Source organism: Camellia sinensis, chromosome 4, assembly GCF_055761805.1.
Source record: "Camellia sinensis isolate YWXY chromosome 4, ASM5576180v1, whole genome shotgun sequence".
NCBI lineage: Eukaryota > Viridiplantae > Streptophyta > Magnoliopsida > Ericales > Theaceae > Camellia > Camellia sinensis.
The window spans coordinates 139229269-139301357 of NC_138964.1; the positions used below are offsets into that span (position 1 = coordinate 139229269).

Below are 72089 nucleotides of genomic sequence, written 5' to 3' on the forward strand. Positions count from 1 at the left end.
ACAAGACGACACCTCAGAACATACTAAGATGTTGTAACAATCCCAACCTATGATTAGCTGATAAACCATGATTAATTATGCCTAATGAGTAATTGAGATGAAATTCTGAATTAATTGCATGTGTGTTGCATTATTTGTGTTTCTATTTGTTTATCGTAAAAATATCTGTTTGTGTTTCTATTTTGTTTTGCAAATTGAAGGCCTTATCGGCATCCGATCACAAAATTGATTTGATTTCTATGTTATTTGATATTTTTAGAATTTTATGGTTGGTTTCATTAAAATTCAATTCAGAACGAATAAATTGGAATAAATGATCACACTTAGTCATATTTAACTCCAATTAATTAGAGCCACTAATGGAGCCTATATAAGGCTCTTACAACCTCTAAAATACATTTTTGCACTTTCATATCATCATCTTTAAGTCCCTAAAACGTGAGAGAGAGAGAGAGAGAGAGAGAGAGAGAGAGAGAGAGAGAGAGAGAATCAAAGCTTGAGAATGGTGAACTGCAAGGAAATTGAATAGAAGCTTAAAGATTTAGCAATCTAGAGCCTAATTAAAGAGTTTAGGTAAGGATTCAAGCTTTTACTTGTGTAATTAAGACATACCACATGAATTCAAGAGGAATTAGAATAAGAATTAAGCTTTGAGAGGTGAATTAGAGGCTAAACCATGCATGCATGCTTCTTTCTCATATGTTGAGTTTGATTTCTAAGAAATCCTCTCATGCTATTGTTCTAACCTTGTTTGGGGAATTCATCAAATTCTACATCCTTTTACCTTGATTGATCATTTTTTTGGGGGGAGAGGGAGAAGAAATCATGTTTTATCATGCATGTGTTATATATTGAGTTTCAAGTTTGATTTCAACAATTGACTTGCTCTTTAGGCCTTGATTTTTGCGAAACGACTTTTAATTCATAAAGTTCTATGATTTTATATATTTTTTCTCAAGTTTGGCCCAAAAGAGGTATGCAACAGCTTTGAATTTGAGTTTTGGACTTTGAACATCAATCTGGAAATTCTAGATTTCAACCTCACAGCTCGAGCGACAGATCTTGCACTCGAGCGATCACTCTGTGTCTTGCACTTCTACTCGAGCGACCAAAAGTTGGCTCGAGCGTAAAATGCATGCTCCCAGAAGTTTACCATTTTTGCAAACCGCTTGAGTAACAAAAGTTGCGCTCGCGCGAGGACCTCAGTCTTACACTTAAGTGACCATCGAGCGGTTGTCGAGCGGAGAATTCACACAACCATTACTTTTACAGAGTTTATAGAATGCTCGAGTGGCCGAAGTTGTGCTCGAGTGACCACTTTTATTTTGAGCCTCCGTTCGAGCGAAGGACCCTGTTTTCAGCACATTTAACCAAGTGTTTTGAAACACATTTTGGCATCCTCATTGCATTCTAGGTATTCTTAAGCCTTAGTTAAGACATAATAATGAGGATCAGACTTAGAAACAGACTAAGAACGAAATGTAATGAGTTAAGTATATTCCGAGCGTGTGTTTCAATGTGTATCTACTATGTGTTTATGTAGGTCATGGGCCATAGACTATCTGAATTGTCCGCTTTCTCTATTTTCTATTGGAGCCATCTGTGAGTAATAACTTTGTAAAGTTATGTTTGACTTTAATTATTTTGATGATATGAAATGATTAGTTTTTTGAATGCTATGTTTTGTTTGAATGAATGATTATCCAAGTTTCTGAAATGTATTCGTGGCATCCTTAGCATCATATAATATGCGTCCCTTTATGGTTCATTGGAATGCCTTTATGGCTGTCCATTTATGGGTCATCGGAAACGTCTCTGTGCACATGAGTCATCGGAATGCCTTATGGCTGTCCCTTTATGGCTCATCGGAATGCCTTCACAGCCGTCCCTTCGTGGGTCATCAAATTTGTTAACGCTAAGGGATGTATCACATATTATCATGTGAAATGTATGAACTTTGATTACGAATATGATTATGTATATGAATCTGTTTTTGCTTTGACATCTGATTATATACAAGACTCTGTTTCTGTATGGACATCATTTAGTAAAACCTTTACTCTGTTATTATTCATTGGGCTTCTGCTCACTATTTATATTATGTATGTAGGTGAGCAGGCGCGTGACCAGGCCTAAGCTACTGCCTAGAGAGTTTTGTTTTGTTAACTACCCTTTTGTGTCTCCCGAGGAGGTTCCAAATTAAATCAAGTCAAGTGGTCATGTGTTTGGGAACGATGTTTTTTACTCTTCTTTTGTTTTCTTTTCGTGACTCTCGTTCAATTTTTGACCTTCTGTATAATGGGATAAGTCCCATTTTTGTCTTATCTGTATCGGCAGGTGACATAAGATGGTTGCATTATGACATCACGTGTATGTATAAAAAAATTTAAATTATCTATCCCATGTTTGTCTGCACAGCTCAATAGACGTTGTATATTGTATATTTGCTTCTGCAGCTCCTTAATATATGTTAACCTGTTTGGAGTTCTTCGGTAATCCCAGGATTACTAGCCGGTCATGACGCTAAACCTATAGGGGCGGGTTTAGGTCATAACAGAGTTGTATCAGAGCACGAGTTATACCTCACCAACGAGTCCATATGAGCTTTAAGGTGCCCTAGTAAGAATTAGGGGTATTCCATCTGCATGTATGAGTGTGTGTATTAATTTCTGTACATGAGAAAACTGAATCTGAACATAAACACATGAAATTGACACGAATGAACTGGGATTGAATATTCTGAATATTGTGAAAAGAATTATTGGTCTATGTTTGTAAGTGCTCGGTTTGCCTATAGCAATGGAAAATACAAGAAGTGATAGTACAACTGAATCCTTTGAGGCTAGCATGAGTTGCATGGAACAAATGCTTGCAACCTTAACGGAATCTCTAAGGCAACAACCCATGCCTCCTCCACCTCCACTAGTACAAAATGACCCAGATAACAATGACATAATCAATTTGACCTAGAAGGTTATGAAAACGAAACCGCCAACATTCTTGGGTGGATTGAACCATTGAAAGCTGAGACATGGTTACTCGAAATGGAAAAATTATATGAAGTCTTTTCCTGTTCTGAGACTCAGAAGGTGCTCTTGGCCACCTATACTGTCACGACCCAAACCCGCCCCTATAGGTTTAGCATCGTAACCGGCCAGTAATCCTTGGACTACCGAAGGCCTCTGAACAGATTAACAAGATTAAGGGGCTAGCGGAAGCAAATACAAAAATATAGTTGTCCAATGAGCTGTGCTGATTTATATGAAACGGAATATTTAAAAACTTTATATACATAATCAAAAGTCATTCATACATTATACCCAGACACATTACAGTATTTTAAGTATAGCCAACGACATCAAATCAAGTCTTAAATAAACAAAAAACCACAGAACTTAAACACAGGACGCTTCGGGAACCTCCATGAGAGGCACAATGGTTGGCTGACAACGGAACACAGATCCAGACAAAAGCCTTCAGGCTCGGGCTCCAAAATGCTCACCTATACATATATACACACACAATGAGCTAAAGCCCAATGAATAACATTAATGTAAAGAGTTTAGTGAACGAAATCCGAATATATTATAAGCAGAAAACAGACCAGAGCATAATCATTCTCATATCAGAACATAATAATGGTACATCCCATAGAACACATCACGGAACATTTTCCGACTGGAGTAACCGGTTCCGGATACCGATTAAACACATATATCACCACAATGAAGTGGCTAACGAGATGTCGTAATTACTTGTATGTCATGGACCCACATTTTCATGCCGTCCCCATGACTTGGGACTAACTATGGATGCCATAATAGATTTCAAACATGGAATATTCGTTCACGAAAACAGATATCATTTCAGAAATCAGAACTTATCATATTTCATTTGGCATATAATTCATATCAACATATCTTTACAGAAATGTTACTCACAATGGTTCCCGTAAATGGTCAATCAATCCTCGAGTCTGACCTACAATCACAAAATACATAACACAAGCATATCTTATCATTACACATTCAAGTGGCCAACACGGCTTAGCTTACATTACGTTGGTTCTTGTTAATTCTTAGCTCATTGCTTTAAAACACACCTACCTGTATTCCCTTAACTTAGTACATTCATTCCTTAGTGTGTTTCTAATCCATAACCTCATTACTATGGCTTAATTAAGGCTTAGGAATGCCTAAGATGCAATGAGGATGCCAAAACATGCCTTGGAACACTTAGGCAAAATTTTTGAAAATAAGGTCCACGCTCGAGCGTAGCTTTCCTCGCTCGAGCGGACATGCAAAATGTGAATGGTCACTCGAACGCACATTCCTTCGCTCGAGCGATCTGTAAACGACATGAAACTTCTGGAAGCTTACAATTCATGCTCGAGCGGACTTTTGATCGCTCGAGCGGAGTGCACGCACTCAGAGTGGTCGCTCGAGCGTGAACTCCCACGCCCGAGCGTAGATGCAAATTCTGGAATTTTCAGATTGCACCTTCAAGCTGAAAACTCGAATTCCAACCTTCAAAACACATCTCTTGGGCCCCAAAACTTGAGATAACATAGTAAACTTGTGAAACATGAAGAATTTAGGATCATTTCATAAAATCATGGCCCAAGAGTTTGTTAAAAACTCACAATTTGAACTTAAAACATGATGAATGTTCATGAACACAACATACATGAATTTTTCTTGTATCAAACTTCTCAAAACATGATCAAACACCACAAAACAACTTGAAACTTGATGATTTCCCTAAATGAAGATGCATTTCAAACATGCAAGAGAGGATTCATGGAAATCATGCCCAATTTGTAAGAAAATGTACATGCATGCATGAATTGCAACTCAAATCTTCCAACTTCTTGACCAACATATGTAAATTGCATGCAATGATCCTAACAACTCCATGAATTCATCTCTACAACAGATAACTCTTTGAATTAATAGTCAAAAGCTTACCTGGAGTCTTGAATTACTCTTGTTCTAGCATAATCTTGGTGAATTCAACACAAAACCTTCAATCTCTTCCTTTCTCTCTCTAGAATTGTGCTCCCTCTCTCTCTAAAATGAATTCTCAGATTTTTCCACTCAAGGGAGATGAAAGAAATGAGCTCAAATGAGCTTATTAGGCTCATATAAGCTTATGGTGCTAAAACACATTAATTAGAATATTAGGCTAACCAAACATGACTTAACGAATCAGACTGAATCAATTTTTAATAAAATTTTCCATATGGTTCTAAAAATTCCAATAACATATTGACGTACTCAATTTCGGTTTCGGATGCCAATAAGGCTTTCAATTTACATATTAAAGTGGAATTCCAAACAGATATTTCTATAAGTAACAGATAGAAAGCCAAATATCATGCAATTTACATACTAACCCCATAATTCATTTGATCCACTCAATTAGCATTATTAAATACGGATTAGTGGCTAATTACGAATAGGGGTTGTTACATATATGTTAAAGGATGAAGCTTGGAGGTGGTGGTTGTTGATTCGAAACGATAATAGGAACATGACATGGGCTCAATTCAAGGGAATCTTGTATGATAAGTATTTCCCTCAATGTTTTCGGGACCGAAAAGTTTCTAAATTTCAAGAACTCAAGCAAGGCAATATGTCAATTGCTGAATATGAAGCTAAGTTCACCGAATTGGCCCGGTTTGCCCCACATATGGTGGATACCGATTATAAAAAGGCACAAAAATTTGAAGGAGGCTTGACTTTGGAAATGTTTGACTAGGTTGGCGTTTTGAAGTTGTCTACCTATGTAGAAGTATTAGACAGAGCATTGATGACAGAAGCTACCTTAGTAGTTATGAAGCAAAGTAACGCCCCAACAGTAATAGAATGTAAAGATACGAGGTCGGGAAATAAGTTTAGAAAAAATAACTCCTTTGGAAACAAGAAGCAAAACACGGGGTCCTCCAGTAACTCGAGCCAGAGTGGTGGATCTACATCGACTTGCCTATAATGTGGAAGGAAACATAAGGATGTCTGTTATTGAGCAACGAGTGCCTGTTTCAGATATGGTAAAACCGGCCACATGATGAGAGATTGTCCAGTCCAGTCCGAGAATGCCAATCGTCTCGCAGCAAGTTCAGTTGGATCTGTTTCTATGACCAGGTCAAATGCTAGAGCTAATGCCAGGGGTAACACTGCGAATGAAACGCTAAGACAAGGGAGAGTGTTCGCACTAGTGCCTGGGGATGTACAGAATATTGAATCAGTGGTGTCAGGTATAATCTCTATTTATGCTCAGAATGCCTATGTGTTGATAGATTCTGGTTCCACGTACTCATTTGTATCGCATGTTTTTTCTCTTAAATTAATTAGACCTTTGGAACCTATGAACTATTTACTATCCGTGTCTACACTATTTAAAGGTTCTATGATATGTGCTTATGTTTATTCGGCATGTGATATTATGATTGGTGATATAACATTGTATGTTGATTTACTGCCTTTGAACATTGACCATTTTAATTGTATATTGGGCATGGATTAGTTAATGAAGTATTGTGCAACTATTGATTGTATGAATAAAATTGTTGTGTTTTGACCAACTGGTATGCATGAGTTTGTATTTGTTGGGAATGGAGTAATTCTTCCACCATATTTGATTTCTTTTGTGAAAGCAAGGAAGTTATTAAGAAAAGGATGCCGGGGTTACGTATGTTGCATTTTGATTATGACTTCAGAGGGTTCTATTGTTGAGAACATCTCTGTAGTAAGTGAATTTCCCGATGTATTCCCAAATGATTTACCCAGAGACTTAATTGGTAGGGAAATCAAGTTTGCTATTGATGTAGTACCCGGAACACAACCGATTTCTAAAACCCCATACCGAATGTCAACTTCTGAATTGAAAGAATTAGAAGTTCAACTCCAAGAACTCTTAGACAAGAAATTCAACCGCCCGAGCACTTCACCTTGGGGTGCTCTAATTTTGTTTGTCAAAAACAAAGATGGATCGTTGAGATTGTGTATAGACTATTGGGAATTGAACAAAGTGGCTATTAAAAATAAATACCCACTACCCCGAATAGATGATCTATTTGACCAACTTAAGGGAGCACAAGTGTTCTCCAAGATAGACCTTAGATTCGAATATCACCAATTAGAGGTCAAGGCATAAGATGTAGAGAAAGTGGCATTCAGAACTAGATATGGGCACTATGAATTTTTAGTGATGTCATTTGGGGTAACTAACGCACCCGCAACTTTTATGGACCTAATGAATAGGTTTTTTAAACAATTTCTGGATGAATTTATAGTTGTGTTTATTGATGATATTCTGATCTACTCCAAAAGCAGGGAAGAGCATGAGAGTCATTTGAGAACTGGCTTACAGATTTTGAGAGAAAAGAAGTTATATGCAAAAGTTTCCAAATGTGAATTTTGGCTTGAAAGCGTAGCTTTTCTGGACATGTGATCAACAGAAAATTGAAGCCATTATAGATTGGCTAAGACCAACCAATGTGTTAGACATCAGAAACTTCTTGGGGCTTGCAGATTACTAACGTAGATACGTGAAAGACTTATCAAAACTTGTTATGCCACTAACACAGTTGACATAGAAAAATGTACCATTTGATGGACTAAGCAGTAGGAATTGAAGACTAGATTGGTAACTGCACCTATCCTGACATGACCTAACAGAACAGATGGGTTTCAAATTTACAGTGATACTTCTTATAAAGGCTTGGGGTGTGTGTTAATGCAGAAAAGGTAATTGCGTATGCTTCTCTTCTCGGCAACTTCGGCCGCATGAAAAGAACTATCCAAGATATGACCTTGAATTAGCAGTTGTGGTGTTTGCTCTAAAGATTTGACGACACTATCTGTACGGTGTGACTTGCGAGGTGTATACGGACCATAAAAGCTTGAAGTATTTATTCACCCAAAAAGAAATGAACATGAGACAAATGCAATGGCTTGAATTAATCAAGAATTATGATTTGCAGATCTTGTACCATTCGGGGAAAGTCAATTCCGTTGCAGATGCCTTGAGCCGAAAATCCATTAGCAATTTGTCATGTTTGCTCACCGGTCAAAGGGAGTTGTTGTGTGACTTAGAGAAGAATGAGATTGAAATTGTGTTATGTGAACCAGGCGGATCCTAGCCTCCATTTCTACCTAGCCTGTAATTATTGAAGAGATTAGAGAGAAACAATTACAAGATGAATGTCTGAAGAAGATTGTGAATGAAATTGACTCAAAGCCAAGGCCGAGATTTTTGTTTGACAATAATGTATTGAATTTTCATAATCGACTCTGTGTACTAGACTGTTTTGATTTGAGGGAATGTGTTATAACTGAAGCTCACAACACCAAATTTGCTATGCATCCAAGGAATACAAAGATGTACCATTACATGAAACAGAATTTCTAGTGGCCTGGAATGAGAAGAGCATTGTTGACTTTGTAGCAAGATGTTTGCATTGCCAATAAGTTAAAGCTGAGCATCAACGACCTGTTGGATTACTTCAGTCGCTTCCAATACTAGAATGGAAATGAGAACATATTACCATGGACTTCATTGTGGGTTTGCCTCGCTTTTCTCGAGGTATGGATTCTATCTGGGTCATAGTTGATCGTTTGACTAAATCTGCTCATTTTTTGCCTGTTAAAACTTTTTATAATGCGGATAAGTTAGCTAACATTTATGTGAATGAGATTATGAGATTACACGGTGTGCCAGTATCTATCGTGTCTGACAGAGATCCTAAGTTCACCTCAAGATTTTGGTAGAGCTTGTAAATAGACTTTGGGAACTAAGTTGAGACTGAGCAGTGCTTATCATCCCCAGACAGATGGCCAAACCGAACGAACCATTCAAACCTTGGAAAATATGCTCAGAATGTGTGTATTGGATTTCCAAAGGAATTGGGAGACTTATTTACCTTTGGCTAAGTTTGTGTACAACAACAGTTATCATTCAAGCATCGGTGTAGCTCCTTATGAAGCGTTATATGGTATGAAATGCCGATCTCTGATTTGCTAGGCCGAAGTAGGCGATAGACCTTTGTTGGGACCGGAACTTGTGCAAGAAACAATTGAAAATGTGAAATTAATTCAGCAGAAATTGAAAACTGCACAGAGCCACCAAAAGAGTTACGTAGATGTCTGAAGAAGAGATCGAGAATATGAAGTCGGGGACCATGTATTTATCAAAGTGACTCCTATGAAAGGGAAAATACGGTTTGGAGTAAAAAGTAAATTCGCATCGAGATATGTTGGGCCATATGAAATCCTTGAAAAGATCAATCCAATGACGTATCGGGTAGCCTTACTGTCGGTCATGGAGCATATGCACAATGTTTTTCATGTCTCAATCCTTCGAGAGTATTTAAGGGATCCAGATCATGTTATTGAGCCAACACATGTGTTTTTGAAGAATAATTACATATACAAAGAGATGCCAATATAGATTGTGAATCACCAAATCAAAAGATTGAGAAACAAAGAAATACCGTTGGCAAAAGTAGATTGGCAAAACCATGGAGGGACCTATGCAACTTGAGAGACTGAAGAAGATATGAAGAAAAGATACGCTGACTATTTCTGTTGGATCTGGTATTCTTTCAAAACGAAGGTAATTCAAGTTTGGAGGACCAAACTCTTTAAGGGGGGAAGACTGTAACAACCCCGATCTATGATTAGCCGACAAACCATGATTAATTATGCCTAATGAGTAATTGAGATGAAATTTTAAATTAATTGCATGTATGTTGCATTATTTGTGTTTCTATCTATTTATCATAGAAATATCTATTTATGTTTCTGTTTTGTTCTGCGAATTCGCCTTATCGGCATCCGATCACGAAATTGATTTGATTTCTATGTTATTTGATATTTTTAGAATTTTATGGTAGGTTTCATTAAAATTCAATTCGGAATGAATGAATTGGAATAAATGATCACACTTAGTCATCTTTAACTCTAATTAATTAGAGCCACTAATGGAGCCTATATAAGGCTCATACAACCTCTAAAATACATTTTTGCACTTTCATGTCATCATCTTTACGTCCCTAAAACATGAGAGAGGGAGAGAGAGAGAGAGAGAGAGAGAGAGAGAGAGAGAGAGAGAGAGAGAGAGAAAGAGAGAATCAAAGCTTGAGAAGGGTGAATTGCAAGGAAATTAAAGCCAGTTGGCTTAGAAGCTTAAAGATTTAGCAATCTAAAGAAAGAGTTTAGGTAAGGATTCAAGCTTTTACTTGTGTAATTAAGACATACCACATGAATTCAAGAGGAATTGGAATAAGAATTAAGCTTTGAGAGGTGAATTAGAGGCTAAACCATGCATGCATGCTCCTTTCTCATATGTTGAGTTTGATTTCTAAGAAATCCTCTCATGCATGCTATTGTTCTAACCTTGTTTGGAGAATTCATCAAATTCTACATCCTTTTACCTTGATTGATCATTTTTTTGGGGGGAGAGGGAGAAGAAATCATGTTTTATCATGCATGTGTTATATATTGAGTTTCAAGTTTGATTTCAACAATTGACTTGCTCTTTAGGCCTTGATTTTTGCGAAACGACTTTTAATTCATAAAGTTCTATGATTTTATATATTTTTTCTCAAGTTTGGCCCAAAAGGGGTGTGCAACAGCTTTGAATTTGAGTTTTGGGCTTTGAACATCAATCTGGAAATTCCAGATTTCGGCCTCACCGCTTGAACGACAGATCTTGCACTCGAGCGATCACTCTGTGTCTTGCACTTCTACTCGAGCGTAAAATGCATGCTCCCAAAAGCTTACCATTTTTGCAGACCGCTTGAGCAACAAGAGTTGCGCTCGAGCGAGGACCTTAGTCTTACGCTCGAGCGACTGTCGAGCGGAGAATTCACACAACCAGTACTTTTACAGAGTTTATAGACCGTTCAAGCGACCGAAGTTACGCTCGAGCAACCACGTTTATTTTGAGCCTTCGCTCGAGCGAAGGAAGCTACGCTCGAGTGAGGACCCTGTTTTCAGCACATTTGACCAAGTGTTTTGAAACATATTTTGGCATCCTCATTGCATCCTAGGCATTCTTAAGCCTTAGTTAAGATATAATAATGAGGATAAGACTTCGAAACACACTCAGAACGAAATGTAATGAGTTAAGTATATTCCAAGCGTGTGTTTCAATATGTATCTACTATGTGTTTATGTAGGTCATGGGCCATAGACTATCCGAATCATCCGCTTTCTCTATTTTCTATTGGAGCCATCTGTGAGTAATAACTTTGTAAAGTTATGTTTAACTTTAATTATTTTGATGATACGAAATGATTAGTTTTTTGAATGCTATGTTTTGTTTGAATGAATGATTGTCTAAGTTTTTGAAATGTATTCGTGGCATCCTTAGGATTATATGATATGCGTCTCTTTATGGGTCATCGAAATGCCTTTATGGCCATCCCTTTATGGGTCATCGGAAACGTCTCTGTGCACATGAGTCATCAAAATGCCTTATGGCTGTCCCTTTATGGGTCATCAAAATGTCTTTACGGCCGTCCCTTCATGGGTCATTGGATTTATTAATGCTAATGGATGTATCATATATTATTATGTGAAAATGTATGAACTTTGATTACGAATATGATTTTGTATATGAATCTGTTTCTGCTTTGACATCTGATTATGTACAAGACTCAGTTTCTGTATGGACATCATTTAGTAAAACCTTTACTCTGTCATTATTCACTGGGCTTCCGCTCACTATTTATACTATGTACGTAGGTGCGCAGGCGCGTAACCAGCCCTAAGCTGTTGCTTGGAGAGTTTAATTTTGTTGACCACCATTTTGTGCCTCTCGAGGAGGTTCCGGATTAAGTCAAGTCAAGTTGCCATGTTTTGGGAATGATGTTTTTAACTTTTGTTTTGTTTTCTTTTCGTGACTCTCGTTCAATTTCTGAATTTTTGTATAATGGGCTAAGTCCCACTTTTGTCTTATCTATATCGACGGGTGACATAAGATGGTTGCATTATGACGTCACGTGTATATATATAAAAATTTAAATTATCTATCCCCTGTTTGTCTGCACAGCTCAATGGACGTTATATATTGTATATTTGCTTCTGTAGCCCCTTAATATATGTTAATCTATTCAGAGGCCTTCGGTAATCTCAGGATTACTGGCCAGTTACGGTACTAAACCTATAATGACAGGTTTAGGTCGTGACAGATGTACCTACCTGAACAACCACAAGAAAGAATGGATAACAACACAAGACTCAAATGGTTTAACAATAATGAAGACAACACAAGGAGACAGAGATTGCCAATTAATGCACTCAATTTGTTTTAAAGGATTCGGGACATCACAACATCCATATCTACTCAGACTACCTCCATAACCACCAAGAGAAGAGTATTCGTTTCAAATAAGGATGACGATGCAATGTCACGTTGAGTCTCTTCATGATACCTTTTTTTCAGAACAACATTGAGGGTGTGAATTACAGTAGTAATTGGTCTGGTGGATGTATGAGGTGAGAGCTTATTGTTATATTTTGTTTGGCGAAAATAGGTAGGGGGCAAGTATGGTGGTATAGATAAACGAAGGAGATGCGTTTAGGTCAGAAAAATAATCAATCCTTGCTTGTTGTTGAATAATAGATTAGAGATTGTGGGCTACAAGAGGAAGGGAGAGAGAGAGACGTGAAGGAAGAAGAGAAGAACATAGGAGGGTGAGAGTGAGGGTGTAATGGTAAACTCACAATTAAATTGAACGTTGTTATCTGACATGGGAGGACAGTATGATTTCAAAAAATAAAAGGCGTGTAGTGTTATTTTAAAATAATACAAGGGGTGTCAATGTAATTTATCCTAAAAAAAAAAAAGAACTTTAAGTTAGGCTGCTCAATTGGATTGTCCAGCTCGACTCATTTAGGGTCCTTCTCGATGATTCGAACCGTTCAATGTGTAAAACTCATTGAGTACTTCATACTTGTAAAAAATCATATTGATCAGATACCGATAGCCACTTTATTAGTTCCCATTTTTGTCATGTGAACTGATCAAGTAACTATAAACTGATAAAGTGACTATCGATATTTAATTAACGTGATTTTTTACATTAATGAAATACTCGACGAGTCTGTTCATTGTCTAATCCGATTAGCACTGGAGACCAGCCTACGACCAAAAAAGAAGAAGAAGATAAATTATGCAAATGATCCCTATAGTTTACATGATGTGTCAATTTAGTCCCTATTATTTTAATTTCCTCCATTTTGTTCTTTAATTTTGTGTCATATAGGTCTAATAAATAATGACCGTTAAACTTATTGGACAAAAACTCAAACGATATATCAATTTTGGCCCTGTCAAAATCGAGCAAATTAAAATAATATGGATCAAATTGACACATTGTGTAAACTACAAAGACCAAATTGACACATCGTTTGAGTTTCCATCTACCAAACCTAACGGCCGTTATTTATTAAACTAATATGACATAATTCGTTAAATTAAACGAGAATATCGAACAAATTAAAACAACATGAATTAAATTACCACATCATGTAAACTAGATGTACCATTTGCCTAATTTATCCGAAAAAAAGGGGTTCACTCAAATCAATTCAGTCCAGCGACCCAACAAGGAACTTTCTTAGTTCAATGATCTCTCTCTAGCGAGAGTCCAAAACTCCAAGGGTTCGTTTATTTTCAGAGGTAGAATTGATAGAATTGATAGTGAGGGAATTAAGTAAAATTGTGTTTATTTTGATGATAATAGTTGGTGTAGGGATTGTTAAATTATTTTTTATATAAAATAAATATAAAATAATAAAACAAATAAAAAATAAAAAAAAATTAAACATTAATGTTCCAAAAAAAAAAAAAAAAGCGTAACATGTAAAATAAAAAATAAAATAAAACAAATAAAACAATGATTTTTACTTAACCAAAAAAAAAAAAAAAGAGTTCGGCAGACTATTTTCTAATACCAAGTCTCAAGCCTCCATCCTAATCCCCTTCCCGTTTGTTTTGAAAGATGGAGAGAGGATTGGAGCTGAGATAGAAGTGAGACTCACCAATTGTGTTGTGTTTGTTTTGAGAAATAGAAAGGGGATTGAGATGGAGGTCCAGATTAGGTTGAGCCTTAGAGGGGATTGGGATGGAGGAGGTGGATGTGATATTAGGTATTTAGTCTTTCGGTTTTTTTATTTTTATTTTTATTTTTTATTTACATATTGGACATTTTTTTTGAACATTAATATTTAATGTTTTTTTATTTTTTGTTAAGTAAAAATTATAGTTTTATTTGTTTTACTATTTTATATTTTTTTTATAGGGTAATAATTTAACAACCTTCACACTAACAACTATCATCAAAACAAACACAATTTTACTTAATCCCCTCACTAGGAGTGTAAAAATAGTTCGCAGCCTGAAGCTCGCCGGCGACTCGGGATGGGCTCAGGCCTGAGCCCAGCCCGAGCCCCTGGGCTTGGGCCTGGGCCATCATTTTGAAGCCCGGCCCGTGGCCTAGCCCATCGGCCTACTTAAGGCCCACTCAAGGCCCAGCCCGCTCAGCCCACCTGAGGCCCAGTATTTTTTTTAGTAAAAAATATTAAAATTTTGGTAGAAAAAATAAAAAATAAAAAATAAAAAAAAATGATCAGGCCTGCTTGAGGTCCAAATACTCATAAGCCTAATTTTTTGGCCTTTGGATTGGCCCGAACCGACTGGAATTTTGGTTGAAGCCTACGAGGCCTGACATGGACCAAGCAAGGCCCGAGCCCAGGTAGGTGGGGCCTAGTCGGGCCGGGCCAAATTTACATCCCTACCCCTTACTATCAATTTTCTCACTATCAATTTCCTCATTTCTACATCTAAAAACAAACGGGGCCTAACACCCATCCTAATCCAGAGTGGATTATCTCCTCAACATCTCCTAAAACAAACATAATATTAATAAATCTCACCTCAATCTTAATTTCAATCCTTCGTCTATTTCCCAAAACAAACGGGTTAAGTGTCCAACCTCCACCATCACGGGGCCACACCTACACCGCCACCACAGGAATTATGCTGGTTTTTCATGTTTCCGTTTCTTTCGTTTTCTCGAGACTGGGTGTCAATTTCTAGGAAATTAGTTTTTGGAAGAATTTTTATGTGAAATTTCTTTTATTTTTGTCAACTCATGGGTGGTCTGTTTTGTTTAATCGCAACACCGGCGGGAGGGACAGAGAAAGGTCCGTGTTTCTCGATCTGTATGAATCCATTGTTTTCCTTAATGCTGTGTTTGGTTGGGGGATTTAGGAAGGGATTTGGAAAGGGAAATGGAAAAGGTAGGTGAAATGTGAATAAATCATGCCTATATTTCACATAGTTTCACACACCTTTTCCCTTTCTCTTTCCAAATCCCGTCCAAAATCCCCCAACCAAACACAGCATAAATGGTTGATAGATTTTGGAATATAGATGAATCCCTTGTTTTCCTTAAACATGAATGATAGATTTTTTGTTTATACAATCAATTCAGAGTAATATGCAAACATGAATGATAGAATCCAAAGTGAATCTAAATGTCCTTTGTTCATGATAATACTATTCAAGCATCATGGTGTGCTTTTAAAACTTATTCTAGAACTGATTTTGTGCATTTGTAATTAAGATGGTGCAAAATACCGTCTAATTCGTTAAAATTATACCAATTTGCATCAATCTTTACCGTTCTTACCATTAATCGCCGTTTAAATTTTAAAATTTATAATTCGTCAACGAATCGCTCCGCTCTGCTATAATTAATACATATATATTTTTTAACTTTCAATAAAATATCAATATAAAAATAAGTGTGAGAGAAATTTAAGATATAAAATTTATTACAAATTAATAGTTATATATATAAAATATATTATGTAAAATTACTTTGTGTTATACATATAAAAATATTATACAAATTAGTATTATATATTATGCAAATATATGATAATTAATTAAAATATTCATCAATCTATTAATTCGTCAAAAACTGTTCAAATTATAATTTGTCAATCCGCTAACTCGCTATTCAATTTATAATTTTACTTTTAAATTATCCAAACTACACGGCACATACCCCTATTTGTAATATATATTTTTATTTTTTTAAAACAAGAGCTATGAATCTCTTATGAATTGTTCTTAAACGAGGAATAACATTATTAAGAAAAAATAGATTATTTATATATATACATATATATTTTTTGAAAAAGTTAATATGTTCGGTTTCGATGCCGGTTGACTCAACTATTGAACACCGACAATATTGGATATAACAATTAACAAGAAATATATAGGATTGATTATTCTTGCACCCTCCTTCTCCTGAAAAAAGGACGGCACAGCATAAATTGGAGAGAGAAGCAAGAAGGCAAGAGGACAGAGATTGTTTCAATTTGTCAAAGAAGAGTCCGATCCATGGATGGTGAGAATGCGAAAACAAGTGTACAAGTTCTGTGTCGTAAGTTGGTGATCATCAAGAACGAACCAGGCCTTCAATGGCTTATTGGATCTCCTTTCTTCCCTCCGTTTACAATTGCCTCCACCTTCAGATGCATCCATACCCTACCCTCCAATCCACTCGCCCCAGATTATGCCAAGGAGTCGGGTACTCTCTCTATATGATAGTGTGTGTGTGTATTTATGTATGCATATATCTTTACTTAAATAATTTATGTGCAGATGACCTAAGGACACTGTTATTGAAGGGTTTTGAAGTAATCGGAGCGTTGATTGTTGGAAACAATCCTGATTTTGATCAAATTGCGACTGAGGCCATCGACGCCTCGTGCAAACTGAGGAATTTTATTTCTGGTAATGTTGAGGGAAGAAACTCAATTAATCTTGATTTGGTTGGAGCTGTTGCGGATTTGAATACTGGCAATGTTCGGTTTTTTGTATCGAGGTTGGGAAATTCGACAAGGTTTGAGTCTGTTAGTGATGTTCTTTATGAAGATCAGCCTGAGAAGTATATTTGGGAGAGAGGTTGCATACTTCGATGCGAGCTTCCAGTTAAGTTGCCAGTTTATTGTCCTGTAGACAGTCCGAAAGGTAAGTTTTCCCTTCTTTTTTTTTTTGGCTTCAATTATTTGCAGTGCCTTTGTATTTCGTAGAACACTCTAAAATTTTAATTTGTTTTATGTAAAGGTTATAAAGGTTTTGCTTGTTATCCTGATTCATGCCACTTAAGTTGTACTACTATTAGCTGTGTTCATATTGCTGGTTAAATGTGTCTCAATATATGTAAGGATGTATTTATTTGTTTGTATATGTAGATAATATTACTATTTAAAAACTAAGTACTCGTTTGGTAACTTGGCCTATTTAGTGGATTTTCGGCTTTTGACGTGTTTGGAATTATTTTTTTAGTTGAATAGATAGTTGATGGGGAAAATTTTATTGATTGATCGATATGATGTGACATTTTGGCATTTTTGGCCTTTTGTGTCTTTTAGCCAAAAAGTTGGCTGCCAAACGGGCCTAATGCCTGGGTGGGAAATATTCATGCTCAGACAAACATAAAAAAATTTAGAAAGTGATATAGGTGAGGAATTAGAAGATAAATTTTAGAGAGCTTTTGATCCAAATAGTTGGGCACTAGGTCCATAGGGACCATGATAGACTAGTGGGGAAGGTCATGAAGTTCAATAACAATGTCAATCCAGGTCAATGGTGCGATTTGAATCACTTTATTAAGCTATCATACATCTTCATTATGTCATTTTTTTTTGGGGATAAATAATCTTCATTATGTCAAATACATCATACTAGAGAGCATAGAGCATGATAGGGAGTTGTGTAGTTGATCATTGCTTTCAGATGTGTGTGCAATTGCAAATTGAGTGTCATGCGGAGTACCATTTGTTTATGTTGAATGCGTTTGGTGGAATACTTTCTTTTAAAATTGAATCTTTTGTTTCTACTCAAACTTCCATCAGTTTCAGAACTAAATAAGTGATGCTCTTACTTTTATGACACAAAAACACAAGTAGAATTCGATGCGCAATAGAAAGTTATGATACTTATGAGGACATAAAAGAAGCATGCTCAGGTTTTTGCATGGAAATTACAAAATTTTGTTTTATATAGTTACTAGTGGACCAGGAGAATCATAGATGGCAATGTTAAGTACCCTCTAATAGAGAATTATTCTTTTCTTTGTATTGGAGATGATGAGCAGAAAGTCACAGACATGAGCCAGATAGTTATGAACTGTTTAAAATAGCTATTGTTGTTAAATGTGAGGCAAAATTGAAACAACCTTTCTTAGGAATTTGACCTAAATGTTAGGATAGATTTTGTTAGGTTGACAATTTTCGTAGTATAAAACTCCCGAAATCTGTACCTTTTAGGTTTGGGGCATGTTCTTTTAGATTGAGAGTGTGGTATTGCTCATGGCATGTTGGACCCATTTGAACCCTTGCACTTTTGCACAATTCACTTTGCACCACACTTGTTTTTAGGCACCATCTCATATTGTAGGATTTTGAAAATTTGAGTTTTTTCTTTTTCTTCGTCGTCTTCTTCTTTTTTTTTGGTCTCTTCAAATTTTTTGGAGCACACTCAACTAGCACTCGGCAGTGGCTCAAGCTCTGGAAATCCTGCCAGGCCCGCTTAACTAGTACTTGACAATTGCTCGAGTGCTAGAATTGCTGCAAGCCTTGCTTGACCTGAGCTCACCAATGGCTCGAGCTTTGAAACTACTTCAAGGCGCTCTCGACTCACATTTGAGTCTCTTAGACGCATATTTTTCACCTTTTAATTCCTTTTTGGCCCTACATTATAATTCATAAATAGTCATTATATTACATTAGTGAGGGTAATGTGGATGGTACTATGGGTACTTTGGGCAAGTTTTGAATTCTCTCTAGGGTGTATTTTTTTGGGTAATTAAAAAAAGAGATATAAAACAAGGTTCAATACACAAGTCCAAATGGGACACACTAGCATTGCCAAAAAGGCTCACAAGCTTACAAAAAGGCAACACAAAATGAACCTAGCTTAGAGAATAGCCACTCACAAGCACAAGGTTAGGCCAACTAAATCAAGACATCCTCTCACAACATAACCAAAGACACAAAACCAAAAATTAAATTATTGTACATCACATTATTCTAGCAAGCTTGAGGTTGCGTATCTTTTTCTTGAGTTTCTTTTTTGGTTTTCATTTTGAGAAGGATGTGTGTTCTCCAAGTTTCCCATCACCACATTAGGCATATCATTTTCCTTCTTTAGAGTAGATGACACGTATCCTCCCTCAAGAGCACTACTACCTTCCAACTTGGCAACGTCCCTCACTCTCACTTTCGTATTAACTTATTCCATGGGTGTTGAGTAACAAAGCTGTTGAAGAATGGAGAACGGAGCAAAAGATCTTTGTGATTGCTATTGGATCGGAAAAGGCCAATTGCGGTCAAAGTCACTATGGACTAGAAATCAAGCTTGGGAAGACTTGTGGGTAGACTCAAAGATTTAGATAAAGTTGGGTAAGAGTTATTATTCCTTCATATTGAGTCTTGTAACTTAATGATTGAACATTGGATTTGTGTTGGGTGTTGGGATTGTGTTTTTTCCCCCTATAGGAGTGTGTTGCTATAGGGTTTCCACATTAAATTGTTTGTCTCTAGCATATTGATCTTTAATTTGTTGTGAATTGATTGATTGAATCTTAATTGAATTGAAATTGGACTTAATCAATCACTTGGTAATTTTAAAATTGGAGTTCAGCCTATTCACCTCCCCCCTTCTAGGCACAAACATCAGATTGGCAATTTCAGTAAACAACAGCATTAAATTTTTTCTTTTTCCTTGTTTTGTGAAACTTGTTCTTTTGTTTCTCAACTTTGGTTGTCAACAGTACAAGGTTAATGAGATATTTAATTGAGTTGCAATTATGATTGAGTATCCTTTGCATACTTATGTTATTTTTGATCTGTTCTGAAGTGATTTCTTGATTAATGTGATACATGTTGTCTCTAATGAACAATTGATGTTTTTCAGAAGCTGAAGACATGTATTTGTGTGCAACTGATGTCATTGCTGCTAGACTTAAAGATCCACACGTCACATACATGGTAGAAACATCACATGAATCCTCAACTGAAGTACCTCATCCTGTCATTGTTCGTGGTGTGGAATTGGATTTCCATGCAGATCTTAGGAATGCTGAAGTTGATGCAAAATCTTTAGCATGTTTGTACTTCTGTTCAGAAAGTAAAGCTATCCAATCATTTACTTCCATAGAGGAGGTAAATTTCATGTTACTTTTGTATAGATATTATTTCCCATATCTGAATTGAGAATTTGAATTATTTATATTATGATTCCATCTGTAAAGCTTAGATCAATCTATCATTTTCCTAAAAGCAACTTTTGTAAAAACTTTTCTGGTTAGCATGCAGATAAGATCCAAGTAAGTGTCCTACTAAATAGATCAGAAAATTCTCCCAAATCTGCTGCACCTATTGCTGAATATTTCCCAGGTAATGAATTCATTATCAAATCATTTCTGGTTTATCTCTATATGCAGATGTAAATGTCATTCTTTATCACACCTTTTGACTGGACTTATATTATATCTCATTATATGTATTGATAATTAACATGTGTTCTTTCAGCTTTGAAAGAAGCCAAACTTTTGGTTGTAGATTATAAGTTAGAAGTGCTTTGTTACGCAGCGAAGGATCTTCCACTGAAGCAGGCAGTTTCAAAATTGATCATCCCTGGGTTAGTTGACCAGTTGTGTACCATGAAGAACACAATTTTACCCAACCTCTTAGGACAGCAACCCTTGGTAAGTTAATCTTCAGTTCTTAATAAAAATTTCAAATGGGAATCACACACGCACACGCACACGCACACACAGACATGAGTACATTCTTGTGGTTGTATGCAGACTAATCTACATCAAGCTGCTTTAAGGGCTAAAGACATGAATTTTCTTCAGATATTCGTAAAGAATGGCATAATTGAGTATAAAATCTGTAGTTCTGGTTAGGTCTCACCCCACTTTCAGGCTTGCACAACTAGTTCATGTTGTTCTGAACTTTATGCACTCTAGTCCAAGTTATTGGAAGATTAAACCTTGGCACTCCACATTCCATGCCACATTAAAAGAATGACAGACTGTTCTCATCTACTAGAAGAATGACACAATTTAACTAACAATATACTCCCTCCATCCCAAATTGTTTTTCCAATACGGAAAATGAGAATTTTAAAATAATGTATTCTTGTACTGAAATTTAATTTAATTTAATTAATTTTTTTCACCAATTAATAGATCTCTTTAGTACGTTTTAGTTTTTAAGTTTTTGTACATGGGCTTCATCCCTTTTGATTAGCTGACCCCACTTGATTGGAACCCAAGGTTTAGTTTAGTTTGGTTTCATCCCCTTTGATGCCTTTCTATTAATTTATATTTAATTATAAAAAAAAATGTAGTTATGTTATTTATCTTCAAGTTTATCATGTTAAATGAATAGGGTTTCTGTATAATTAGAATAATTGAGTTTTTGATCTTTATTTGATTTTGCATTCTTTATTGCCTCCAGAAAACTTCTTATACGTTTATTGTTCTGCAGCTGCGCCCATATCACTTCAGTCCTCCTGGGTTTTTGCATCCAATAAGTGTTATCTATGAACTCAGTTATGGGGAGACAGAAATGAAGCAAGGTGAGGTGAAGCCAAACTTTTTACTGACATAAAAAAAACTATTTTTGGGTGAGGCGAAGCCAAACTGAAGCACAATATATTACTAAATGATGTATTTGTTATTGTTGGGAGGATGTGGAATCATAGGGCTCTTCTGGAATATTCTTTTAGTCATTTGGAGTTCAGCTATATTCACTGAACAATATAAAGGCACATCTAATTTCAAATGTTTGTATGAAATCCATTTCTGAGCATGAGCTTTGTAATTATTAAAAGTAGATGGTAGCTCCTCACCATGAGCTTTGTAACAATGATACTGGCATGAAGATCAATGTCCTTTGCATGGAAAAACAAAGACAAGTTCCCAGGTATGGGCAAGTTGTAGTACAAGTATGAGACCTCCTTAGACAGGGTTGTTAAATGATGTGGAACAAGATAAAAAAATGGGTTGTCTAATAAATTACAAGTTTAAGAGAAAAACTTCAAAGAGAATGTTTCTAACGCAATACGGCTCGGGTACTGCAATAGTTGAGTAAAGTTTGTTATTCGTTGTGTGTAAATATATCTAGATGGCTTCCAATATAATTAAGGCATAAGTGCTCCGCTCCAACAAGAATGTTTCTATGGAAAAAGATAGGAGACAACATTTCTCATATGATTAATCATTATGTTGACATTTTCTATCACGTAGTAGGATGTGATGCTCTTATTTCATTGATCAATATTTACCTTTGAGATTCTGGATCTTGCACCATTTAATAGAATTTGCTTTTTGCAGTTAACGTTAGAAGATCCCTACATTTGAGGCTGGGATTACCTTTTGATCGTCCTCTCCTAAGAATTGCCAATGCCATAAATTTATTTACACTGAAGGATAGTGCAAGAAGCAACTCAATATGGAAGGGTAATCATTTGGTTTCAAATAAGCTACATTTTCTATAATCAGTGGTTGTGTGCGCATCCATTAGCTTATGCTCTGATGTTGTTGACCCATTTTGGCAATTTCAGGTTCCTCTTTGCTGAAGGATGTTCATCTTGGGATTCCAAGCAGTGGGGGTTAGTGAATAGTGATACTTTTACATTTTTCTTGGGCATCCTCTAAGTTTTACACTTTCACTGAAACCCTTGATGTATTGTGCAGTTTCTGGTGGCATTGTCTCTATGGTTCAAGGTTCTTATGAATACCATCATTACCTTCAAGATGGATTCAATGACTCAGTAATATAATTTCTCCTTTAAGTATTTGCTTTGTGACACCTTGGAAATACATGTTCATCTCTTACTGCCTTTCCTTGAAAAGTTTTTTCACTGCCTTATGATTTTGAATCATTTAGTTAATTCTGTCTCTGATTGCATATGATAATTTGCAGTTAAGTTTCACTACTCACTAGTTCATTGAAAGCTTTACTGACTTGGTATCCTAGAGAGCTGCCCTAAGGTTCCTGAACTGGTATCCAAGCTACTTTTTTTTTGGATAACTCAGTATCCAGCCCAATGGACCGACTAATCCAAGCCACTTAAGGCGATAAAAGCAACACAAGATTAAGAGAGAGAAGTAGAGGGAACCCTAGTGCTTGTTCAACAACCCTAGCTACCACAACTTAAACCCCCATTTCTAAACCCTTCTTTTTACTTTTCCAAAACCTTTTGTGGGCCATCCTATAGGTCTAGGCTACTCCAACTCTTTCCATTACTTCCCCCTCAACCTTGCTTCAAGTTCGTGATCAAGCAGAGAATCATTAGAAGCAAGTTTGTGGATTCACATCAATCACATCCAAACACAAGTTATGTGGGAGTGCGCCAATCTAATAAAATGATTCGCTTGCTTCTTTGAGGCAGGTTTTCATATTTTAACCCTTTATTTTGTTGTTTAATAGTGTGCATTGCTTTATTTGGTTTGCTTTGTGAACATTTTCTAGGATTTTGAGCATGTAATTTGTACAGGTTGGTCTACGTTTAAGATATTCACTTTCATGAGTTCTTTTTCATTAGAAAACATGTTTTAAACATGTTTTGTATTAGTTTTTATAATTTGCATGCATAAATCTAGATGTATGTGGCCTTCTTAGAGATGCTAAGCTAGGCCAATGTACATTCTCCATTCTCGCCCCTGCAAATCTTGAGGCATGATGAGTGGAAACCGTTTACTATTGAATATGCTTTGGTCACGGAAATTGTATCTTTGGCATGTTTGTGAGATTAGGAACTCTCCTAAAACTTCACTGGATTTTTTTATTGAAAAAGTTATATTTTGGAAATTTCTCTTTTTTAAAAAAGTGATTTTTTGCTTTTGGAAACTTGGCTTTTAGAAAGTTAACTTTTGGGGAATTCTTGTTGTCTAAAGTTCAGTATTACGAAGTCTCTGTTAAGGAGGCCTTGTTTTTGTAAAGTGTATGTTTGTGGAAAACACAATTTTGGGAAGTTACCTAATCCATTTTAGGTAGCCGATAGCCAACACGTAAAAAAGCCGCTCAGATCCCTTATGAAAATGAATCCTACTTTGAATCGTTTAAATGCTAGGTCGTTCCCCTCAAGTGACGCGTTGCGCCTGCCTCCGGGTGTTTCGAAAAGTGAGCAAGGGGCGCCGCATCGACGCCTGGGTGCGGTGAAAAATGGGCAAAGGTTTCCGCGTTTTTCTGGACGAGCGCGGGTAAAGAAGTTAGTCCAAGACTATAGGTTTAGGATAGCCACTTGGAACATAGGAACCTTAACTGGTAGGACGATGGAATTGGTAGATGTTATGATTAGGAGGAGAGTTAGTATAGCTTGCATACAAGAAACTAAGTGGATGGGAGAGAAAGCTAGGAAAATTGAGGATACTGGTTTTAAACTTTATTATAGTGGTAAGGATAGACGCAGAAATGGGGTAGGAATCATAATTGCCAAGGGTCTTGTGGAAAGTGTGGTGGCGGTCACTAGGAAAGGAGATAGGATTATGCTAATTAAACTAGTTATTGGAGGGAATATAGTGAATATTATTAGCGCTTACTCCCCTCAAGTAGGGTTAGATGATCAGACTAAGAGGGATTTTTGGGAGCAAATGGATGAGATCTTACAGGAGATACCTGTAGGAGAGAACCTGGTTATAGGTGGAGATTTTAATGGCCATGTGGGCATAGATAAAGTAGGTTATGAAAGGGTGCATGGTGGATACGGTTTTGGTGACAGAAATGAGGTTGAAGAGAGAATCTTAGATTTTGCGTTGGCTTCTGACCTGGTGGTGGCCAATACTATGTATAAGAAGAGGGAGGAGCATTTGATAACCTTTAAAAGTGGATTAGTTAAGAGCCAAATAGATTATTTCTTAGTGAGAAAAGTGGACTGCCTAAAATGCAATGATTGTAAGGTGATTCCTGGTGAGAGTCTGGTCTCTCAACATAGGATTTTGGTACTAGATTTATGTTTTAGAGGGCAATACCAAGTTAGGAAGGATGGTGGGCGTCGTAGAACAAGATGGTGGGACTTAAAAGGGGAAAAACTAGAAATATTTAAGAATCGAATGGATAAGGAAGGTACTTGGGACTTAGAAGGTGATGCTAACACTATGTGGAATTCGATGGCCAATTGTATGAGGAGAATCTCAAGGGAAGTGCTTGGAGAGTCGAAAGGAACGGGACCCAGCTCTAGGGAAACTTGGTGGTGGAGGGAAGAGGTCCAAGCGGTTGTTAAGGCAAAAAAAGAGTGCTTTAAAAAGTGACAGAAGGATAGAACTGAGAAAAACCTTAAGAGCTATAGATTGGCTAATAAGGAGGTCAAGAAAGTAGTGAGAGAGACTAAGTTAAAAGTTTATGATGACCTATACACTAGATTAGATAGTAAGGAGGGAGAAAAGATGATATACAAACTTGCTAAGATACGGGAGAGGAAAACAAGAGATTTTAATCAAGTAAAGTGCATCAAGAGTGAGGATTCTAAGGTATTGGTGAAAGATGATGAGATTAAGGAAAGATGGAAGAATTATTTTGAGAAATTGTTAAATGAGGAACATGGAAGTACGACAATAGGGGAAGAAATAATCAGTAATACGATAAACCAAGACTATAGATTCTATCGCAGGATTAGGAACTTTGAAGTAGAGATTGCACTTAAGAAGATGAAATCAAATAAGGCTTTAGGACTTGATGATATCCCTATTGAAGCTTGGAAGTGTTTGGATAAAAAGGGAGTTGCTTGGTTGACTAGGTTGTTTAGCAAAATTTTGTTGACTAGGAACATGCCAGATAAGTGGAGGAAGAGTATTTTAGTGCCAATCTATAAGAATAAAGATAATGTTTAGAAATGTAACAACTATAGAGGAATTAAGCTAATGTGTCATATAATGAAAGTGTGGGAGAGGGTGATGGAACGCCGATTGCGAGACATAACAGAGGTGTCAGAGACTCAATTTGGGTTTATGCCTGGTAGGTCGACAATGGAAGCGATCTATCTTTTGAGGAGAGTTATAGAAAAGTATAAAGAAAAGAAAAGAGACATTCATATGGTGTTTATCGACCTTGAGAAAGCATATGACAGAGTGTCCCGAGATATAATATGGTGGGCGTTAGAGAAGAAAGCGGTGACAAAAGGCTACATTGACGTGATTAGGGACATGTATGAAGGGGTGGTGACCACTATCAGATCGCCAGCTGGAGAAACAAATGAATTTCCTATCACTGTAGGGTTACACCAAGGATCTACCTTAAGTCCTTATCTTTTTGCTTTAGTTATGGACGAGTTGACGATAAATATTCAAGATGACGTGCCATGGTGTATGCTTTTTGCAGACGATATTGTGTTAGTGGATGAGACTAGAGAAGGAGTTAACACAAAGTTGGAGATTTGGAGAAAAGCTCTTGAATCTAAAGGATTTCGGATAAGCAGAACTAAGACAGAGTACATGGAGTGTAAATTTAGTAACAGTAACAATGAAAGCAGAGGAGAAGTGAAGATTGAGAACCAAGAACTGCCTAAGAGTGAACATTTTCATTATTTAGGATCGATTATCACAACAGCAGGAGAGATTGATGCAGATGTGGCCCATAGGATTAAGGCGGGATGGTGTAAGTGGAGAAGTGCGTCTGGGGTATTGTGCGATAAACGAATACCCACTAGACTAAAAGGTAAGTTCTATAGAACGGCTATTAGACCAGCTATGTTGTAGATAAGATGAGTGTGGCTGAGATGAGAATGCTAAGGTGGATGTGTGGTAAGACTAGACAGGACAGGATTAGGAATGAGTGTATTCGGGAATGGGTAGGAGTAGCACCGATAGAAGATAAGTTGAGAGAGAATCGTTTGAGATGGTTTGGTCATATTCAACGGAGACCAACAGAGGCAGTAGTGAAGAGATGCGATGCTGTAACGATAGATGGAAGTGTTAGCGGACGGGGTAGGCCTAGATTAACGTTGACTAGCGTTATAAATAGAGATATGAATCTACTTAATTTGACTAATGAAATGGCCTCTGATAGGGCCGCGTGGAGAAGAAGGATTCATGTAGCTGATCCCATTTGATGGGACTTAAGGCTTGGCTTGGCTTGGTTTGGTTTGGATTTGAATTTACTTGCTTTATTATCTGGCTATGGTTTGTTTCTTGTTGTGGGTTTATTTGATGAACCAATTAAGTGATAAGTAGAAGTCAACCTTGGTCAATAAAAATGGGTGCCTAACCCTCCCCACTTTGTACCTTAGTCCCTAAAGTAGGTTCTTGTAACAAAGGGATTAGTCCCTGTGCATGGAGTTAAATTAGAGGATTTAATTCTCGGAACCTAAAAACAAGTGGAGACTCTTGAGAATTGGCTCTAGTTTGCACTTATAGAACCACGTGGGTAATCAATTTTTAGTCCATTGGATTCCTAATGGGCTTTCAGATATAAAATGAATCCATGGACTTGTGGGCTTTCAGATTTTAGTTGCATGGGGCTAGTAGTTAAGTGGGCTTTTTGTGTGTGTGTGTGTGTGGCCTCCTTGGTTTGAGGGATTTATTGAGTGCAAACCTTCAAGAGTCATATCCTCACGAGTCACGACTGACCCACTTACACATGCTCTTTGGCCCATTTGGTAAGCTGGTCTCCTTGGTTTGGACCCCTAGAAATAGCTAGTTGGTTTGGTCTCCTTTGTTCTTGAGCAAGTTGGTTCTTGAGAAACTCCTCTGGCAGCTTTGGAGATTTTTGGTTCATCTCCACTAGACTTCCATTATTGCCTTTCTCTATTCCCCTAAGGCTGCCTCCATTCTTACCTAGCCCACGTCTAACCACTCACACCAATCAACAAGAATTAATGGCATTTTTCACGGATACATTTCAAATGCATTGTTCAATTCTTACTTATATATGGGTGGAGAATGTTGTTAGAACGTAGCCATAGTAAATGAGGCTTATTGGATGTACCTATTTTCTTGTTCAATGCAACATCCAGGGTTACTAACTATGAGGAAATAAGGTTCTAAAAGATTTTGGAGATTTTTGCAATGTTTTGTAAAATCCAACTCTTTTTTGTTTGTTTTTTGTATAAACTTTTACTGATTGCGTGATATTCTTTTGAAAATCAAAATATCGAACCGTAATTAAATTATTAATCAATTATTTATCCATGCATATTTCACTTGCTAGGGCTGGGGTTGTGCCTACCGCTCTCTACAAACTATCATTTCATGGTTCAGGCTTCAACATTACACATCCATTGATATTCCTTCACACAGGTAAGAAAGATTGCCACTTACAATGTTATAATGAATTTGATTACACTTTTCCCCCAGTCTTATTGATGAGGATAATAGTTTTAGGTGTGATTTCCAAATAGTATCTGCTTATGTTGTGCTATGGTAGTTCACTCACTACTTAAATATATCCATGGAATAATCTCATTATGGAGAAACAATATTCAATATGATTTGACAAGCAAATTTCATTTCTTTAGGGAAATACAGCAGTCACTTGTGGAGATTGGAGATAAGGAACCTTCATTTATAGGGTCACGTGAATGGATTGGAGCTATTGAATTAAGCTTTGTTTTAGATAAACTTCTCGGTGTAAGTATGCTACTTCTCCATAAAAGTATGATTCTGAATTTTGACTGCCATTGCTCATGTTTGGATCATATGATTCATTGCATGCTGGGTGGATCTCGACTTTTGAAAGGCAATTAAATGTATTGAAGGGCTGATAGGCATCTTTTAGCTTCTTGGGGGATTTCTGATCGCATATTTTGAAGGGCTGTGCTCCTGTGATCTTGAGTGTTGGATTTGTTTTTTTTCCTATAGTTGTTTTAGTTGTTTTGTTTTGGAATAAAACTGTAACTTACCCAAACAAAAAATGTATTGAAGTATCTGTTATTATAATGTATATCTAAATATAGACACACAATCAGGGTTGACTTGTTGAGTTGCTGGGTTAAACAGGTCAGTTGTAAGGTCATAAATGTTAGATCGGGAGCTGAGCTTCCTGAAAAATGTCGAGAGCTGGCATTGCATTTTGAGAACCAGGGAACACCGATTATGATTGGTCAGTAAATTTCATTTTTCCCTTTTTGGCCATATATTTACAATGTTTGTAGGCTTCTCAAGATCAAGATGCATATCTTCAGTCATGAATAAAACTTTCTTTTTATTGTCTTTTCTTCTCCTTTTCGTCCTTGTTTATTTATTTATTTGATGGGTGTGGAAATGATTACTCCAGTTTGGTTTTGTTGGGTTCTCATGGAAGAAACAGACGTGCATGACATGGACACGTGAACGTGCAGATTTTAATAAAATGTAGGACATGACACACAGGAGGCACATGCAAAACATCTAACTTTATATACTTACTTATATATCATATATTTGAATATTATATATTTATTTTATGTCGAATATATATTCTCATCAAATTTGACTTTGGGTATGCTACTCCAGTGAAAAAAGGGACACTGCGTGTCCGATTAAAAAAAAGATGTGACAGTTTCCATTACGTGTCCGACACTAGTACGTGACTTGGGGAGAGGTGCTTGCTTCATAAATCACACTGGAAAAGAAAACAAAGCAAATTTGTTGGCCACTTATCACTTAGTTTATGCATGCAGGTGGTGGAGTTCTTGCATATACTCTTCTGGGGATTGATTACAATGAAACAAGTGGAGATTGTGCATTTCTGATACTTGATCCTCACTATACAGGCAGTGATGATCTGAAGAAAATTGTGAATGGTGGATGGTGTGGGTGGAAGAAGGCTGTTGATAGCAAGGGAAAGCATTTCTTTCTACATGACAAATTCTATAATCTTCTGCTACCACAAAGGCCCAACATGGTTTGATCAGATCTCAGCAACTGACAAGGGGTTATAAACCAAGAGCAAGAAATCAATGATTAAGGTGCGTTGCATTCAAATAGAGATATGTCAAATTTGGGATAGGTGAGAAAAATATGAATTATCGTATAACAAACTCTTCATTTCATTTAAATACAAAGGTCTGAATTTTGGTAGCTTGTAGCCAGGGCAGAATTCGGTTGCTTATTTTGTTGCCATTATTTTATGGTTGGAGCAAAGTTTGTTCTTGATGGATGTATATTGGCAAAATGTTTGGAGCAAGGGGTTTAAATGGTATCCAAACCCACTCCACTATCTTTGTCACCCTTTTCCCCAACTTAGACACGTCATTGTTTGCTGATCTTTATCTTCCCTCAGCCTTGAATCTCCATGACCAATTAGGTGGAGCTACTCAGGTTACTACTGCTTATGCTGCCACCCTTCATTTCCAGATGGCTTATCGAGTGCAGAATCATGCTTTTGACCTAGCTCTTCCCAGAAATTAGGGAGATGCTCTGTTCTTAAAAACACACGAGATGCAAGCTTAGGAGGGAGATGTTTTCCTTTTCTAACCCCAACACTCCTTTCCCCACAAGCTCTCTGCCACCACTTGCCACTTCTTTCCACCCCCACTTCCCCTCCCCTCCCCTCCCCTCCCCTGGCTTGCATCCAAGCAGTTGATTGCCGTAGCGGGCTTGAACGGGGTATACATATGTTTTGCCATATTTGGTAATTACAATTTGGCCCAAGTCATCAGTATGACCAAAGTAAATATTGAAAGCCCTAGCTTTTGGTGGTTTGTTCCCCAGCTCCAGAGCAAACAGTCCATATTATGTTAGTCATTTTATGCTAATTGTTATTAAGCAATGCTCTATGGATAAATACTTAAAAAATGTAATATGTGATTCAGATTCATTCTAAATAATTTAGACTACCTTTATATTTTTGATAAATTTCTAATATGCAGCTTAAGGAACTATAAATGAACTGAATTGTAGATTGTTCAGTTTAAACAAGTTTCAAAATGTGTTCAAATTTGTCATGTCCACTTTTCAAGTTGATTACAAACAAATTTTAATCCAAATTTTTCATAGAGATGGTTGTGATTAGCATTTTCCATTTTTATACGATTTTTTAACATATTTTAATATGCTTCTTACATATGTAAAAAGTGTATGATAATATGGCGTGCATATTGTAATTTAAAGCTTGAGGCCTCGAATCTTGCTTCTTCTTTTTTTTTCTTTTTTTTTGGTGCTGCGTTGGTGCTTGATTTTTTTTTTTTTTTTTTTTGGGGGGGGGGGCAGATTTTAGAGTTTAGGATTTAGGCTTTAGTGTTTAAAGTTTAGGGTTTTATGGTTTAAAATTTAAGATTTAGGGTTTAGAGTTTTATGAGTTAAAATTTAGGCTTTTGGGTTTTATGATTTAAAATTTAGGATTTAGGGTTTTATGGTTAAAATTTAGAGTTTAGGATTTTATGGTTTAAAATTTAGGGTTTAGGATTTAGGATTTTATGGTTTAAAATTTAGGGTTTAAGGTTTAGGATTTAGGATTTTATGGTTTAAAATTTAGGGTTGGGGTTTTATGATTTAAAATTTAGGATTTAGGGTTTAAGATTCTAGTCATGATATTTACAACAATTCATCAATTTTCTCTTCTTCATATTTGTCATTTATAATTCATGCTTATTGCAAATATAATCTTGTTATTTAAGAAGATAGTTTTCTTTTTGGGCAAGGATCAAGTAGTGGAATGCAAATAAGGCAACATTAAATTTTCTCCTAAGCACTGTTTATTTAGAAAGAAACGTAGGATAGAAAATGAAAATGGTAGAAAGTGAAGCGAAAGAAAGGGGAAAAAAATGAAAATTTATTTTCTTAAATTCATTTAAATAGATGGAAAATTTTGTAAGAAAATGATGGGAAAAAATATAGTCATAACATGGGCAAAAAGGGAAGAGTTGTGGGAAAAAATAAAATTTTCAGTATATTTTGTAAGAAATTGTTAGCTTAATTAATAAGTTAATTTGAGTTATACAAGAAATTTTAATTTTCATTACTTTTTAAGACTTTCTATCTAAACAAACACATAAAAATTATTTTATTTCTTTTTATTTTATTTTCTAATCTTATCTATCTAATCAAACTCAGCTTTCATCATTCCAATATTAAATTTTCTCTTGTAATATATTCAGTATCATTAAAAATATTTATCATATTATAAAAAAGGAAATGTTGGGAAATGGAGGCATGATTTCTTGGGAGAATTTTGGAAATGGAGGAATGATTTCTTGGGAGAACTTTGAAAGTGGAGGCATGATTAGTTATAAGAAAACTTCCCAATTTTTCTTCTTACCCCATTAATTGTCCCTCTCATATTTCCTAACCCATCACATAATCGCATGTCTCTATAGTATCAAAAGAACACGTGTGTATTATAAATACGATTAATTAAGGATGATTTTAGAAGTTAGTTAAAAGTTAATTTTTTAATTTTTTTAAAACTTTTTTTGTCTTTTTATCTATAAAAAATATGAGAGATAATATGACTTAAAATGAGCTAAAAGTTAACTTTTAGCTGGATTGCCAAATTGTCCCTTAATTTCTCATTTCTTAAACATTTATTCTTCCTTTGTATTTTACAATATAATAAAAGATGAAAAATTGATTACAATGATCAAAATTTCCATAATAACCCTCACATATAATGATCACAAAAATTGATTTACTATTTAAGACCAAAAAAAAAAAAAAAAGAAGCTGAACTTCAATTAGAGATCATCAATTAGTAGGAGGAGTGTAAAAATGGCATGCGGTTCATGGACAGTTCGAAGCCTACTCGTGGCCTAGGGTGGGGCCGGCCCATTTAAGCTCGTTTGGGCCCGAGCCCAACCCGAGCCACTGGGTCATCATTTTGAAACTCGACCCGACCCATCGGTCTACTTAAGGTTCACTCAAAGCCCGGTCCGAAGGCTCAATGTCTTTTTTAGTAGAAAATAATAAAATTTTAATAGAAAAAAACTAAAAATAATATAAAAAAATAATCAGGCCCGCTCATGCCCCGCCCAAGCCAGAGGTCAGGCCCAGGCCTACCGGGCCAACCCAAGGCCCAAATACCTCTAAGCTTAAGCTTAAGCTTAATTTTTTGACATGTAAACCGGCCAGCCTGAATTTTGACGGGAACTCGCGACATGAGCTGGGCCAAATCACATTTACACCCCTATCAATTAGTTTTAATTTTAATATTAATTTTCTTTTCAAATTTTTTAAATACATTCTCACAATTTCTCTTCATATCCATCACGTACGTCATAAGTTATAACTATGACACTCGTGTAAAAAGAAAATCAAGATAATGCAAGTGTTGACGGAAATTTATAGGTGTAATTGTGTATTTTATTTTTGTTTTTGTTTTTGAACTTAATTACTAGTTAGACAAGAAAATCCAAGGGCAATCAGGTAAATTCAGACAGAGAACCAAAACCCTAACTTGGTGTGACATCCGGGTGGAAGCCATTGAGAGGGTACAACTCGGAGAGGTGAGCTTTACCGCTAAAGCCACGTGTACACTCCTTAGAGATGATGACGTGTACTTGTAACCTCAGCCTCCCTATAAATACCTCTCCTCCGTTCCAATCCCCTTCCCCCTCTCTTTCTCTAGCTATCTCAAACAGATTGTGAGTTGGAGACTGATACATATATATCACACAAGTTGGAATCTGAACAGCGCGGTTTCTTTCTCGCTCTAGGGCTTCCTTCGATCTAGGGTTCCAATTACTGTCTCTCTCTTCTCGATTCGATTGAGCCTTATTCGTTCTCTGTATATATTTCTCCTGTCTTGGCTCGAGATCCGGGCCAAGCGCAGAACAACCTCTCCGAGAGATCTCTCTGCAACTTCAGTGGCCGGTTAGGGTTTTGGAGTCTTATCACACTCACTGGTTCTCTCTCTCTCTACTCCAAGTGCAGAGAGGTAATCAATTAATAAATCAATCAATTAAAGCCATTTCAACTGTGCATTGTCTCTTGTGTTACTGTTCTTGATTTTGATTTGATTGTGTTGTTTAGGATTTGTGAGTGTAAAATGGCGTCGAGGGAGGGGTTTTTGACGGAGGAGCAGCGGGAAGTGCTGAAAATAGCGACAGAGAATTGGGAGGTTTTGTCGTCATCGCCGAAATCACAGACTCCGAAATCGCCTACTACGTCTATGCTTTCTGAACATCACATTAAAGCTCCTGCTGGTGGGAAAGCGGCTACAGCTGGGATTGCTGTGAGACATGTGCGTCGTACTCATTCTGGGAAGGTCGTGCGCGTGAAAAAGGGTGAGTCGGTTACCATTTTCTTGTCTATGATGTGATGGTTGATATTTGTTGCATGTTTAATTTGTGATAGATTTTTTATTTATTTTATTATTATTATTATTATTATTTAAAAAGAGCATTTGAAATAGTTTAGGCTTCTCATCTGGAAACAGTAGTGCAATTAGGGAGTCAAATTGTTTATCAAATGGTAGGCTCTACTATATTTTGCTGCGTGGTGAAAATCCTCAAGAAGTTAAGATCTGTATTTTAACTAGAAAATCCTCAAGAAGATACATGTCATGACATAAGTTTTTTGTGTTCTGGTGGAATTTGAAAAGCTCCAGAATAGAAATGCAGTAGCTAAGTCAACGACTGGTTTTGTGGGAACGAGATGTGTCTCTAATTAAAATATCTCGTGAATGAGATCATCAACAGACTGCCTATATATACAAAAAGAAAAAATTGTTGCCATTTGTATTGATTCTCTTTTATCAGATTTTGCAAATTTCTATTTTGAATGAAAACAGTCAAGCAATTGCTTCGAGGGGTGAACTAATTGTGTAATGGAATATAGTAGTAACAGCTTAGAAGTTAGAACTGCCTTGTGAGTTCTTTGACCATTTTACCCTTACAATTAATAATTAATGAACAATAGAGTTTAATCAAATGTAAAATAGGTAATTGTTTTGAACAATTTCAGAATTGAAAATTCGTTACACAACCTCACTCTTCCATCCACAGCAAAGTGGGTGTTGGCCTTATAATATAGAATAGTTATATATATATATATGTAGATAAATATATATCCCCTTCAAATTTGTCTCTAATATTTAACGCATCCCACATTGGAAGAATATATATATATATGCATAAGAACTTCGCTGGTTTGTAGAAGTTGCCCTCAATGTTTATCCCATTTTGTCCCACATCGTCTATGGAGAGAGGAGACTGAGGCTGTTTGCTTCTAAAAAGCCCAGCTTAGCCTTAAAGCGAGATTGTTAAAATCGGGATCTTACGTTGGATCGTTGGAGGTGTTTATAGGATCGGATTGTAGAATCGGATTGAGGATCGTAAGATCTTATCGAAAAAGACAAATTACATAATAATTTAATTTAAATAAATATTTCTTATAAAGTATATACAAAATGAGCCTATATTCCATTAAAAAGAAGTGAAGATATTGTGAAAAATATAACACTCCATGTAAAATATACATATAATATTATACAATAGAAAACTCGATGGTAAAAGTTTTGTATTTCATCAAAAAAGAAGGTGAAGAAGAAAAATAATTCTATAACAAAATACTTTATAATCTACAATAATGCATAAAAAGTGAAAAAAAAATATTTTAAAAAGTTGGATATAAAAATAGATTAAGAACTCAAAAGAGTAGCTTAGTCGAATGATAAGGTTTGTCGTTAGTATCCTTGGTGGAGCGGATTCGAGTCACAAAAATTATCTCTACAAAAATTGGGATAAAGTTATAATCATCTTACCCTCCTTAGACTCTGCTAAATCTAAGTTTGTTTTTCCGACTATTTAATTTTCTTAAATTACCGCAATATTTGAACGTTTGTTTCCTAATTTGTTTTTCTTAGTCTTTTTGATTCAATACTATTTAATTTTTTATTATTTATTTTGACCACATAAATTGGTATTTAAACAACAAATATAAAATTTACAATAAGATGTAATACAATACAAAACAAGGCTTATAAATTGGATCGGATTCGGATCGGGATTCCACGATCCTATAAGATCTCACTATCAGGATCGAAAGATCCTACCTATAAGGAGTTTTTTACACGATTCGGATCGATTGTATTCAAATGGATTGTAAGATTCGGATCATGATTCTGATAACCATGCCTTAAAGCTTTACATGGCTGTCAATACATAAACACCACGTCCAGTATATGGCTGGGAATTTGTGCAGTTTGCAGCTGCCAGCCACCAGTAACACAGGTGGTCATATTTTAATAGTCTAAAATTAAATTTGTTTGAAGTCGTGGATTTGACTGAATTATGCATTTTGATTCCAAATTTGCTGTGCCGTCTGCCAACCTCATCATGCGAATTAGGTGACACAGTGCAGTATTGATTTTTTGGGCTGTGTTTGAGCTGCTTTACATGTTTAAGAAACCATCTTTGCGCATCAGCCTTTTGGAAGTTTTTATTTATTTATTTATTTATTTATAGTATGATCTTAATTTTCAAAAGTGTTATTTGTTTCTCTTTATTGTTTTTCCAATTTACATTTACTTCATGGAAACTTGGGCGATGAGTTAAAGGATGTTTGGTAGGGTTTGTGACCCCTTCCATTGTCCATTAATAACTTCATTCATGGTGTTCCTTGACTGTCAGAATTTTTGATACTTGTTGATGAACTAGGTTTTCTTTCTATGCATGCAAATATAATAACCTTGCCTTCATTTGTGCCTTTATGTTTTGGATGCTAGTTTCCCATTTACTTGATTGGATAAATATCACTCCATGCACCTTGTGGTCATATTTTTATGTCATCATTTCACTTCTGTTTCTGTAAATCTTCTTGTTGTAAGGACCACAAACCCACCAATATCAATATTCTGGATGAATTTTCTGATGGAGAATTAGAGGTATATTTATCTGTTAAAATTTACCATCACCTACCACCAATTTACCATCACCTACCACCACCTACTCCTCACCTACTCCTCACCTACTACACTCACCCTCTCCTATATAATGAGCCACTCACCATTTGTAATATACACAACAACATATATCAATCAATAATACATCAATTTTAACATGGTATCAGAGCAGGTTTAGAAACTAGTATTTTTGCTTCACCGGCGGGCGGCAACTTCGCCTTGGCTGCCCGCCGGACCTTAACCTAATCCGCTAAAATTTTCTACACATACCTTGAAATTTCTTCGAGTCCACCACCACTGTTGACCTTAACCCGTCGCTGCAGTCCTTTCACTCTGATCAACGGCTGGACACTTTCTTTACACATTTTTCTCCATGACCTGCACACAGCAGCACATGCAACAACGTGCTTGCGAGCAGGCCATGTATTCTCACTTGCCTCCAGCCTCTTAATCACATCACGAAGAAGTTCTGGTGGGAGGCTAGCCCGAAATCGGTGACTTACAGATCGCGATGAAAGACGCCGCGAGAATGGCAGAATCCTACGGCGGAGATCAGCTGCTGGAAATACCGACGGCTGAGATCTTCGCTAAACCGTCCCTTCGCGACCTTCGCGAACAGCTCGCCTCCCTTCACGAACTCCAACACGAAGTAGATCTTCGTCTTCGTAGCCAAAACCTCGAACAGCCTCACGATGTGAGGATGACGCAGCCAGCACATGATAGAGATCTCTCGGTTAACATGCGCCGCGAGGCCTTCTTTAAGAATTTTCTGCTTGCTAATGGCCTTGATCGCGACGCTCTGGCCTGTCCTGACGTTCCTAGCGTGATACACCTTCGCGAAGGCTCCATAGCCGAGAAGCTTTCCGAGCTCGTATTTTCCGAACAGGTTCGTCGCCGGAGGCAAAACATTGCCGGAATCATCAACGATCTCTGGCATTTTCTCTACCTAGAGATCGTAACTCTGTATTCTTCCTCACAATCCTCTTCTCTTGGCATGAAACCCACTCAGTTTTCTCAACCCACTTGAAGATCCAAAGTTTTACAGTGCTTTGAATCAGGAAACAGGGAAGGATTGAAGACAATGAAGCACTGTAACGATTTGATGCACATGCATACATCTCTCTTCAAACCCACTATCTTTTTTTTAATCAACCTCACTTTCTTTAAACCCCACTTTCACTCACACTCACATGGGCTTGTCCCATTCTCCTCTCATCTTTTCAACTTTTCTTTCAACTTTTTTTCCAAAGTATTTGATCTGCCCAAGACGTGGCACAACACTTTATTTTATATATTATTATTATTCTTATTATTTCAACCAAAAAAAAAAAAAACAAACAAAGGCAGAATTGCACACCAAACCTTCCCTTATTTTATTCATGTCAGGCCTCACCCCGATCACCATTTTACATTAAAAAAAAAAAAAAAAAAAACAACCAAACAAACAAAACCCAAACAACCACATACACAGGCGGGTTTTTTCTTCTCTACTCTGCCGCCTGTCTTTTCTTCTTGCCTCCGTCCTGGACGACCCTTGACGGTGTTGTCTCCGTGCTTCCTAGACCACCAAGCAAGTTTCCTCCTCCCTGCTCCTCCACTACAGCATATGGTGGACCTCCAAATCGGAACATCACGGTGGCCTTCCGCTTCAGCTCCTTGTTTTCTGTCTTTAGCACACTTATCTCTGCTCGCGCATTCTTATACATGCGTTGGAGCAGAGCCAGCTGGGAGTTTAACTGTTGCACCTCAATTGTCCTGCTCTGCAGCCGGTGCGACAAGTTTGTGACCGCAGTCATGGTTTCCACACATGACTTTAGAGTATACTGATTGGCCTCAATATCAGTTTGCACCGCCATTTTTTGCTCCACCGACCGCATCGGAAAGTTCAACGGAGCAAAACCAGAGGTGTTTGGTTGAGGTTCACTGGCCACCGCACCAGTTATTTCTCTTGTGGACTCGTTCAGTTCTGGAAAGAGCGTGAGCAGACCACGGGACGAGGAGGCCATGTTCTGGGTAGCTGGACGGGAAGAAGAGGCCATGTTGCTGAGTGTTTCAGAGACGGGTTGGTTACAGAGTATTACAGAGTTTCTCTCTCAGCAAAGGAAGAGTTTTTTCAGAGGATTTTCAGAAGTTTTTTGTCTGCCTCAGCCTCAGCATCAACCTTGGTTAAATAGCCAAGGCAGCCACGCGCATCATGCGCCGCTCGGCGCTCGACGCCAACCTGGACACCTTTTTATGGCACGCCTTTTAATGGCACGCCTTTTGATGAATTGGGCACACCTTTTGAGGGTGCGACTTTTTAAGGGTCCGACAAGACTCTGTAAACTGTCCCGACATTGATTCCGGTTAGTTCCTTCATGGGTCCGACAAGACTCTGTAAACTGTCCCGACATTGATTCCGGTTAGTTTCTACAAGGGTCCAGCAAGACTCTGTAAACTGTCACAACAACTGTCACCACATTGTCTGCTACAACGGTCCGACATGACCCCATAAACTGTCCTCTACAACGTTATGACACCACCATACAGTGTCCTCTACAACGTTATGACACCACCATCCAGTGTCTTCACCACTGGTCTGACACGACCATACAGTGTCTCCTATCCTCTTTTATTTTTATGTATTTTCTTGTTTTGTTTCTCTCTCCAAACTCAAGTTGGTTAGTTTCTATCCTCCTTGAGTTTGCGGGGGGCTGTTAAAATTTACCATCACCTACCCACCAATTTACCATCACCTACCACCACCTACTCCTCACCTCTATGAAGCACGGACACCTCTCCGAGGGCTCCGTACCAGTGTCAGACACGTGTCGGACACGGACACGCGTCGGACACGCAGTGGACACGTGTCCGACACGCATGGGAGAGTGTCCCATTTTTTTTTTAATTTTTTTACATCTGGATACGTTTTGGACACGTTATTGACACGTTTGGGACACGCGCGGGGTAATTTCACAGTTTAATAAAAAATTTTGGGGTCAATCTGAAAATAACCAAAAGCAGATCACATTTGCCCTAATCTGTTTAGCCCTATCTCTTCGATCGACTATGGAATAGAAGATAAACAGCTGAGAAAGAGAGAAAGAAAGAAGACCTGACTTCGTCGTACGTCGTCTCTCGTCGGTCGTTGCTCCACGTCGGTCGTTGCTCCACGTCTGTCGTCTGTCGTCTCTCGTCTCTCGTCGGCCGTCGGTCTTCAGTCGGCGATCTTCGATCTTCAGTCGATTTGCAGGTACGACTCTTCGATCTTCTTCGATCGCACCCTCTCTCTTCGATAGCCCTCTCTCTCTCTGTCTCAGCCTCTTCTTTCTCTCTCTTCGATAGCTCTCTCTCCCTCTCTGTCTCAGCCGAGACTCTTATTTCTTTCTTTTATTTCATTTTTTTTTTCCTTTTCCTTTTATTTTGATTTTATTCTGATTTTTATTTTTTTTTTTCTTTTATTTTTTTTGTTTTATTAATTTAATTTTTTCTTTTCTTTTTCTTTAATTCTCTGATTTTGTTTTATTTTATTTTTTTTTCTTTTATTTTTTTTATATTCTGATTTTATTTTTTCTTTTCTATTATTTGAGGATATAATTTTAATAATGTATGTTTATTAATTTTATTATAGGGACCAATTATTAATTCTGAAACAATGGCTACGGGTGGTAGTTCTAATGATATACCTGATGATGATTTTGATGAGAATAAACCATTGTGGAAGTATATAACTAAATTAGCAAAACCTGGGGAAGGAGGAGGAAATTACCAATTACAATGTAAATTTTGTAATAATACTTTCAAAGGTTCATATACAAGAGTAAGGGCACACTTGTTAAAACTCCCAGGAAAGGGAATTGGTGCTTGTAAGAAAGTGACAAGTCAAAAACTTTCACAACTACAAAATGAGAATGATGCTGCTGAGCTGAGAATTAAAAATGCTCTTCCCAAAAATGTACCATTGCCTCCTTCCACTGTATCAGTGGGTAGTATTGGAATGCTTGGGATATTGCCGGAGATAACTTTGACTCACTTGATGATATTGGAATGCTTAGGATAGCTAACCTCTCACTTGATGAACCGGCTATGGAGGCGGTCCTATTTACAGATGAAGGAGAAGATGGAGGCGGTGGTGAAGATGTTGTAATAGTTTCCTCTACTTAGGTTGATATTTATGGATTTTGTAATAGTTATTGGTACATTGGATGATTTTATATTTTGTGGTTTGATTTTCATGCATTTTGTATCAAATGATGGTTGGTAGCTTCGAATGACATGTTATGTATTGATGGAATGCCATTTTATATTAATTGTGAACAATATATATTATGTTAAATCAATTAAATGTTTATTTTTTATAATTTTAATAGTGTTATTTTGTATATTTTATTACCTTTATTTGATTTTTTTTAATAATTTTATGACATATAATAAATAAAATTAATTATATATATTGAACGTGTCCCCGGCGTGTCGTGTCCCCTATTTTTTGAAAATTTGCGTTTTTGCGTGTCCGTGTCGTGTCCGTGTCGTGTCGCGTGTCCGTGTCCGTGCTTCTTAGCCTCACCTACTACACTCACCCTCTCCTATATAATGAGCCACTCACCATTTGTAATATACACAACAACATATATCAATCAATAATACATCAATTTTAACATTATCTCTGTGCATGCATGGCACATTTGTTTTGCTTGCAACAAAGAGTGATTGCTATATTATCTTGGGGAAGCATTGGCCAGCCAAGTTGTGAAAGAAAATGTTTGTGTATATAAAATGTATATAAATGATACTTGTCTAATCGCTGTTTTATTTTTCAACAATGATTGCAATTTTAATGTTGTGTGTTTACCTTGTTATATATGTTAATGTGTGGGGTATTTCCCTGTTGCCTGAACTGCATGCTCGTACTTAAAAATGTAGTAATGATGCAAAGGTGGGCATTGGGCACCATTGTTTGAAACAGGTATGCATAACACTTCCAAAGACTTGGATATTAAATTACTGTTCATGCATTGTCTGCTTGATCTGTCCAAAGCAACAAAATGAGAATAGGTAAGCCTAGAATGAAGGTTCAGTATTGGACAGGTTGGGGTTTTTGGGAACACAATTCTCACCACTCCCCCCTTCCCATTTAGTTAACATGTGCTCTTAACCTCATAATATTTTCCTAAGTGGAAGTAAAGTTTCTAGTCGTAGAAGAACATAAGCTTTCATTTGTTCTTTCTATCTTCTTTTTTTTTCTTTTTTTCTTTTTTTTTTTCCTTTTGTGGTTGTGAATTAAGAATATTTTCATGAACTATTGTTTAATGAGTTCATAATTTTGATTTTGTCTGAAATTAGTGCATGCATGCATGCATGGGTTGTATATAATCTTGTCAGGTTTTCTTAGTTACATGAACAGATCAATTTGCTTTTCTGTCAAGAGTGACTCCTTTTTCTCTCCTTTTGTTGTTTTTCCTCTTCTCTGATTTTTGATGCCAGGTTTTGGAGACGTGATTACTGCTTGCTGTTGGCATTGCTTGTCATTTTGCAACAGCCTTATTCAACTAATATTGATTAATTGTTTTGTTGAACATTGATGATAACAGATGGTGCTGGTGGCAAGGGCACCTGGGGGAAATTACTTGACACTGATGGTGAATCTCATATTGATCGAAATGATCCAAACTATGACAGCGGGGAGGTAATGTCTGATTTTAGTTCAAGTAAATGCGTCTTACTTGCCTACAATACGTAAGAGATAGATAGGCTTTTCTTAGTGGTTTTGTCTAGTGCCCTGTGGCTTCGGTTGTTTGCTCTTGAAACTGAATAGAGTTATAACTGTTTCTCTTGTAATTTGTTTTTTCACATGGATCTTGGATGTGTGTTACGGCCTTCTTAAGTTACCCTTGGCTTCTACAGGAACCATATGAGCTCGTTGGGGCAACTGTTTGTGACCCCTTGGATGAATACAAGAAAGCTGTGGTTTCCATTATAGAAGAATACTTCAGCAATGATGATGTGGAATTGGCAGCATCTGATCTCAGAGAATTGGGTTCTGGTGAATATCTTCCATATTTTGTGAAAAGGCTTGTTTCCATGGCCATGGACAGGCATGACAAAGAGAAGGAAATGGCTTCAGTTCTCCTGTCAGCTCTCTATGCTGATGTTATCAGCGCAGCTCAGATTAGTCAGGGGTTTGTCATGCTCCTTGAGGCTGCTGATGACCTAGCTGTGGACATACTCGATGCAGTTGACATCCTTGCTTTGTTCATTGCTCGTGCTGTGGTGGATGACATCCTCCCTCCTGCTTTCCTCACCAGAGCAAAGAAAATACTCTCAGAAACCTCCAAGGGATTGCAAGTTATCCAAACTGCTGAGAAGAGCTATCTATCCGCTCCGCACCATGCTGAGCTTGTTGAGCGGCGGTGGGGTGGTAGCACCCATATTACTGTCGAGGAAGTGAAGAAAAAGATAGCAGATCTTTTGAGGGAATATGTGGAGAGTGGAGACACTTCTGAGGCCTGTAGGTGCATACGAGAGTTGGGTGTTCCATTCTTTCATCATGAGGTTGTGAAAAGGGCTTTGGTTCTTGCCATGGAGATCCGAACAGCAGAACCACTCATACTGAAGTTGTTAAAAGAAGCATCGGAGGAAGGCCTCATAAGTTCCAGTCAAACGGTTAAAGGGTTTGCACGGTTAGCCGAGTGCCTTGAAGACCTTGCTCTTGACATTCCATCTGCAAAAATGTCGTTTCAATCTTTGGTCCCCCAGGCAATCTCTGAAGGTTGGCTTGATGAGTCATTTTTGAAATCGTCAGGTAAAAATGGAGAGGTAGAAGACAAGGATGATGAGAAGATTAGACGATATAAGGAGGAAATTGTGACAATAATTCACGAGTATTTTCTCTCGGATGACATTCCTGAACTCATCCGAAGCCTTGAAGATCTTGGGTTGCCTGAGTTTAATCCAGTTTTCTTGAAGAAGCTGATCACCCTTGCCATGGACAGGAAGAACAGAGAGAAAGAGATGGCTTCTGTTCTGCTGTCTGCACTTCATATCGAGATCTTCTCGACTGAAGATATAGTTAATGGTTTTATCATGCTTCTAGAAGCTGCCGAAGATACAGCACTGGACATTCTAGATGCGTCAAATGAACTCGCTCTTTTCCTCGCCAGGGCTGTGATTGATGATGTCTTGGCTCCACTAAATTTAGAAGAGATAGGCAGCAAGTTGCCATCAAATTGCAGTGGCAGCGAGACGGTGCACATGGCTCGTTCGCTTGTAGCTGCACGTCACGCCGGTGAGAGGATCCTGCGGTGCTGGGGTGGTGGAACTGGCTGGGCTGTGGAGGATGCAAAGGATAAGATACAAAAGCTCTTAGAAGAATACGAGAGTGGGGGTGTTGTGAGTGAAGCTTGCCAGTGCATTCGTGATCTCGGAATGCCTTTCTTCAACCATGAGGTTGTGAAGAAGGCTTTGGTTATGGCTATGGAGAAGAAGAATGATAGGATGCTGGATCTGCTGCAGGAATGCTTCGGCGAAGGGCTGATCACTATCAATCAAATGATGAAGGGATTTGCGAGAATCAAGGATGGGCTTGATGATCTGGCTCTCGACATTCCTAATGCAGAGGAGAAGTACAACTTCTATGTAGAGCATGCCAAGGGGAAAGGGTGGGTCCTACCTTCTTTTGGTTCAACCGTGGCAGCAGATACTGTTTCGACAATTCCAGCGGCTGCAGCTTCTTGAGAAGAACATGATATTTTGATTTGTCTCTCTCATGTATGTTGTTGCTCAGTACCCCCGTTGTACTCTCCTTTTTTCTTCTTTTTAACTTGTGTTTCTGCATTTAGAGTTGGATAGAAATGGGATGTTTGGAGTCCTTAAGATGCTTTTCTTTCTTTAATGGGGGGATTCAAGAATGTATAAAGCTGGTATTTGGTTCAGTTTTTAACATAGGGTTCATTAACAAGTTAGGGTTATGATTCATGATATTAGTTGTCCCATGCTTTGATTTTTTTTGGAACCCATGTTATACTTGTTTACCCTCTTTTTTTTACTTTTTTTTTTTTTTTTGGGTGGCTCTTTTCCCTTTTCCCTTTTCCCTTTTCCCTTTTCCCTTTGCCCATTTCCATTTTCTTATTGTATTTTTACTTTTGAAAACTTTTGGTGTTTGTTACCAACGAAGGTTGGCCTGAGTGGAAGGGCCAAACCAAGTAATTTCGGGTTCAAGCCTTTGCGGATGCAGCAAACTTTCTTGGGAGAGAAGTTCCCGCCTTGGCGCCTGACTGTACCTCCGAGGATTAGTTATGTGCAAAGCTTGGGGATACCTTGGAAACCAAAAACTTTTGGTGTTTGTTTCTAGGAGTTAAATTCAGGGTTTTATGAAGGCCGCAGTTAGCTCTTGGGTGTTTTTTGGAGGAATTTGTTGAAGGAAAGGAATTGAAAAAAATAAGTAAATAGATTTTTATTTTTATTTTTATGAGGAATAGATTAGAAGTTAAATTTGTCATTTTCTTTCACAAATTTCTATTCAAGTCTAATATCTTAATCCAAACACAACATGATTGGTAGAGCAGCCTTCCTATTTGGTTTTTCTGTCATTTTTCTTTCCCTTCATATTCTTTTTTAAATCTTAAATCCAAAACATTGGTTTTTCTGTAATTTTGCTTTCCCTCCATATTCTTTTTTAAATCTTAAATCCAAAAACAGTATAAAAATGGAACATACCTATTTTGGTGTTGTAAGTTTATATCTATTTAATTTCAACTAGCATATCACTCGTGCTATGCATGAGGTTGAATTTAAAAAAAAATTACTTATGATTACGTTAAACATATTTTTAAATTGTTAGTATAAAATATTCATAATTTTAACAGAAAATGTTGACATTACATAATTAAAGTAATAAAAATAAGAATGTATTACATTTGTTCAGAATTTACTAAATAAATAAAACAAAGTAACTAAAATCTAAATTGTTGTGGGTCTTCTATCAGCATTCCTGTATTGTCAACATGATAGTTAGTATTATAATTAATAAACAACACATATATTATGTATTTATAAAATGTTATACTTACATATATATATATATATATATATGTATTTTTTAACCTTCTAAAATGTATTAGATATTTTTCAGATCAATCTATATTTAAAACAAAGGTTACGCACGGTAAAAAAAACATAATCATTTTAAAAAATAAAATCAACGTGTCATCGAAATGAAGTGTAAAAAACACAATCACATTTTTCCTCAAAAAAAAAAAAAAAAAAAAAAAAAAAAAAGCAATGAAGTCACTTGATAATTAAAAAATACAATTATTTTCTTATATCAAAAAGCACAATGAGTTAAAAATCCAATCACAAATAACAAATTTTTTTTTAATACAGTGAGTTAAAAAATTCAATTACAAAAAATAATCTAATTATTACCATCAATAGTGCATACTTTTATGTGAACCTAATGAATACAATCTAATTTTTTTTCTAAGAAACATAGATTAAAAATAAAATATTGAAAAATAATCAAAATTTTAATCACAATCACAAAATACAATTCAATCATTATCAAACATGAGTACCATCTATTTTGTTTTTAAAAAAACGTAAACTAAAAATACAATCACTGTGTGATTGTATTGAAAAAACATGAATACAATCTTTTTTTTTTCCTTTCAAAAAACAAATAGTAAATGGAGTGTAAAAAAACATTAATCATTTAAAAAAATAAAAATATAATTTTTTTTTTTATCAAAAAACATAGCGAGTTAAAAACCCAATCATTACCATCAATATCCAATATCATCAATAATTAATATTTTATGTGAACCTAATGAATACAATCATTTTTAATCAATTTAAAAATATAATCACTATGTTAAAAAATAAATGATTTACTCACAAAGCTAATATCCAATCATCATCAATAATTAAATATTTTATATGAACCTAATGAATACAATTATTCTTAATCAATTTAAAAATATAATCAGTATATTAAAAAATATATGTTTTACTCACAAAGTTGCTGCCGCTGAGCTCTCTCTCGTGCCCACAAAGCTACTGCCGCTGATAGGAATTTAAATATAAAACCACTACGGTAGAAGATAAATGATTTACTCACAAAGCTAATATCCAAGACATAATGAATACAATTATTCTTAATTAATTTAAAATATAATTACTATGTTAAAAAATAAATAATTTATTCATAAAGTTAATATCCAATCATCATCAATAATTAATATTTATATGAATCTAATGAATACAATCATTCTTAATCAATTTAAAAATATAATCACTATATTAAAAATATATATTTTACTCACAAAGTTGCTGCCGCTGAACTCTCTCTCTCTCACCCACAAAGCTGCTATCGCTGATAGGAATTTAAAAAAATAATTACTATGTTAAAAAATAAATGATTTACTCACAAAGCTAATATCTAAAACCTAATGAATACAATTATTTTTAATCAATTTAAAAATATAATCACTATGTTCAAAAATAAATGATTTACTCACAAAGCTAATATCCAATTATCATCAATAATTAATATTTTATGTGAACTTAATGAATACAATCATTCTTAATCAATTTAAAAATATAATCATTATATTAAAAAATATATGTTTTACTCACAAAGCTTGCTGCCGCGAAACTCTCTCTCTCTCTCCCACAAAGCTACTGCTGCCACTGATAGGAATTTAAAAATATAATCACTGTGTTAAAAAATAAATGATTTACTCCTAAAATTAATATTTAAAACCTAATGAATACGATCATTCTTAATCAATTTAAAAATATAATCACTATGTTAAAAAATAAATAATTTACTCACAAAGCTAATATCCAATCATCATCAATAATTAATATTTAATGTAAACCTAATGAATACAATCATTCTTAATCAATTTAAAAATATATGTTTTACTCACAAAGCTACTGCCGCTGATTGGAATTTAAAAACATAATCACTATGTTAAAAAATAAATGATTTACTCACAAAGCTAATATTCAAAACCTAATGAATACAATCATTCTTAATCAATTTTAAAATATAATCACTATGTTCAAAAATAAATGATACACTCACAAAGCTAATATCCCATCATCATCAATAATTAATATTTTATGTGAACCTAATGAATGCAATCATTCTTAATCAATTTAAAAAAATAATCACTATATAAAAAAGGGGAATTTTTTTTAAGGTCCGTCCCTAATAATAACAATTTAGAGCATAAAGGACACCCATAAAAATAGTGATGCATCAGATCCCTGAACAACTTGGCGCGCGTTTTTAATTATTTTGTGGACCAAAATACCCTTGCCAAAATCAACACAGAAACGAAACTCATTTCGATGTCTGAGTTCTATTCCAAACATCCAGCATCTTCATGAAGGAGAACAACAAAATTAGGGTTTCAACATCATCTGCACCATCGACATTAGAGCTTCGTTATCTTCTCCAAAAATCATTCACATTCCTTCCTCACAAATTTCTCTGACCTAGGTTAAAGCTTCGTTTTCACTGCTCATCATCATCTCAGTCTATCTTCGTCACGTCGCATCTTCATCTCGGGCCATATCAGCTCGTCATTCAAGTTTCATCCTAACTCTGGTCAGTTTTTCTACAATACAACTAGATTTTCTCTGGAAACACAGTTAATAGTATTTTATAATAACCTTCCATAAATTAGGGTTTCAATTTCGTAATAAAAAGCTACCTGAATTTGGAAAAGTTATTTATGTGTGTTTTGAACTTATTCTTGAACATGTTTGTGTGATTTTATCTGTAAATTTCTCTGATTTTTGCTTGATGTATGTTTCTTCTTTCAATTTTCTCTGGCATGTTTATTTTCACAAAAACAATTTTCTGTGTTTTTATCTTATTCTTGAACATGTTTCTGTAATTTTGTCTATAAATTTTCCTGCTCTGTAAATTTCTCTGTAATATGTATTTTTAATTGAAATGTCTATCTTTCTCTGGAATGTCTATTACTCTCTTGCCTCTGTCTAAGTTTCTCTGGTATTTATAATTTTCTCTGACCACATCGCATCACTTTCTTCCCTTGTGTGTCTTTATCATTTTTAATTTTCTCTGGAATTTTAATATTATGGACTGGAATGAATGTTTCTTCTTTGAATTTTCTCTACCATGTGTATTTTGAGAAAAAGTTATTTCTCTGAATTTTGATCTTATTCTTGAACATGTTTCTGTGATTTTGTCTATGAATTTCTCTGCTTTGTAAATTTATCTGGAATATGTATTTTTCTCTGCAATGTCTGTTATTTTCTTGCCCCTGTCTAAGTTTTTCTGGTATTTATAATTTTCTCTGACCACATCACACCACTTTCCTCCCTTGAGTGTCTCTATCATGGTTAATTTTCTCTGGTTGTGTATGTAAATTTCTCTTACATTTTAATATTATGAATTGAAATTTTCTCTGGAATGGAAATTTCCTCAAGAATGTGTAATTTTCTCCGGAATGTGTATTTTTCTCTGGTATGTTTATTTTGTTCAATTCTTGATTTCAATATGGTGTAATTCTCAGTGGCATGTTTACATTACTTTGTTTATTTTATCTTGCTAATTGTGGAATGGAAATTTTCTTTCGCTTGCCATGTTTACTTTTTTCTATCATTCATTTTCTCTGGTATGTTTACTTCTATATGTAATTTTAACAATTATTAAAAATTTCTCTCCCATGTTTATGATGCTGTGTTAATTTTCTCTGACATTTAATTTTTAATGTCCAATTTTCTCTGGCATGTCAAATTTTCTGTAATTTTCCCTTATCTGTAATTTTCTCTAGCATCTCCAATTTTCTCTTTTCTGTAATTTTCTCCCTTATCTGTAATTTTCTCTAACATGTCCAATTTTCTCTGAGATTTAATGTTGACATCTTTATGTTTTAATTATTGTCTAGAAATGGCAAAATGTAAAAGCAGCGAAACACCGGAAACACCAAGCAAAAAACAGAAACTCTCTCAGTCTTCTAATGGACTAAGATCAAAAACCAGCAGCAAAACACTAGAAACACCAAGCAAAAAAGAACAACTCTCTCAGTCTTCTTATCATCTAAGATCAAAAACCAGCAGCAAAACATCACAAACTCCTCACCAAAACACACAAGTCCAAGCTGATGAAGCAACTAGCATCCAGATGAGTACCCCAACTTCAAAAGACTCAAGCTCAAGGGGGAAAAAACTTGTTAAACTCCACAGAAAGAGAGCTCACTACAGCATTCAATTCCGATCCAACCTCTCATCTGTCGTCTCCTTTTTTCAAACACTTAAATTCAATTCAAAACAATTTCTAGAGCTTCAAAAGACCCTATTCTGGTATTTGATCCAAGCTCTAACCACTGGAAGGATGGATCCAAAGAAATCTAGGAAATCCGATGATGATGTAGTTGCCATAATCCAATGTTACAATGAAAAAACAAAAGCATTCACAGTTGGTAAGAAGAACTTGACCTTTACAACAAATGACATGACCTTGATTTTTAGTTTGGATGGAGGTAAAGGAGCCATGTCATTAAGATACTCTAAAAAGTCAAAATCTGCATTCCTCGGGAGAAGATTCCAAAAAGACACAAGACTCACTGGTCCCGTTCTTAAAAATGCCTTGGTCAAAGCAATGAAAGGCAAGCAACCAACTGACTTCAAAGATGTAGCAATCATTGTTACATTATACTTGTGTCTCACCCTATTTTTTGCAACAAGTGGGAATTCAATAGGTTGGGTTTTTATAAATTATGTGGAACCTCTTGAATCAATGAAACAATATGATTGGCCGGAAGCAATCACATCAACATTGATTGATTCTATCATGGCATTGCACAAAACTCCAGAAAAAGTTACGGGGTGTGTCATTGCATTGCTGGTAAGTATAATATCCATTCAAATTTGCAGTTATCATACTTACAATTTTGTGCGTTTAGAAAATTTTATTTACTTTCATTTTCATCACAGTATTGGCTATGTGAACATGCAACTATCATTGACTCGGAAGACAGTAACATAACTGACTTCCTAAGATGTGCCGAGTGGAACCTGCAAACCTTGACGAAACAGCTGCAGAAGACATCAATCCACTCTCTTGCACCTCGGCAGGATAGATTCCTATTGCTACTGAAATCTCAGTGAAATTTCAAAATTTCTCTGACCACTGCTTTGTTTCCGTCCTTATGCATTGATTAATTAAGATCAATATTCTCTGAACTATCAATTTATGTTTTCTTCTTTGGTTACCATTGGTCTATTTCTGCCATTGTAATCAATTTTCTCTATCATCCAAATTTCTCTGACCACAATTGTAACACATTAACTTATATGCCCTGATTGATTTTCTCTGATATCTAAATTATGTTGGTTGTTTCATAATTTTCTCTGGCCCATCAAATTTTATCTCCTTGTGTGTAATTTTCTCTGCCCATAACTTATGTGCCTTGCATCTTTGATAAACACTGTTTATTTCTACCCTTCTAATGGATTTTCTCTGGAATCCAAATTTCTCTGACACAATTGTAGTAAAACATTAACTTATATGCCTTGATTGATTTTCTCTGATATCTAAATTATGTTGCTTGTTTCATAATTTTCTCTGCCTCATAAAATCAACTCCATGTCTCTAATTTTCTCTGGCCCATACAATTTTCTCTGAAGTTTGTTTCCCATTAGTATCATTTAGATGAATTTTATTTTCCTTATTTGAATTTTTTCTCTCAGTGAATTTTGTAACATTTCTCTAATAAAAGAGTCTCCCGTTACAGATAGATAACAAGCAGCTAGTCAAAAACCCATCAAAGGAATTCTGTCTTGGCAAAAAGACAAAGAAAGAATCAAAAAAGGCAATTGTCAAATTCAATGAGACATTACAAGATCCATCTGAAGATGGAGGGAATGAACAAGCAGAAGGCAACATAGAAGAATACGAAGCCAGCAATGGACAAGAACATCAAGCAAGCAGCGGAGAAGAAGAAACCAGAGAAGAAAGTGAAGAAATAGAAGCAGAAGACAAAGAACAAAATGAACAGAAAGAAGAAGACAGTGAACAAGAAGATGAAGAAGAAGATGAACAGTAAGAAGAAAACAAGGATGAAAGTGATGAAGAAGAAAATAATGAGCCAATGGACCAACAACGTGATAGCATTTGTGGCTCAACAATGCATCAGCCTGAAGAATTTGAGGAATCAAAGGATGCCTAAATTGCTGATCTATGTCAAAGACAGAAGGCACTTTCTCAATCTAAAAAAGAAAAAGACAGAAATTGGATTGAATTACTTGCTGAAAAGGATATTTCAATAAGAATGCTGACATCACTTAACTCAGAACTTCAAGAAAAAGAAAGCACAATCCAAATGAAACTAAGGATGTTGAAGGTTGAAAAAGCAGACGATACAAAAACAATTCAACAGTTGAGGTGTTCAAATTCAGAGCTTGAAACTGAAAATGCTAAATTGCATGAACAAGTTCAAGAACTATCCGTCCAACTTGAAACACAACCATACCGAACACCAACACAACTTCAACCACAAGGTCAGTGAAAATCTTGAGCCACAAAAAGTTATGTCCTTGTGTCAACAAAACTCAGAGAAATTTCTATTTATTACAATTTTCTCTGTCATTGGTAATTTTCTTTGGAAGTTATATTTCTTTGAACACATTAGTTATATTTCTACTGCTCATTTCATTTTCTCTGTATATTTTCTTATTCCATTTTTGGGACTTGTTTGATTTTCACTGTATATAGTTGGAATGCAAGTGGAACAACAACCAACAACCCAACAAGAACAAATAGCACACAAAGAACAACCGAAACAAAAGACAAAAGTTTATGGTAACTGCAAAATATTGAATCAAATAAATTTATATATTGAAATATCATCTGTTATTTCAGAGAAATTTCACTTTTCCTAATATTTCACTGTCTACAGTAAAAAAAGATCCGACGTCAATGATAAAAAATTTAAAGGCAAAAGAAAGGAAGGAAAAACAGCATGATCCAGAATTCCAATATCCCAAAGTTGCGAAAGTGACTAAAGCTTCAAAACAAGCTGCAAAGCAAGTTGAGCAAAACACAAAAGACAAAGAAGTGCTTGATGCTGATGCGTACATCTTGCCTCAACCTATAAACATCAAAAAAATCTTGGGTCTTTCCACAAACTCTTCCGATTTCAAGATTGATAAAAGATCATGTAAAAGACATCTTGCAGCACATATCAAATGTGTCTGGACTTGAGTAAGTACAACAAACAAAATAGAACATAACAAACAACAAATTACAAACTTATATTGCATTAACAACAATTCAATCCCTTCTTTGTCATCTTGTAGAGCTTTAATTTGGACAAGTGAGTTGAATCTCATTACCTTTGAAGACATTGGAAACCTAATAAAGCAAAAAGAAATTGCTAACAATGTAAGTCTTTCCCTTTCATCAAAATTTCTCTGCAATGTTCCATCAGCCTTTATAAACCAATATTACAATTATAAATCATATTTTTCAGGTCATTGATGGCTATAGAGAGATCCTTTTGGCTGACCAAATGAGAGAAAGACAACAACCAACCTCATTTTTTTTCACATCCATGAGCTTAGTATGTTACTACTATTTTATTTGATTTTCTCTGGAATTTACTAACTACTTTCTCTTCTTAATATACTTCTTGAAGCCAGTTGTGTCACTAGTCATAACAAAACCATTTTTTGATTTTCTCTAAACACAGAATTTCATCAAGATGACAAAAAATCAAACTTTTCGAGTGTCCTTATTTGACAAGCATATTGAAACAGCATGGAGGAACTACAGGTTCCTCCATTTCCCAATAAATACTGGAGGTAATGAGAAGTCCACACATGGAAATCACTAGACCTTTCTTGTCCTAGACAAACAAGACAATTTATGGAGGTTCTACAACTCACTGAGGCCAATGAGGGATAATAGAAGACAAATATGTCAAAGATGCAAAACAATTGGTAACGAATGCAAATTTCTCTGATCCATCATCAGGCTTTATGTGATGATAATTTTCATAGAATCCCATTGATTTGTCCGTAAATTTCTCTATTATTTAAAAATTATTTTTTTGCAGCAAGATTACGTGGAGAATTTTTTGAAAGCTTGCCTTGAAAGAGACGCTCAATCACAACCCTCTTTCAAATTAATAAACTCACAAAACACAAGTTACGACTTTGAGTATGTCAACAATGCTCCACAATAAGAAAGTGATTTGTAAGTTTCACACATCTATAAATAAGATAATCTGATTTGCATGTTTCTTAAAACTAACCATACCTATAATTTGTATGCAGTCTGGATTGTGGCCTCTTTGTCTGCTATATAATGAAACAATATAGCAAGCATGAACCTATCAGCTCCAAATTGTCCACACAAGAGATAAGGTTGATGAGGGCAGAACTCATAGAGAGATTGTGACCGAAGTTGGCCGATCATGGACTGAACCAATTGAAATACCTCTAGAAGAACCACAAATGTAATAGTGAAACTAGTGAAAGAAAGACAATGTACATATCCACACAGAGAAAATTGTCTCACATATATATATATATATATCCATACAGTATTAACCATTCAATTTTTTGTTGATACATTGAAGGAATGATGATCCTTGACATATATGTATATATCTTTTCTTGACTAATCTAAATTTCATTTTTTTTTATTTCGACTAATGTGAATTTCATACCTATTGATGGTTAAATATATATATATATATATATATTTTTATTGTCATTCACAGAGAAAATTGTCTGCCAGAGAAAATTTTTTTCAGAAATTTCTTTGGTATGAACTACCAGAAATTCACAGAGAAATTTAACTTGTATCGTCCCAAGGGGATGCCTATATGATCATGTAATCTGTAATACTTTGTGTTGGTACAAAACAATCATCAAACTCAACAAAACACAAAGCGCACAGTAATTTTATCTGCCACTGGAAAATTTCACTGCATGAATTTCAAATTTCAAAACACAATGCCCAGATAGTTTTCTCTGATGGTGGAAAATTTCTCTGGATGAAATTGACGGATTCAAATGGTGACAGAAAATGAAAATTCTGAGTTATGAATTTCTCTGGGTTGAGTGATTTGGAGAGGAGGAATTTCTCCGTGTTGATGAGGAAAATTTCTCTGCCTTTGACACAAATTTCTGAGTTGAAGTGAGTCTAGAAAAATTTTTCCCTGGTCCAGAGAAATTCGCAACTCAGAGACATTTCAAAAGAGCTTAATTTTGTTTCTTGGTTATACAACAATTTTTTGTATGCTCTGTCTGGTGTGCACATTTCTTGAAATGACTGGTATGAAGCTACCAGAAATTCACAGAGAAATTTAACTGATATCTCGCCAAAGAAGGTGCCTATATGATCATTCAATCTCTAATGCACTGTGTTAGTACAAAACAATTATCAAATTCAAAAAACACAATCCACACGTTACTTTAGTCTGCCATTGTCAAATTTATGTGGATGAATATGAAGCTTCAAAACACAATACACAGAATTTTCTCTGCCATAGGAAAATTTCTCTGGATGAATTTGACAAGTATTACAAACCCACTGCCTATAGTATATATCAACAAACACAATGCACACTTTAACTGATATTGGAAAATTTCTCTGGATGAATTTGATTGATATTATTATATACACTGTCTAAAAAATACATTTCACAAAACAAAATACACAAAGTAATCATCAAATGTATTATTCAATCAACAAAATGTATAATCCTCAACTATTTAACAAAGGTTCGTTGCATGTCCTCTTATTATGGTGACTAATACTCTCACAACGACTACACTTAATCACCCTTTTAAACTCTCCAGTAGAAGCAATTCTGTTTTTCTTCGGCCTCCCAGCAGGTCTCTTGCTCAATGGAGATAAAATCATAGCATCTTCAATGCTACACACAGGTTTTTCAACAGTTGGAACTGGGCCAATCGAAAACGAATATGCTTGACGATACATATCAGCATGAAAAATGGTTCAACAAATGAATTCAAATTCTTTCCACTCCTAAAAATTGCAGCAACAGCATGTTGACATGGATACCCATTGACATGAACAAGTTCTCAACCCAAGATCAACCATAACCGAAGGAAAACAATGTACTTCAAAGACATTATCAGATGATAAACTCACATTCCATGTCCTCCCATCCAAAAAAGACTTCTCCAACACACTATCCATACGAGGACACAGAATTTTATTCCATTTACTAGAGAGCAGCCTCCTATCAGACCTCATATTCATGATTTGCAACCGTATCATGTCCATCAAATTTGTTATTGGCAAGTGCCGAGCTTCTCGTATCCATGAATTGAATGACTCAGCAATATTTGAATACATCTCACCATAATGTTTTCCCGCAAAATATGCATCACTCCAATTTTCATATGGTAAACTTCTCAAGAAAACACTCACAATGTCTCCTCCCTCACTTTTTAATTCATTTAACTTGAAATGAAATGATGCCTTTGTTGGAGCATATGCACATTCTGAAAACTTGGACACAATCATCTCCCTAACCAAATTTGTGTTTCCACATGACAACTTATCCCTCAAATTTCTCTTCAGATGTTCCAGACAAAATCCATGAAAGCAGTTAGGGAAAAACCTAACAATTCCCTCCACAATAACACAATGTTGATCTGATATGAAACTTATCACCCTTTCTGATCCCAATACTCCACATAAATGTTTAAGAAACCAACACCAATTGTCTTTATTCTCAGCATCAACAACAACAAAAGCTACAGGAAAAAAACCTACAAAACAAATAGGAACAAGCATATTAGATATACACATGCAGAGAAAAATAGAACAATAAACAACCAGAGAAGTTTGACACTGCCAACATCCAGAGAAAATTCACTTAGTGCCCAACTCCAAAGAAAATTCACACATTGGCAACATCTAGAAAAAATTGACTTAGTGACCAACTACAGAGAAAATTCACACAATCATAATATCCAGAGAAAATTCACTTAATGACCACCTACAGATACAATTCACACAATGACAACATCCAGAGAAAATTCATACACTGACCAAAATCCAGTGAAAATTCTCACAGTGGCCAAAACCAGAGCAAATTCATATTCACTCAATTCCTACATGTATAGAAAATTCACATACTTAGATAAAATTAGATATATTTACAATTACCTTCATTCCCATCTTTTCCCGTTACAGCAAACATAACTCCTTTGTATCGTCCTTTCAAAAATGTTCCATCAAGAAAAAGCAATGACCGACAATATTTGAAACTAGCAATGCATGCATGAAAAGCCACAAACACTCTTTTGAAACGCTTGTTATCTTCAAAATCTAACTCAAAACGACTACCTGGATTGTTCTTCAATGCCTCATCAAAATACCACCGTAATTGATCAAATGACAAACAAAAATCCCCATATGTACTACATTTTGCTTTTTCAACACCCGACCAACCACAGTTATAACTGATTGAGACCCCATACTTGTCTTTCATTTCTTTCACAACATCCACTAGACGAGTTAAAGGTTTTGCACTTACCTCTTCAAGTATCAGCCCAGAAACTAAGCTGGAAGTCATCCTCGAATGTTTACTCGTACGAACCGCCACACCACACGTATGTTCATTGTTCAAAGTCCTTATGTAGAAGAACCCATTTGTTTTTTCTACAGAAGCATGTACACGCCACATACATCCCCTTGATTCCTTATATGCACATTCTGCCGTAACCCTCAGCTTGTCATTTTTAACATACGTAAACTGAAAACCAACCTCAATAGCATACTTGCATAAAAAAGTACGGAACTCAACCACACCACCCTCAAACTTTTGTCTAACACTCGTAATATTATTCCACCAACTAGCCGACAATAACACCTTTTCTTGGTGAGAACAAAACTTAGAGAGTGAATTCCTTTCAATATCCACCAGCCTATCACACTCACCATCCACAACATCTACCCAATTAGAGCCCACTTCATCCTCTTCATCAGAAGTACTACATCTAGTAACTGAAACATCAACTATATCAACACCGCGTGCACAAACAACCCTCAACATATTCAGAAAATCAATATTATTTTGAACCATACAATTCGGATGGCCCAAAATAGAATATGAAATACACATAGTCTCAGGTTTCACATTCTTCCATGTTTTACACAAAATGCCAACCAATTCCTCAAAATTCAATTCGCATGAAACATTAATGACAATAGTATCATTCCCATATTTGCACAGCAACAACACTGCACTGTCCATTGAAACTGAAACAAAAAACAACAAAAATAATTTGTTTAACATAGAAACACTTCACAAGAACAACATAAAAGTCCAAAGAAATTTCTAAAAATTATATAATTTTCTCTGAACTTAAAATAAAAGTCCAAAGACATCTACAAACTGATATTCACCTTCAAGATGATAAAAAATAAAATCACAGAAACTTAATGAATCACAGAAAAATTAACTGCTAACTATTAAACACAATCATAGAAAAAAATCACACATAATATCTGTTATGAAATTATAGGCTTCTCCATGATTTTCACCTCACTACAAGTTAACAATTTTCTTTGCGTCATTCTGTATTATTGCACTCATAGAAAAATCCAGAGAAATTTACAAACTTATATACACCTTCGAGATAACAAAAAACACTGCATTATCCATCTAAACTGAAAGAAAAAACACAAAAAATAACTTTTGCTTAGAGAAACAAAAACTTCTATTCATCTTCTACAAACATATAATTTTCTCTGAGCTACAAACTGAAAGTGGGTAACAAACTTACAATATTCTCTGAACTATAAATACAAGTGCAGAGAAATTTATGAACTTACATTCACTTTCTCATATTCTATCTGCATTAGAAACTTCTAATAATATGTCCATATGCACTTATAATTTCCTCTGAACTACACAAACAAAAGTGCAGAAAATAAAATTTCTCTGGTTTGAAAAAACATAGAACAAAACTTATCATTGATCAGCATGTTGATAAAAAACAGAGCACGAAAAATGAACTCTAAACATCAAAATCACCTACACTGTCAACACTATTTGAAATTGATCAAAAAACAAAGAATGAAAAATTAATTCCAAAAATAAAAATCAACTCTATCAAGTTGGCCTCTCTCTAAATAAAAATTCAAAACAAAAATCAAAAATCCATGTGGAATCTAAATCGAAAACAAACCTGATTCAACTCCACTCAAAAACCTATGCGATCAACACACTGTCAACACTCTTTGAAATTGATTAAAAAACAAATAATAAAAAATTAATTCCATAAATAAAAATCAACTCTATCAAGCTGGCCTCTCTCTAAACAAAAATTCAAAACAAAATTCAAAATGCATGTGGTATCTCCATCGAAAACAAACCTGATTCAACTCCACTGAAAATCTACGCGATCAACACACTGTAACACCACTGAAATCTCCAACGAAATCTACACGATCGTAGCAATCTTTCTCATCAACTCCACTGAAATCTCCACCATGAAATCTCCACTGAAATCTCCGACGAAAACTCAGACGAAATCTCCACTGCAAATTCGGTTTCCAAAATCTATCAGTTAAGTCAACAATATAATATTCAAATAAATTTATTTTATAAAGGAAGGGTAATTTAGGTACTTTACAACCTAAAATAAATTTGAGGGACCTTAGCCATCAAAACATATTATTTTGGACCTCTCCTCCTATCAAAAGTAGAGGAGGGACCTTAGGCTAATTTTCCCTATAAAAAAATATGTTTTACTCACATATCTATTGCCGCTGAACTCTCTTTTTCGCCCACAAAGCTGTTGTCGTTGATAGAAAGGCTTTTCTTTAAGGCTGTTGTGGCTTTAGGGTTTATTTAGGCTTTAGGTTGCTTTAGGGTTTATAATAGGTAATAGGGTTTATTTAGGGTAATATGGAAATGGTTTATTTAGAGTAATACGGAAGTTTTTTTTTTTTTTAAGGGTAATACGAAAGTTTTTTTTTTTTTAATCAAAAAATTAAGAAATTAGGATTGAAATAATAGAGCTCCCACAAGGTTTGTAGGTTAAAAAGACCCTTTCCTTATATAATAAGATTTGAGAGAACTTGTGGATTTATCATCGGCCCATTCATTTTATAGGATCTTTTTAGGAGTGGATATGTGTCGAGCCAGGCTGGGTTGATATTACATAATAAGAGATTTTGTGTGGAGAGATTCTATTTAAACTCAAAATATTTCTCAGTGCGCCTAATATAAATTTATAAATTTTAATTCTTAATATATCCTAATATGTATCTACTAATAAGGACAACACATATTAAACCCCAAAATAAAATTGTTTTTCCCTCATGGCGCACCATAATCAGTTATTCATATTCAAATCTCTATATCTTCTTCCCCAAGAGATCAAAGTTATTTCTTCTTCTTCTTCTTCTTCTTCTTCTTCTTCTTCTTCTTTCTTCTTCTTCTTCTTCTTCTTCCCTCCAAAACTCCATGCCATCCTACCAAAACTCACATCATTATCAACATCATTATTTTTTATTATTTTGAAACCCTAAACCCTAGAAGAAAGTTTGAACAAATCAAATAATAAATAAGAGTAATAATCAAATTAGTTTTTTGAAGCAACCTATCAAAAAGGAGGTAAGTATTCATATAAAGGAGTTTCACAATTTTTGTAGAGTACCATCAATTATTTTCTATATCGCTTTTTTGACAAAAATTAAAGGGCCCAGTAATTAAATTAACAATAACATGTTATTGGAGTTGTTTTTATTTTGTCATTTAAATAGTACATTATTTGAAAACTACCATTTCTTGTTAGTGTTTGACGTTTATGCGCTTATAAGTTTGGTTTTTACTTTCCATGAGCATTCTTGTGGATATTTATAATGTAAAAGTTTTTTTTTTTTTTTTCTGTATTGAAAAGTTGTACAATGCTTATGTAAAAGTTTACTGTTTTCTATATTTATTATGCTTATGTGCTTATAAGTTTTGTTTTTTTTTTTTCCCTGTATTTGGGAATTATTTTCTGTATTGAAAAGATTTGAAATAATTTAGTTTTTTTTAGTTTTTTTTATTTATTTATTATTTGGGTTTACCTTGAGGGTAATTTCAAAAAATTAATAGGGTGTAATGAGAGTAAAATAAATTTTAAATAATTAAATATAATGTACTTAAAAATTGGGAGTACTTAATTCTTTTTGGGTGTCAATGGAATCCCCCTTTTGTGTGTGTCCAGGTTTAGTCTGAACCTAACATTGGACCTTTACATCTGTCCATGCTTAGTTGAAAAATAATTATAAATTTCAAATTTAACCATCAGGCTATATGTTAAAAAAAAAAATTAAAAATTTTCACAATTAAATTTAATCATATTATATTTCTTAAATAAATATATTGATATCATTATAAATTAAAAAATTGTGTATATAAAGGAAGGATTTCTTAAATAAATTTAATCACACATCACCACAAATGTGAGTTTCGATAAAATTAACAAAAATAAAATCTTAAATCTCAATAAAAAATATTTTTTTAATATATTATAATTAATTAATTAGTTTGTAGCGCGTCCAAAATAATTACAATAATTCATCTACAAATGGTTAATACAAAATGACAAAAATAAAATAATAGACTTTCATTAATTAGAGTTAATTTACAAAAGTGACACATGCGATGTACATTCATAAGCTCTACTATGAATCTATAGCATGTGATATCAACTTAATGATCAACAAAATAAAAGCCCTACAGGTTTACATCTTTCCAAGACTATGCTTGGTTACAGCAAAAGAGAGTGTCTTAAGCTCCATACATATAAAGCCCTAGCCTTATACAAATATTAAATACAAGACAACAAAATAGAGCCTTCAGCTCCCAGGTCTTCCCAAGCTTAGTCTTCGGAGGAGGTATGTCACCAATACCTGAAAATGATTTCTCAAGTAGGGTGAGCCAAAACCTAATAGAAACAATCTAACACAATATATTAATATTAACGAAGATATAAGTACGATGCACATATTCAATGCCCAAATGACAAACGTTTTTCAACTTTTTCCAAACCATGTTATGTCAAACTTACATCTCAATCCATTTTATCTCGGTTCATTAGTTATACCCACTTCATTTAATCAATCAAACAGAGGATACACCTCATAGGTCTCCAACTAATATAATTATCATACAAATACATTCACTTGCCATTTTATGGAAATTTCGTCCGCGGAAATAGGCACCCATGTATACGGGCAGTTTTCGGGGCTTTCACCCTGAACACATAGGCCAACTTAGTTTAATGGAGTCCATTTCTTTTCTTCCCCTAAACATGGAGTACATCCATTTTCTCCTCTCAAACATTATACTATACAATGATACACATCATAATCATATTTAATGATAACGGCTAAGATATTAACTTCAATTCGCCTAAATCTCATGCAATTTCTACAACAATCATGGCTATCCTCCACCGATAGCCCAAAACAGATATTTCTAATATACAATCGTTACAACAGATAAATTATCCAACTTTCCATAGATGCGAGGTAATACATATCTAACTCCACCATTTTAATAAACATCCATTCAATTTCATATTCCCAATACCAATTCCATATTTATATAAAATAATTATTTGAGACATTTTAGAGCAAAACTCTCTTTTTCTCAATTTCATCCCAAATACCAAAATCAACCATTTTAACACAACACAAACTCATACTTACTCCCATAACCATTTCCAATACATTCATTCAAAAACTTCTCTTTTCATTTTAAACCAAAACCTTAGGTTTGTTCAAAATCGCCTCAAATCCCAATGTTTCTTACACATCAACAAATAACTAAGCTAAAACTCATAGAAGAGTGTAGAAAGTCCCTACCTCAAAGTCAGAGGTCGAGTAAGAAAAGAAGAAGCTACAAATATGCTCAAACACAACTTTATTCGGATAGAAATGTAGCCCTTGAGATGCTCTATCTTTTTAACAAAGGAAGTAGCGTGGAAAAACCAACGGATTTAGGTGAAAATGTAGAGAGAATGTAGGTTTTAGAGAGAGAACCTCTAGATGTAGGGTTTTGGACAGTTTTAGAGAGAGGAAGAGATGGAAAAGTGATGTAAAATGTGACTGTTACGAACTAATATACGCACAATCCGCTAAAGCACAAGAGTTAACGCTCGAGTATCAGACACAACAAATTGTTCCACTTGAGTGCAAGAAGTGACGTTCGAGCGTAAAATACACATATCTAGAAGTCTTGCAGACAACTGACCAACGCTCGAGCACAAGAATGGCCACTCGAGCGGAGCCCGTTCAAGCGCAGAAAGATCTGCTCGAGCGTAGAATATACTCTTCCAGTAGTTTTGCAGACCTGTAAAAATATTGAGAGTTCACAAAGCCCACTCGAGCGGAGGAGCAAAATTTTGGGCAACAAGAGTTTAAAAACTAAGCAACCAACTTGTTCCAAATACAACCACAACAATCTAGAAACCAAATTTAAGGAGATACAAGGGAAGCAAGATGTAAACAACAATATGAAACCATTAAACCTGAGTCTGGGATACAACAAGGGTCGGATCAAAATCGGAATCGCTATATAGTTAATTTAATAACGGGTTGGGCCAGATTGAAAGGATAAATCTCAAGCCTAGCCCATTAATATTTCATGCTAAAAATGTTAGCTCAGTTTGGCCCTATGAGCTAAAATAATGTTCCTAAGCCGTAGAAAATAGGGTTGGGCTGGGGGCTAAGCTGGCCAACGGGCCTATGCTCATCCCAACCTTTTTGTATATATTATTCAGAAAAAAAAAATTATATTGATTTAGTAAGTGTAGACATTTCTTTTTATCGTGTTTGTTTTAAAAAAAACGATGAGTATATATTTAAAAATAACATTTATTTAGTCTCTCGTAATCTACAATTAAGTATAAAGATTTTAACATATGTTTTAACGCGATCTTTCCATCGCCTTACCATTTAAATTTGGAAAAATGTCATAACAATGAGACGTTGAAAAAATAATTATAAATTGATGAAATTTTTTATAAATATTAATAATTAAATTTATAATTTTTTTCATGAATTTATATATATATTTTTTCAGCATCACTGGCATGTAATAACCCTTAAATTTTGAGTGAAGGTCTACGATGCTTAAAGAGCCCGGCATGCCCTATATCTGGGAAATTATGCAATGTTTTAGGTTAATAATTCAGTTGGGGTAAATGTAGTAATTCAGAAAGATCCGCTCGAATGTAGAATACATTCTCTCAGTAGTTTTGTATACCTGCAAAAATACTGAGAGTTCACAAGGCTCACTTGAGCGCAAGAAGTGCCCGCTTGAGCGGAGGAGCAAAATTCTGGGCAACAAGAGTTTGGAAACTAAGCAACCAATTTGTCCCAAATGCAACCATAACAATCTAAAATCCAAATTTAAGGAGATATAAGGGAAACAAGATGTAAACAACAATATGAAACTATTAAACCCGAGTCCAGGATACAACAAGGGTCGGGTGAAAACCAGAATCGCTATAACCTCCCCCCTCAAAGAATTTCGTCCCCGAAATTTCAAATTAGGTTTTACAGTTATGATTAAACCAAACACAATAACGATAGATAATAAATTCCAATACCATTACCCATTCTCCGGTCATCCATTTTCATCAACTTGATACACAAGTTCCAATATTGAAAGTAAAATCCACATTTCCTAAAACATTTACAATGTTTATATTAAATTCATATTTCCAAAACATACACAACATATACAATGTTCCCACATATCCAAAACATATACAATATTTTCATCTTTCATTAACATAACAAAATCCCATGACATGCTCAAACATCAACAAATAAGTCCGGATATTTCTCACAGACTTCCAACTTGCGTTTCTAAGTTGCTTCATCAACCCCGTAATGTTTTCACAATACTTTAACCAAGGGAATTGTCTTGCCTCACAAGACTTGGTCCCGAGTATCTAAGATTCTCACTAGTCTCTCTTCATATGAGGCATCCTCATCTACCTCTAAGTCGGTCCAATCCAACAAGTGTGATGGATCCGGTTCGTACTTCCGAAGCATGCTAATATGAAACACATCATGAATCCCGAAAAGCTATGGCGGCAAGGCCAAACGATAAGCTACCTTTCCAATCCGCTCAAGGATCTCAAAAGGCCCAATGAATCAAGGGGACAACTTCCAATTTTTCCTAAACCTCGTTAAACCCCTCCTAGATGATATTTTCAAGAAGACGTGGTCTCTCACCTCAAAAAACAAGGGTCTCCTCCTACGATCGACATAACTTTTCTAGCAACTCTGAGCCGTAAGTGTATCTTTCTTCGTCGTTTCTTGGACCAACTCTGGACCCAACATAGGTGCATCACGCACTTCGGCCCAAAACACAGGGGATCTACACAGTCGAGCATACAAGGCCTCAAATGGTGTCATGTCAATACTCAATTGGAAACTATTATTATAGTCAAATTTCACTAAGGGCAAGTGTCTCTCCCATAAGCTCTTAAAGTCAAGGACGCAATCCCGAAGCATATCCTCTAAAATCTGAATAGTGCGCTCTGACTGCCTGTCAGTCTGAGGATAATTGTCACAACCCAAACCTGCCCCTATAGGTTTAGCATCGTAACCGGCCAGTAATCCTTGGACTACTGAAGGCCTCTGAACAGATTGACAAGATTAAGGGGCTAGCAGAAGCAAATACATAAATATAGTTGTCCAATGAGCTGTGATGACTTATATGAACAGAATATTTAAAACTCTATGTACATAACCGGTAGTCAACCATACATTATACCCACACACATTATAGTATCTTAAGTCCAGCCAACAGAATTAAGCAAGTTATACATATACATAGAACCAACAGAACTCGAACACAGGACACTTCGGGAACCTCCATGTGAGGCACAATGGTTGGCTGACAACAGAACACAAATCCAAACAAAAGCCTTCAAGCTCGGGCTCCAGAATGCTCACATATACATATATATACACACAATGAGCTAAAGCCCAATGAATAACATTAAGGAAAAGGGGTTAGTGAACGAAATCCGAATATATCATAAGCAGAAAACAGACCAGAGCATAATTATTTTCATATCAGAACATAATAATGGTACATCCCATAGAGCACATCACAGAACGTCTTCTAACTAGAGTAATCGGTTTCGGATACCGATTAAACACATATCACCACAATGAAGTGGCTAACGAGATCTCATAAACTTGTATGTCATGGACTCGCATTTTCATGTCGTCCCTCATGACTTGGGACTATCTATAGATGCCATAATAGATTTCAAACTTGGGATGTTCGTTCACGTAAACAGATATCATTTCAGAAATCATAGCTTATCACATTTCATTTGAAACATAATTCATATGAACGTATCTTTACGATAACATTACTCACAGTGGTTCCAGTAAGCAGTCAATCAATCCTCGAGTCTTGACCTACAATCACAAAATACATAACATAAGCATGTCTTATCATTACACATTCAAGTGGCCATTAAGACTTAGCTTTCATTACATTGGTTCTTATTCTTTCTTATCACATTGCCTAAAACACACACACTAGCAGTCTCGGAACTTGGTACATTCTTTTCTTAGTGTGTTTCTAATTCATAACCTCATTACTATAGCTTAATTAAGGCTTAGGAATGCCTAAGATGCAATGAGGATGCCAAAACATGTCTTGGAACACTTAGTCAAAATTTCAGAAAATAAGGTCCATACTCGAGTGTAGCTTTCCTCGCTCGAACGGACATGCAAAATGTGAATGGTCGCTCGAGCGCACATTCCTTCGCTCGAGCGATCTGTAAAAGACATGAAACTTCTGGGAGCTTGCAATTCACGCTTGAGCAGACTTTTGGTCGCTCGAGCGGAGTGCACGCACTCAGATTGGTCGCTTGAGCGTGAACTCTCACGCTCGAGCATAGGTGCAGAATCTGGAATTTCCAGATTGCACCTTCAAGCTCAAAACTCGAATTCCAACCTTTAAAACACATCTCTTGGGCCCCAAAACTTGAGATAACATAGCAAACTTGTAAAACATGAAGAATTTAGGATAATTTCATAAAATCATGGCCCAAGAGTTTGTTAAAAACTCACAATCTCAACTTAAAACATGATGAATGTTTATGAACACAACATGCATGAATTTTTCTTGTATCAAACTTCTCAAAACATGATCAAACACCACAAAACAACTTGAAACTTGATGATTTCCCCACATGAAGATGAATTTCAAACATGCAAGAGAGGATTCATGGAAATCATGCTCAATTTGTAAGAAAATGTACATGCATGCATGAATTAACTCTAAATTCAACATCTTTGGTCCAATTCTTGTACACAATCACAAATTCTTCTTGAAATGATCTATTTGATGGTTAAAAGTCATAATTAAGTCTTAAATCCTTACCTAGAGTCTTGAATTACTGTTGTTCTAGCACAATCTTAGACCAATTCAAGCTATAGCCTTCAATTTCTTTTTAATCTCTTCCTATCTCTCTCTAGAATTGTGCTCCCTCTCTCTCTAAAATGTTTCACCAGATTTTTTCACTCAAGGGATAAAAGAAATGAGTTCAAAATGAGCTTAAGGTTACATACATAAAGCTATGATGCAAAAATACATTAATTAGAACATAAGGCTTGCCAAACGCAACTTAACGAATCAGACTGAATCAATTTTTAGTAAAACTTGCCATATGGTTCTAAAAATTCCAAATAACATATTGGTGGAGTCAATTTCGGTTTCAGATGCCGATAAGGCTTTCAATTTACATATTAAAGTAGAATTCCAGACAGATATTTCTACAAGTAACAGATAGTAAGCCAAATATCACGCAAATCACATAATAAACCCATAATTTATTTTATACACTTAATTAACATCCTTAATTACCGATTAGTGGCTAATTGTGGATCGGGGTTATTACAATAATATGCAGTGCTAAAGGTCAATCTTGTGCCCAAGACACTTTGTAAACTCTACCACAACCGAACCGTGAAACGCAGATCTCTATCCGAAATAATCGTTATTGGGACCCCGAGCAACCTCACTATGTCCTTAATGTTAAGGTCGGCAAGATAATCTACCAAGTCACTTACGTGCATAGGTATAAAGTGCGCTGACTTAGTCAATCGGTCAACTGCCATCCAAATGGCATCACTACCCCATTGAGTCCTCGGAAGACCCACAACAAAATCCATCGTGACATGCTCCCACTTCTACTCAACTATAGGTAAGGGTTGTAACAAACCTGCTGGCCTCTGATGGTCAGCCTTCATTTGTTGACAAGTAAGGCATTTCAACACAAACACAGCAACATCCGTCTTCATACCTCTCCACTAAAACTAGCGACTGAGGTCGTGATACATCTTTGTGCCTCCCAGATATGTCGCTAGGTGTAAATGGTGGAACTCTTGGAGTACTTCCTCTTGGCAAGACTTCGGCACGAAGAGCCGATCAAGGTATCTAACACTCGAGTCAGAGTACACGTTCAAGCCTCTTTCTATCTTCCCACTAGAGATTTTATCCCTGAGGGATTTTACCTCAAGGTCACCCTTCTATAATTCCATCACTCGGTTCACAAGTGTAGGTTGTGCAACTACTGAAAACAAAGTTACAGACTCAACAGACTTACCAAGATGCAAGTCAAACTCCCCAATAGCACCCAACATCTCCCATTCCCGGATGGCAATTCAAGCTACACTGCTAATTGATTTGCTACTCAAGGATCGGCCACAACATTGGCCTATCCCAAGTGATAATGTAGCTCGAAATCATAATCCTCTACAAACTCCATCTACCTCATCTACCTCAGATTCAAGTCTTTCTGTGTAAATAGATATTCCAGACTCTTGTGATTAGAAAATACCTTAAACTTCTTACCATATAGGTAATGCCTCCAAATCTTCCAGGCAAAGATCACCGCCGCTAACTCTAGATCATGAGCAGGGTAGTTCATCTCATGTGTTTTCAACTGCCGCGAGTCATAGGCTACTACATTTCCTTCTTTCCTGTGAGGCATCACAATATACTGAATAGCCCAAACCCCTCTCCGGAATAATCAGTACTGGAGTAGTGGTAAGTCTAACCTTAAGCTCTTAGAGCGACATCTTACAAGTCTCATTCTACACAAACTTAACTCCCTTCTTCATCAATCTAGTCAATGGTGAGGCTAGCCTAGAGAAATCCTTCACGAATCGACAGTAATACCCAGCCAACCCCAAAAGACTACGGATCTCAAAGGCATTCTTAAGTTGTTCCCAATCTTGCACTGCATCTATCTTGGATGAATCTACAATTACCCCTTTCCCAGATACTACATGGCCTAAGAATTTGACTTCTTTCAACCAAAATCCATACTTCCCAAACTTAGCATACAGTTTGTGGGCTCTAAATAACTCAAGTACTACCTGCAAGTGTTCCTCATGCACCTCCTCAGAGGGTGAGTAAATCAATATGTCGTCCACAAAGACAACCACAAAACGGTCTAAGAACTCACGGAAGATCCGATTCATCAAATCCATAAACACAGCTGGTACATTTGTTAGCCCAAAGGGCATCACTAGAAACTTATAATGGCCATACCACGTGCGGAATGCCGTCTTCGGGATGTCCTCCTCCTTCACTCTCAACTGGTGATAACCCGATCTCAGGTCTATCTTAGAGAAATAACAAGATCCCTTCAACTGATCAAACAAATCATCTATATGAGACATTGGGTACTTGTTCTTAACAGTTACCCGGTTCAACTTCCGGTAATCAATACAAAGTCGCAACGCACCATCTTTCTTTTTAGCAAAAAAAGTCGCAGGGTGAAGTACTAGGGCGAATAAAGCCTCATTCAACAATTCTTAGAGTTGAATCTTTAACTCACTTAACTCGGCAGGTGCAAATCTATACGGTGCCATAGAAATCGGTGCCGTGCCAGGCACTAAGTCGATAGAGAACTCGATCTCTCAATGAGGTGGTAAATTGGTAAAATCCTCCAAAAAAGCATCTGGGTATTCACAAACTACCCTTGGCAACTCAACTCAACTCAAACTTCATCACACTCAATACTCAAGAAGTTAGCAAGAATGTAACTAAGCTCACTCTACCCATACAGATCATACACCAGTGATAAAACTCTATCAACTCGGTCTCCCAAGAAATAAAAGCAAACACCGCTCAGGATACATACCGTAACCTTTTGATGGTATCAATCTATAACAGTCCGATATGATGATAACTAATCCATACCCAATATAACGTCAAAACTAGACATATCAATCAACACAAATGCAAAAAGAAGTTGGCGACCGGCAACCTTTATGTCACAACGCCGACACCCCTACTTTAAAATAGCCTCACCACCAATAGGTGATTCTACATAGATAGGAGATGCTAATTGAACCAACTCTAACCCCAAAATCGATGCAAATACAGACGATATAAATGAATAGGATGCACCCATATCAATCAACACATTAGCAACTGAATTGCAAAACAAGAAGGTACCTTTCACTACCGAAGGCACTGGTACTAAATCTGGCGTAGTAACAACATACACATGCCCTGAAGGTCTCTACCCAACCTGCTCACCCCTCATAGCATAAGCCTGATACACTGACTGAGCCGAAGAGGCTCCCTGATTGGCCTTTGAGGCTTGTGCTGACTGTGCCGGTTGGTGGCTCTTTGTCTATCTCGAACCAGAGGCACCAGGTGTGCCATCCAATTGAGGGCAAAATCTCTTCATATGCCCCGCTTGCCCACACTGATAATAAGTGAGCGGCTGCCCTCTTCCCTGACTCTGGCTCTGGGGAACGAGCCGACGATGATGTAAACTGTTGCCCTCCTTCTCTCTGAGGGTAAGCTAGAGACTTGTAGCCCAACTGGCCACACTTATAACAAGTGAAATCTCTTTGACCACCTCTCTCAGAACCTGAACTTGGCACTGGAAAAGTGGACCTCGACTGAGATCCCTAGGACTACTGCAATGTAGGACCCCTCTGTCTTTTGTTGTCCCCCTGAACATCCTGACTCCTCCTAGAGCCCCTCATCCTCTTCCTCCATCTACATTACGGTCTCAAGGTGAGCCGCCGACTCTACAAGTCGCCCGTAATCTCTAATCATCGAACTGGCTACCTTGAAAAGGAGCCCAGTCCTTAACTCTTCTCAAATTCCAAGCAACAACGCTTCTCTGTCGGCACTAACTCATGTACCAACCTAGAGAGGCTAGTAAAGGCTGCCTCAAACTCAGTCACCGATGTGTTCAACTGCTTGAGCTGAGAAAACTAATCCAACAACTTCTCCCTAACTGTGGGAGGCAAAAACTTGTCCTGTAAGGCATTGACAAAGGCCTTCTAAGTCACCCCAATGCGCGCCACAAGCATACTTCCACCACTGACCCGCATCTCTCTTCAATTGGAAGGATGCCAGGGTCACTCTCAACCGCGTCGTTTTTTATGCCAAGCATCTCGAACATCTTCACTATCTGTTATAGCCACTCATTTGCTTTTAGTGGCTCCTTGGGATCACCCACAAACTCATCTGGATGTGATTGAAAAAACTCTCGCTTTAGAAAAGATGGCCCTGCCTCAGCTACTTGGGCCTAGACTTGATTCTCAACCCTGAGAATATCCATGGATTCTCTCAAAGCTCCGACCATTTCACGGACTAAGGCACCCATGGCCTGTTGACCAACTAGTTCGGCCACATTGGCCTAACCAACCCATTCTTTCTGTGCCGAAATATCGTCCGGTATAGACACCTCATGCATTCTAGCCCTACCATGCCTACCACCACCACGTTTACGTCCACATCCATGTTCTGATATCCTAATGAATGTAACAGAAAAGATTAGCACATTTAAAAATGTGTCGAAACTAACTCGCTCACGTCCTAATGCGGTGGACAACATTAATTCACTCCACATAAGCACATAGTCACATCAACACATACGAATTTCATTCCCATATAATAATCGTCCTGTGGCGTTGTCAGAGCTCCAATTAGAAACGACAGTGATCAAGTGCTTTTCTAATAGGACTCCTAGAAATTCGTAGACTCAACCAACATCCTAGAAATTAAATCACATACCCATATAATCACATAAACATGTTATCAAATAACATTACAAACATAAAAACATCCCTGTCAAGCGAGACAAACCCATTGTGGTACTAATCACTTCCCACGTATTCAAAGTAATCAAATCCAATACGCTCTGATA

The 72089-nt window shown here is 36.1% G+C and overlaps 3 protein-coding genes and 1 long non-coding RNA gene across 4 annotated transcripts; 3 read left to right on the forward strand and 1 right to left on the reverse strand.

The window, feature by feature from the left end:
• Positions 1 to 16086: 16086 nt before the first annotated feature.
• Positions 16087 to 30163, forward strand: LOC114284286 (Peptidase C78, ubiquitin fold modifier-specific peptidase 1/ 2). Its single transcript, XM_028227196.2, has 13 exons — positions 16087 to 16615; positions 16690 to 17058; positions 20008 to 20255; positions 20402 to 20489; positions 20625 to 20800; positions 21591 to 21681; positions 22439 to 22564; positions 22669 to 22716; positions 22802 to 22878; positions 28251 to 28339; positions 28558 to 28669; positions 29039 to 29141; positions 29701 to 30163. Exons 1-13 carry the CDS (start codon positions 16426 to 16428, stop codon positions 29928 to 29930), a joined length of 1947 nt encoding a protein of 648 aa, XP_028082997.2. The 5' UTR covers positions 16087 to 16425; the 3' UTR covers positions 29931 to 30163.
• A 3275-nt stretch (positions 30164 to 33438) lies between these two features.
• Positions 33439 to 44818, forward strand: LOC114284285 (MA3 DOMAIN-CONTAINING TRANSLATION REGULATORY FACTOR 1). The gene is made up of 4 exons (XM_028227195.2): positions 33439 to 33893; positions 33989 to 34242; positions 42431 to 42525; positions 42744 to 44818. Exons 2-4 carry the CDS (start codon positions 34005 to 34007, stop codon positions 44571 to 44573), a joined length of 2163 nt encoding a protein of 720 aa, XP_028082996.2. The 5' UTR covers positions 33439 to 33893; positions 33989 to 34004; the 3' UTR covers positions 44574 to 44818.
• LOC145789540 (uncharacterized) lies at positions 39918 to 40521 on the forward strand. Its single transcript, XR_014327565.1, has 2 exons — positions 39918 to 40092; positions 40471 to 40521. It is a non-coding gene; the product is annotated as an uncharacterized LOC145789540 (long non-coding RNA).
• A 12143-nt stretch (positions 44819 to 56961) lies between the features above and the next one.
• On the reverse strand, positions 56962 to 59355 carry LOC145824078 (uncharacterized). Its single transcript, XM_082923668.1, has 3 exons — positions 59242 to 59355; positions 57028 to 58122; positions 56962 to 56972 (listed from the first exon to the last, which is right to left on the reverse strand). The coding sequence occupies exons 2-3, from the start codon at positions 58115 to 58117 to the stop codon at positions 56962 to 56964; spliced, it is 1101 nt and encodes a 366-aa protein (XP_082779794.1). The 5' UTR covers positions 58118 to 58122; positions 59242 to 59355.
• Between the last annotated feature and the right edge of the window lie 12734 nt (positions 59356 to 72089).

Excerpts from the sequence above, each read along its gene's own strand:
- LOC114284285 (XM_028227195.2), top strand. The coding sequence starts at position 34,005 with ATGGCGTCGAGGGAGGGGTTTTTGACGGAGGAGCAGCGGGAAGTGCTG. Across the intron at positions 34,243-42,430 it reads GGTCGTGCGCGTGAAAAAGG|ATGGTGCTGGTGGCAAGGGC; the intron begins GTGAGTCGGTTA and ends TGATGATAACAG. Across the intron at positions 42,526-42,743 it reads CAAACTATGACAGCGGGGAG|GAACCATATGAGCTCGTTGG; the intron begins GTAATGTCTGAT and ends TGGCTTCTACAG.
- LOC145824078 (XM_082923668.1), bottom strand. The coding sequence starts at position 58,117 with ATGGACAGTGCAGTGTTGTTGCTGTGCAAATATGGGAATGATACTATT.
- LOC114284286 (XM_028227196.2), top strand. The coding sequence starts at position 16,426 with ATGGATGGTGAGAATGCGAAAACAAGTGTACAAGTTCTGTGTCGTAAG. Across the intron at positions 16,616-16,689 it reads AGATTATGCCAAGGAGTCGG|ATGACCTAAGGACACTGTTA; the intron begins GTACTCTCTCTA and ends ATTTATGTGCAG. Across the intron at positions 28,670-29,038 it reads TTTTAGATAAACTTCTCGGT|GTCAGTTGTAAGGTCATAAA; the intron begins GTAAGTATGCTA and ends TGGGTTAAACAG.